The sequence below is a fragment of the Peromyscus californicus genome, unplaced genomic scaffold (genome assembly GCF_007827085.1).
Source record: "Peromyscus californicus insignis strain IS unplaced genomic scaffold, ASM782708v3 Scaffold_15__1_contigs__length_86483966, whole genome shotgun sequence".
In the NCBI taxonomy this organism is placed as follows: domain Eukaryota; kingdom Metazoa; phylum Chordata; class Mammalia; order Rodentia; family Cricetidae; genus Peromyscus; species Peromyscus californicus.
The window spans coordinates 63837304-63909392 of NW_026294447.1; the positions used below are offsets into that span (position 1 = coordinate 63837304).

Here is a 72089-nt window from a genome sequence, read left to right on the forward strand (position 1 = left end):
TTCTTTTCTTGCCATCCATCCTTTGTATAGCCCAAGTGTGTGTTCTCCTAAATGAACACAAAACCAAACAATATCAAAAAAGCATATTGAGACAGAAATGATTGGATTCAGACATGTTAAAGTTATAACAGAACCAAAAATCAAGGGAGATCATAGGTTGCCCTTGCTGCCTCTAAGAAAAACTTAAAGTATCTGGATGGAATTCGTGTACTATGTACTGATGTCTATTCATTGTCAATCAGTGTCAATCTAGAACTTGTGACAAAGACGATACAATTTTAGGAAACAGAGGAATGTGCACCCAGTGCTCTTGATGACATGAAGAAGGCTCTTAGATTCCAGCTGGAATCACACTGCTTTGGACCCTGTGTTATCTAAGTAGGAGTACAGCTTGTTGCCAAAGTAGCAACTTCTACACCCTGAGGACTCCACACCATGACTTCCAGCTCCATCTCTAATTCTGAAATAATAAGGAATTTGATTGAGACTACCAAAAGCAGTTCAGAATTAGACTTAGCTATAAATAAATATATAATATGACATTTATATGAATGGAAAAGTGACCACTTACAAATCTATGGAGAGAACTTTCAACAAAGTATTTGATATGTCAGGTAAATCAAATTGAATTTTGAAAGGGGATTTTGTTTGTGCTGATATTGTTGATTGACTTGTATTTTACTGGCCAAAATGATATTATAGTTTATACACAACTACTCCAGCAACATTCCCAGTCTCTTACATATCTGATATTTCATACATCATGTAATTATACATATCTGATTTATATAATATATAATATATTATAATATATTACCATATATATGTATATATATGATAATGTGTTGCCACAGCTTTTTTTTTCTTTATTAATGAAGGGTCATATCAATATCTTTGTCACTGAGAAAGATCTGGTCAAGTTATGGTGTACTCTATGGGCATTCTGAATAAGCCTCACTTTACTTCTAGCAGTCCTTTTGAAAAGTTTACATAGACTCTATAAGACTGTGAAGTGGATTGGACCAAGAGTTGAGTGACTCTTCTCCGACCCAGAGAGTCCTGCCTCAAGGACCTAGGCCCTGGGATACAGCCAGTCCCCAGGAACCCCCACCCATCTCTTCCCCTGTTGCCTGCCAGCAGGGAAAACTCCAGTTGCTAGGCTCGCCCACCAAAACCCCCTATCAGACCCTGCAATCTACAGGACGCATGCCCTACCCCAATACCTATCCCCATGTGATACCAGTGGCTTCCTGAGACACAGAATCTGCCTGCACTCATTGGACCAAAAGTTGCTGACCAGCAGGGAAGACTCCTGGGGGCAGGCTCTCCACCAAAACCCTACATTGAACCCACTGATTTACAAGACCCATGTCCTGCCCCAATATCCATTCCCCTGCAGCACCAGTGGCTTCCTGAGACACAGAATCCACAAGCTCTGACTGGACCAAGAGCCCTGATAAGACCAAGAGTGGCTCCCTGAGCCACAGAACCAGCCAGCTTGGGTTGGACTAAGAGCAGCTCTCTCAGACACAGGCACCTCTTGCATTTATTGGAGGAACAGGTGGGTAGATACCAGTGCAAAAATACATACAACAACATAAAGAGCAATATGGCATCACCAGAACCTAGCCCTTATACAACAGCAAGACCTGAACATCATAATGTAGAAGAAGCAGAAGAAAGTGATCTTAAAAATAACTTCAAGAAAATGTTAGAGGCATCTAAAGAGGAAATGAAAAATTTCCTTAAAGAAATCGAGGAAAGGACAAACAAAAGATTGGAAAAAAATCAATGAATCCCTTAAAAAAAAAAGCCAAGAAAACCATGAAAAAGCAATTAAACATGAGAAGGAAGCAGTTCAAGACTGAAAAGTGGCATAGAAACAATGAAGAAGACACAAACAGAGGGAATTCTGGAAATAGAAAATCTGAGTAAATGAACATGAAACACAGCAAGCATAACCAACACAATACAAGAGATGGAAGTGGAAATATCTGGTATAGAGGATACAATAGAGGAAATAGATTCATCAGTCAAAGAAAACACCAAAGCCAAAACAGTCACAACATAAAATGTCCAGGAAATCTGGGACACCATGAAAAGGCCAAACCTAAGAATAATAGGGATAGAAGAAGGAGAAGAATACCAACTCAAAAGCACGGAAAATATACTTAACAAAATAATAGAAGAAAACTTTCCCAAAGTAAAGAAGGAAATACCTATGAAAATACAAGAAGCTTATAGAATACCAAATAGGCTAGACCACCTCCAAAATATCCCCTCACCACATGATAATGAAACCAATAAATATACAGAATAAAGAAAGAATATTAAGAGTAGCAAAGGAAAAAGGCCAAGTAACTTATAAAGGCAGACACATCAGAAAACACTCGCCTTCTCAATGGAGACTCTGAAAGACAGAAGGTCCTGGACAGATATAATGCAGATACTAAGAGACCATGGATGCCAGCCTAGACTAATATACCCAGCAAAACTTTCAATCACCATAGACGGAGTAAATAAGACATTCCAAGATAAAACCAGATTTAAACAATACCTATCCACCTATCTACAAATCCAGCCCTACAGAAAGCACTAGAAGGAAAATATGAACTTAATGATACACCCATGAAGACACAGGCAATAGATAACACACCAGCAGTAAATCCCAAAGAAGAGAAATACACACACACTACCACCAAAAAATAACAGAAATTAACAACCACTGGTCACTAATTTCCCTTAATATCTATGGACTCAATTCACCAATAAAAAGACACAGACTTACAGAATAGATATGAAATCAGGACCTATCCTTCTGCTGCATACCAGAAACCCACCTCAACTTCAAAGACAGATACTACCTCAGAGTAAAAGGCTGGAAAAATACTTTCCAATCAAACGGACTTAAGAAGCAAGTTGGTGTAGCTATCCTAATATCCAACGAAATAAACTTCAAACTAAAATCAATCAAAAGAGATTAAGAAGGACATTACATACTCATCACAGGGAAGATCCACCAAGATGAAGTTTCAATTCTGAACATGGATGCGCCAAATACAAAGGCACCCATATATGCAAAAGAATTATTACTAAAGCTTAAATCACACATCAAATCCCACACATTAATAGTGGGAGACTTCAACACCCACTCTCTCCACTGTATAGATCTGCCAGACTGAAACTTAACAGAGGAATAAGGGACATAACAGATGTTATGGCTCAAATGGACTAAATAGATAGCTACAGAACATTCCACCCTAACAAAAAAGAATATACCTGTTGGTGAAATTATTAAGGCCACTCCACGTAGTTAAAAGGAAGAGTTATTTAGTAGGTAACTTACAAATGAAGGGATTGGTAGGTCGCGGGGTCTGGGGAAGGTGTATCACAGTCCATCGGTGTTCTCTGGAGCTCTGCTTGGTCAATCTCCACCTTCCAGGGTCCAGGAACAGAGAGAGAGCTGGTCCATTCCAATCTCAGGTCTCCAGGGTCCTCCCTGGGCCCCGCCTGTAGGCGTGACAGTTGCCGAAGCATCAATGGGGGTTGGACTTCCAGATTAAAGCTGGAATGGCTACACACTACATCTACCTCTTTTTGTCTAAATAAGAATGTTCTAACCTAATACAAGACTATATACAAAGGAATGGTTATCAAATATTGTCCAGGAATAATGAGGGATAATGACCTAGATACGATGGAACTACAACCAATGTGAACAATATCAAGCAAGAAACACATATTAAAATCCAGAGAAGTATAGAGCATAGGTAAATGGCATGTTAAAAAGATCATTCCAAATGGTGTCCTATCCTAAGGAACCCGAATCTAATACTTAATATGTTCTATCTAAGATTATATATATAAATATATATATATATATATATATATATATATATATATATATATATATATATATATATATACTAAGTTGTAACTATAACTGCTAGTCTTCAATCCCATCAAAGACCTGAGAAGGAATATATTAGTACCTGAGAAATGGTAGAAGGATGCAAGCAACTTTCGGGAATCTTGCAAGAGTAGACAGAGACAGCTGGCAGCCTGGACAGTCACCTAATGTTTCTCAGCATTGTTGGTGCATTCAAATTGGCTACAGGCCTAGAGTATCTGACAGACCATTTTCAGAAGCAGGAATTCTGAAAGACCATCTTACCCTGTCTTGGCAGAGTACAGTGGTCGCTTTCCTTGTGTCCCGCTTGTCCAGAAAGGACAGCATTGCATTTATACTGTCAGCAGTCAAGGCAAGGGCAGTTCTTTGCCCAATAGGCCATTTTGTGCCAAGAAGACAAACTTCCAAATGGAAATGTCTTACTTAGAATCCCAACATTCTCTTGGGATCAAATTGGTGCTGCCAGGAGCAATTGTGTCTCACGTCAACAGAATTCTAAGTTATTTAATGCCATATTCTCTAGGTCTATGAATTGTGTAAAGATTACCTGTCCATCTGAGCTATGTATCTGTAAATCTGGATAACCTAACTAACATAACTATAGAGATGACAAGCATAGGTGACTATAAATCTATAAGTCTTATCTACCGAAATAACCTATGGACTAAGGCTTCACATAAACAAGGTAAACTGTCTATAAGCAAATGTGTGGTAAAGAACAATGATTTCAAAATTGTGACAAGACACAAGATATTTATAACAGAGGTAGGAATATGTAGTGCAACATGCAATATGACAATAATCTTAAATATATATCAATATACCAAATATCCTAAACAGAAGTAGACATACACAAAGTATGACAGATATAAATTTACATTTGTATCAATATACAAAAATTTCAAATCAGAGTAGAAATATATGTACATTATAACAAATATAGTTCTGTATTTGTATCAATATACAAATTATCTTAAACAGGAATATAAAATAGTTTACATTTGTATCAACATATAAGAATCCATAACAGTGCAAATTATCTAAGGCTGCTATTTTACTAAATTTGTTTACTAGTATATACCATAATCTAACTTAATATCTTATACCTATCCATTCTGTTTCTTCTTTTCTCTTTTTTTTAGGAGAATACTGAGTCTAATATTTTCTTCGACCCCCAACCCTATAACCATCATCCATAACCCTGAGAATTATGAAACCTAAGGGAGAAGGGGCGTCGTTTTCTTAGAATTGCTTCCTGCTATTTAAGGGGTGATGGTATCTCTGTTAGGTACTGTGTGAAAGCTCAGATAGTTAAATCTCAGTTAGACTAACTGTAGGTTCCACAGCAAGTCTTAGCATAACAGGTAAGATTGTCTGAAATTCTGGCTAGAAGTGTAGTATGATGATGATTACCATGGTATCATTCTGGAGTTGTTGTTATTGGGGCCCCATCTTCCTTCTGGAGACTTCAGAGATTGCTATTGGAAAAACTTATTTTTTATCAAAATGGAAAGTTTGCATTTAAAGAGGACAAAACATGTAAGAAGGGATTCTGAGAAATCAAGAGCAAGCATGGAGAGAATCAGAATCTTGACGACAATGTTCCCTTTTTATTGGTTTCCTTCTGTCCCACACCAAAAGGCCCTTCTGATATGGGACTGAAGAATCTCTCAACCTTTTCTTTTAGCAATATGCTTGGGTTTAGAGAAGGAGTGAGTCAATTCAAATCTCCAAAGCCAGCTTGGCTTATAGTTGAATTGGAACCACAACTTTTCTAGATTGATAGAGAGATAGATGTTAGACAGTGAGATTTTACCCTGTGTAGATTGGTAGCAATAGATTCTTTCTTTCTGCTGTAAACATCCGGATATCCAAGGCCTTATGATTTCTAGAAGATGGGTATTTCCATTATCCTGGAAAGACAAAAACAGAACCCTACCCCAACCTTTGATTATTAAATTTTTCTTACAACTTGCAGAGATGTCACATTATTGGATGATCTTTTACTTCTCCTCATCAAGGGGTTTTTCCTGTTTGAATTGAATTTTTATTAATTTTGTTGGTATCCATAGCTTTTCTTCTCCTGCAGAAACAAAAGCAAAACCCCTTCCCCAACGTAGAGCATATCCAGGTTTCCATTGTGAGGTCAGCACATCCTTGAAATAAACCGGTTGGTTTAGCTCAGGAGTTTTGTCTGTCATCCAATGTCTCTCCGCAGCTGTTGTTCCTTTCTTATCAGCATTGAGAAAATTCAAGGTTAATAAAGCACTATGCAATCTATTTCTAGGAGTCATTGTTACCTGTTGCTGTTTATTTAGCATATCCTTTAAAGTTCAATTAGATCTTTCTATGACTGCTTGGCCTGTGGGATTATGTGGTATACCTGTAACATGATTTATTTTGTAATAAGCAAAGAATTGTCTCATTTTATTGAAGACATATGCTGGGGCATTGTCTGTCTTAATTTGTACAGATATTCCCATGATGGCTATAACTTCTAATAGGTGTGTAATCACAGAATCAGCCTTTTTAGAACTCATAGGAGTTGCCCATTGAAGTCCTGAATAGATGTCAATGGTATGATGTACATACTTTAATCTTCCAAATTCTGCAAATGAAACACATCCATCTGCCAAATTTCATTTCTTTGTATACCTTTTGTATTGCTCCCTGCAGGTAATGGGTTTTGGTTATAGATGGAGCAAGTAGGATATTTTTTCACAATATCCTTAGCCTGTTACGAAGTGATGGAGAAATCTTTCTTCAAACCTTTGCTATTTACATGGTATTTCTTATGAAATTCTGAGGCTTCTAGCACATTACCTATTAGTAACTGATCAATCTCATCATTACCTTGTGATAGAGGTCCTGGCAGACCTGTATGGGATCTGATATGTGTTATATATATATAGGATGTTCCCTTTTTCTGATGATTTCCTGCAATTGTATGAATAATGAAGTTAATTCTGTATTATCAGGAATAAACTCAGCAGTTTCAATATGTAAAACAACTCTCTCTGCATATTGAGAGTCAGTGACTATACTGAGGGGTTCTGTGAAGTCCATCAGTACCATAAGAATGGCATACAGTTCTGCCTTTTGTACAGAGTTGTATGGACTTTGTACCACTTTACTTAAGTCTCCTGATATATGTCCTGCTTTCCCTGATTTATTTGCATCAGTATAGAATGTGAGGACTCCAGAAATTGGCTTTTGTTGTACAATGTGAGGAAGGACCCATTCAGTCTTCTTTATGAATTCTAGTCTCTTGCTTTTGGGATAGTGGTTGTTAATCTCTCCCAAAAAGTTACTGCAGGCTCTCTGCCAGTATTCATTATCTTTCTATAGTGATGAAATTTCCTCATTAGTTAAAGGTACTACAATTTCTGCTGGGTCCATTCCTGTCAACTGGCAAAGTCTTAATTTACCTTTTTGAATCAAATCAGAGATCTTTTCTATATAAGTCTTTAATTTCTTATTTGGTTTACTTGGTAGGAATATCCATTCCAATATAATATCCTTCCTCTGCATCAAAATACCTGTGGGGGAATGTCTGGAGGGGAATATGACAAGAATGCATTTAAATTCTGAATCCACACGATCCACATGTGCTTCTTGAATTGTCTTTTCTACTAGAGCCAATTCCTTCTCAGCTTTGGCTGATAATTCTCTTGGACTATTTAATTCTTTGTCCCCTTCTAGAGTATTAGCCAAATTTTGTAGTCCCTCTTTGGGTATTCCCATGATACCCAGTAAGTTGGAAATGCTTCCTAATAACTTTTGAAAATCATTAAGAGTCTTCAATCGATCTCTCCTTAGTTGTACCTTTTGGGGTCTAAATTTGTAGCTCTATCTTATATCCTAAGTAATTAATAGAAACTCCTCTTTGTATTTTTTCAGGAGCAATTTACAGTCCCCAGTGAGGCAAAACTTTTTTTACTTCTTCAATCATGCTTTCTAATGTATCTAACTTTGGATCAGCTAATAGGTTATCATCCATTTAGTGATAAATTATGGATTGTGGAAACTTTACACAAATTATCTCCAATGGTTTCTGCACAAAGTATTGACACAAAGTAGGGCTGTTTGACATTCCCTGTGGGAGGACCTTCCATTGATATCTCTTGACTGGCTGAGAATTGTTATAATTAGGTACTGTGAAGGCAAATTTTTCTCTATCATTTTCTTGTAAGGGTATGGTAAAGAAAAAGTCTTTTAAGTCACTAACTATTATAGGCCATTCTTTGGGTAGCAGAGAGGGCAAGGGCATCCCAGTCTGTAGGGAGCCCATCAGCTGAATTACTTTATTAATAGCTCTCAGATCTGTCAACATTCTCCAATTACCAGACTTTTTTTAAATAACAAATACAGGAAAATTCCAAGGGCTGTTAGATTCTTCAATGTGTTGAGCATTTAACTGCTCTTGAACCAGCTGTTCTAAAGCTTGTAGCTCCTCTTTTGTCAAAGTCCATCGTCCAACCCAGACAGGTTTGTTAGTTAGCCATTTTAAAGGTACTTCTGAGAGTTCTGCAGCAGTTGTGCACTGTTTGTATAAAGCCTGAATGGTTGGTGACTGTTTTTATAGCATATTATGATATTCCTAGAAACATGCATTGGTCTGTATTCCTTTTCTGAGAGTGTAGGAATTTTAATCTGGGTATTCCACTGTTGTAACAGATCTCGGCCCCAAAGATTTACTGCTATATTTGCTACATTTGGCTTCAGGCTTCCTCTCTGTCCTTCTGGCCCTATGCACTCAACCCATCTCGAACTCTGTTTTATCTGAGATAGGGTGCCAATCCCTAAAAGTTGGAAATCTGCCTCTTGAAGAGGCCAATTCGGATGCCATGATTTTGGGGTAATTATAGTCACATCTGCACCTGTGTCTACCAGGCCCTTCAGAACCAGGCCATTAATTCGAATTCTAAGCTTTGGTCTTTGTTCATTTATGCAAGTCTGCCAAAATATTTGTTTTATAGTGTTATTTGTAAACTGTGATCCATCTATCAGAGCTGTTTTATCATCCATTGCAGTATCGGTTATTACATTAGGCATTGGTTTATTCAGTTGTCCTGGAGAGGAATTTCTTCTGGCCCCACGTTGGGTGCCAGATATTGGTGAAATTATTAAGGCCACTCCAAGTAGTTAAAAGGAAGATTTATTTAGTGGGTAAAAATGAAGGGACAGGTAGGTCGTGGGGTTTGGGGAAGGTGTATTGCAGTCAAGTGTTGGGTGTTCTCTTGAGCTCTGCTTGCTCAACCTCCACCTTCCAGGGTCCAGGAACAGAGAGAGAGAGCTGTCCCATCCAGATCTTGGGTCTCCAGGGTTCTCCCTTGGCCCTGCCTTGTAGGCATGACAGTTGCTGAAGCCTCAATGGGGGTTGGAACTTCCAGATTAAAGCTGGAATGGCTACCCACTACATATACCTTCTTTTCAGCACCCCTTGAACTTTCTCTAAAATTGACCACAAATTCAGTCACAAAGCAAATTTCAACAGACACACAAAAAAATTAGAATAACCTCCTGTATTCTATTGGAACACCACGGCTTAAAGTTAGATTTCAACAACAACAAAAATTATAGAAAGGCTACAGTCTCATGGAAACTACATAACACTCAACTAAAAAATCAAAGGTTCAAGGAAAAAATAAAGAAAGAAATTAAAGACTTCCTAGAATTCAATAAAAATCAATGTACTACATACCCAAACTTAATGGAACACTATGAAGTCAGTGCTAAGAGAAATTCATAGCACTAAATGCCCACATAAAGAAGTTGGAGAAATCTCACACTAGTGACTTAACAGCACACCTGAAAGCTCTAGAACAAAAAGAAGCAAAGTCACCTAGAAGGAATAATGCCAGGAAATAATCAAATTGAGAGCTGAAATCAATAAAATAGAAACAAAGAGAACAATACAAAGAATCAATAAAAAAATGTGTTGGTTCTTTGTCAAAATCAACAAGATAGACAAGGCCATATCCAAACTAACCAAAAGGCAGAGAGAGAGAGAGAGAGAGAGAGAATCCAAATTAAGAAAATCAGAAATGTAAAGGGAGACAGAATAACAGACAATGAAGCAATCCAGAGAATCATCAGGTCATACTTCAAACAGCTGTACACCACAAAATTGGAAAATCTAAAAGAAATGGAAAATTTTCTGGATAGATACCACATGCCAAAGTTAAATCAAGACCAGATAAACAATTTAAATAGACCAATAACCCCTAAGGAAATAAAAACAGTCATTAAAAGTCTCCTAACCCAAAAAACTCAGGACCAAATGGTTTCAATGCAGAATTCTACTAGTATTTCAAAGAAGAGTTAATACCAATACTCTTCAAATTTTTCCACACAATAGAAACAGATGGAACTTTACCAGACTCCTTTTATGAGGCTACAGTTACTCTGATACTTAAACCACACAAAGATGCAACAAAAAAAAGAAAATTAATGACCAATCTCTCTCATGAATGTTGATGCAAAAATACTCAATAAAGTGTTGGCAATCTGAATCCAAGAAAACATCAAAAAAATTATCTGCCATGATCAAGTAGTCTTCATCCCACGGATGCAAGGATGGTTCAACATACTAAAATCAGTCAATGTAAAACACCATATAAACAAACTGAAAGAAAAAAACCACATGATCATTTCATCAGATGCTGAAAAGGCCTTTGACAAAATCCACCACCCCTTCATGATAAAGGCCTTGGAGAGATCAGGAATACAAAGAACATACCTAAACATAATAAAGGCAATTTACTGCAAGCCAACAGCCAACATTAAATTAAATGGAGAGAAACTCAAAGCAATTCCACTAAAATCAGGAACAAGACAGCACTATCCACTCTCCCCATATTTATTCAATATAGTACTTGAAGTTCTAGCTAGAGCAATAAGACAATCAAAGGAGATCAAGGGGATACAAATTGGAAAGGAGGAAGTCAAACTTTCACTATTTGCAGATGATATGTTATAATACATAAGTGACCCCAAAAGTTCTACCCGGGAACAAATACAGGTGATAAACACCTTCAGTAATGTGACAGGATACAAGATTAACTAAAAAAAATCAGTAGCCCTCTGATACACAAAGAATAAATGGACTGAGATAGAAATTGGAGAAATATCACTCTTTACAATAGGCACAAATAAAATAAAATACCTTGGGGTAACTCTGACTAAGTGAGTGAAAGACCTGTATGACATGAACTTTCAGTTTCTGAAGAAAGAAATTGAAGAAGATATCAGAAAATGGAAAGACCTCCCATGCTCATAGATAGGTAGGATTAACATAGTAAAAATGGCAATCTTACTAAAAACAATCTACAGATTCAATGCAATCCCCATCAAAATCCTAATACAATTCTTCACAGACCTGGAACGAACAATACTCAACTCAAATGGAAAAACAAAAAACCCAGGATAGCTAAAAGAATCCTGTACAATAAAGCAACCTCTGGAGGCATTACAATCCCTGACTTCAAGCTCTACTATAGAGCTACAGTAATAAAAACAACTTGGTACTGGCATAAAAACTGACATGTGGGCCAATGGAATTGAACTGAAGACCCCGACATTAATCTACACATGTATGAACATATAATTTTCGGCAAAGAAGACAAAAACCATACAATGGAAAAAAGAAAGCATCTTCAACAAATGGTGCTGGCATGTGGATGTGAACATGTAGAAGACTGCAAATAGATCCATATCTGTCACCATGCACTAAACTTAAATCCAAGTGGATCAAAGACCTGAACAAAATTCCAGTTACACTGAACCTGATAGAAGAGAAAGTAGGAAGTAGTCTTGAACATATTGGCACCAGAGATCACTTCCTAAATATAACAGCAGTAGCACAGACACCAAGAGCAACAATTAATAAATGGGACCTCTTGAAACTGAGACGCTTTTGTGGAGTAATGGGCATGGTCAATAAGACAAAATGACAGCCTACAGAATGGAAAAAGATCTTCACCAACTCCATATCTGACAGAGGGCTGATCCCCAGAATATATAAAGAACTCAAGAAACTAGATATCAAAATACCTAACAGTCCAATTTAAAAATGGTCTATAGAGCTAAACAGAGAATTATCAACAGAAGAATCTCAAATGGCCGAAAGGACATTCAAGGAATTGCTCAACATCCTTAGTCATCAGGGAAATGCAAATCAAAACAGCTATGAGATACCATCTTACACATGTCAGAATGACTAAGACCAAAATAATGCAGACAGCTTATGTTGGAGAGGATATGGAGCAAGGGGAACACTCCTCGACTGTTTGTGGGAATACAAACTAGTACAGCCACTTTGGAAATCAGTGTGGCAGTTTATCAGAAAACTGAGAATCAATCTTCCTCAAGACCCAGCTATAACACTCTTGGGCATATACCCAAGGAAAGTTCAGTTATAACACAAGGACACATGCTCAACTCTGTTCATAACAGCATTATTTGTAATAGCCAGAAATTGGCAACAACCTAGATGCACCTCAACTGATGAATGTATAAAGAAAATGTGGTACATATAAACAATGGAGTACTACTCAGCAGAGAAAAACAATGACATCATGAAATTTGCAGGCAAGAGGATGGAACTAGAAAATATCCTGAGTGAGGTAACCCAGACTCAGAAGGATAAACATGGTATATACCCACTCATAAGTGGATACTAGGTGTTAAGCAAATGAAAACTAAACAACAGTCCACAATCCCAGAGAAGCTATCTACAAAAGAAGGAAGACCCAAAGTGGGAAGCAATTTCCCCTGAGAAGGGGAAATTGTAGATGTAACCAACCATCTTATTAAATAAGAAGCACAGAGCTGATTCAGAGAAGAAAGCCAAGAGGTCAGAGCTAAGAGCCTCACAGTTCCTGCTTCAGCGATCCTCTTCAGCCAAGAGAGCTCTCTGAAAGGGGAGCTACTTCCTGTGTGTTTGTTTTATAGCCTTTGTCTTCTGCCTTCTCATTGGTTGTAAATACAAACACATGACTACCCTCATCACTGCCTTTCTGTAGAGACTTCCAGGTCTTCTATGGTTGGTATTGAGATTAAAGGCGTGTGTCTCCAATGCTGCCTGTATCCTTGAACACACAGAGATCAACCTAGCTCGGCCTACCAAGTGCTGGGATTAAAGGTGTGTGCCACCACCGCCAGCCATGCTCTTGCTATGGCTCTAATAGCTCTGACACCCAGGCAACTTTATGTAGATGTATCCAACCTTCTTATTAAATAAGAAACACAGAACCAATGCAAAGAAGAAAGCCAAGAGGTCAGAGCTAAGAGCTAAAACCTTACCCTTCCTCCTGCGGTGGTCCTACCTCTCCGAACCAGAGCTACCCCTGTGTTAAAGTCTTTATATAGAGTTCCTGTCCTGCCTTCTCATTGGTTGTAAACCCAACCACATGACCGCCTCCTCACAGCCTGTCTGTATAGGCCTCCAGGTTTTCCATGATTGGTATTAAGATTAAAGGCATGTGTATCCAATAATGGCTGTATCCCTGAACACACAGAGACTTACCCAGCTCTGCCTACCAAGTGCTGGAATTACAAGCATACGCTACCACTGACCTGCTTTCCTATGGCTTGCTAATAGCTCTGACCCCCAGGCAACTTTATTTATTAACATACAAATAACATTTTAATACAAATAAAATATCACCATATTTCCCCTTTTCTATTTTAATAAAAAGGAAAAAAAGAAAAAGCTTATAACTAATATAAGAAAAACTATATACAAAAGTACAATAATTATATACAATATATACAAGTAATAAATACCTAAACAATGTCTAGTCCATTTGTATTTGACAAATTCAGAGAAAATAATTTCATTATCTATCCTATTTTGGTAAGTACAAAATGTATGCTAACTAATCTTCAACTATAACTAACTAACCTTCAACTATAACTAACTAATCTTCAACTCCCTCAGAGACCCAAGAAGGAAATAATATTAGCTAACAAAAATAAAAACAGGAAGTGCACATAAGCAACTTCCAAAAAATTTGTGAGTTGACAGAAACAGCCAGCTGTCTGGACAGTCACCTGAGGTTTCTCCGAAGTGCTGGGGCATCATCTTCAGCCTATAGGCTTAGCATATCTGACAGACTCATTTGTGAAGTAGGATGTACACAAGGTCAACAGTTCAACCTCACATTGAGTGAGAGTAGTCCATGTACCAGAAACACCTGAATTCCACTAGTGTCATGTCATGATTCAGGATTTTAAATTCTAGAAATTGTTGATGGTTTTTTAATTCAGCTGTCCACTCTTCTTGGCTCTGTATATATGGCTTCATCTCAGCATCCCATTCTTCTCCATATCCCTCTATCAAATGCCAGTCTACTATTGAGAGGCGTGAGCTTAGTTACTCTTCAAGAATAACTGTTTCAGCTGCTGTTCCATTGCACATCAGAGGCCATCGGCCCACTGCCTGTTCAGCTGCCTTCGAAGAAAAGGGCACTGTACCTTTTCCAAATTGCGAAGGCCACTTCAGGGATGGTGCCATATTGTCCTGGCCTCTGAAGATGCCTTTTGATAAAGCCATAACCACACTTGTTTTGGCAAGAATCAGTAATCCTTTGTTTTATGTCCTGTCTGTCCATTTTGTCCTGTTGATTCGAGGATACTTTGTTGTCCAGTGGCTAACTTTTGCCACAATGAAAGTTAAATCCATATGCAGTTTCTTCAATGCCCATATTTTCTCTGAAGTAGATTGGTACTGCCAGGAGCCGACATGTCTCATAGTCATAACAAAAAAGAAAAATTTTCTTGTTTTTTTTTTGTTGTTGTTTTTGTTTTTTTTTTTGTTTTGTTTTGTTTTTCAAGACAGGGTTTCTCTGTGTAGCTTTGCGCCTTTCCTGGAACTCGCTTTGGAGACCAGGCTGGCCTCGAACTCACAGAGATCCGCCTGGCTCTGCCTCCCGAGTGCTGGGATTAAAGGCGTGCGCCACCACCGTCCGGCGAAAAATTTTCTAAGTTATTAAAACATTTTAAATGCCATATTCTGTAGATCTCTGAAGGGTTTGAAGATAACCTGTCTATCTAAAATATATCTACTCAATCTTGAAAACATACCTAATATAACTACAAGTTCTATTATAATATCTAACTACTAACTTTCATTTCTTTATATCCTAATAGTTGGTAATAACATTCAAGGATCAGAAAATTGCATTACATTGTTAGATGAACGGTACAATTAGAAAAATATATATAACATTTTCTAACAATATCAATTTCAATATATATAATTTGTATACAATATAAAACAATCCAATCCAATGTAAAGTATTTACATTTTTCTTTTCTTTCTTTCTTTTTTTTTAATAAGAACCTTAAATCTAATCTCCTTTGCTTAGCCTTTTTCCTAACCCTTGACAACAACTTGTAACCAACCCCCCTAATCAATGAAAATTATCCCAGACCCAAAACCCATTAAAAGACAAAAAAAAACAACTGCCCCACACCACCTCTTTGGGAATGTGGGCGTCGTATTCTTGAAATTGCTTCCTGCTGAGTATGGGCGAAGGTATCTTTATCCTGAAAGAAAAATTTTAGGTTAATTGTCAAATACTAGGAAAGGTAAATATATCCTTCGTTATCCAGTCTGTGTATGATGCCAAAATTCAGGGTTTATCTCAAATCCTTATTCAAGTAGTCTTTGAGACTGGATCATCTCAGCTAGCTCTTCTCAAAATTGCTCTGAGCACTTTGTAGTTCAAAGCTTATCTGTAGATGATGTTTGTCAGCTTAGTGATGTTATTATTGTCCACGTGGAATTGTTGTTGTTGTGGGGCCCCATCTTCTTCCTGGAGACTTCAGTTGATGTTAGGCCTAACCGTGATTTCCTGCAAAAAACTGATAAGAGACTCGAACACAAAGACTATATATGCGACTTTTTAGAATTAGTACTCTATATGACCATTTATACCTTAACAAAGTTTAAAATGTATATATATCTATATATATTGATCTTGTAAATTTTGATATAAAATTCATACTTTAAGAAAAGTTTAAAGAATCAGAATAGAATCAAAGAGTTGAGATTAGTAATAGAATAGTCCCTTAATTAATTTGGCTTTTCTCCTGTCCCATAGCAGAAGATGGCTCTTTTCTTCTGGCATGATACAGGGAGTTTGCATTTTCCTTTTAACAACATGCTTGAGTTTAAAGAAGGAGAGAGCCATTCTCCAACTCCAAAGTCAGCCTTAAATTTTAATTGAACTGGGATTATTAGAAGACCAATCGTGTTAAATCTTTAAAGAAAAGCAGAAATAAACATTTAGGAAGACATAAAATTTTTTAGATAACATATACCCATATGCCATTTCACTCTGTTTCCTGGGATAGATGATTTGTCCCTTTTCTTCAGTTGTCTCATTTGTCCAGTGTTTTTCAAATTCCTTAACCTTCATTCTCCTAAAAGACAAAAACAAAAACCTTTCCCCAAGGTTTTTTTGGGGATGTTCTTTTTTGGCAAGTTATTATCTGATTAAATGAAAAGGCATGTGTTACTGGTATAAGTTAGTTTAAATTGGATGTTCATGCTAGTTGATGAACTATCACCTCCTCTAATTAAGAGGTTTCTCTTGTTCAAATCGAACCTTTATCAATTTTGATGGTACCCACAGCTTGTCTTCTCCTGTAGAAACAAAAGCAAAACCTCGTCCCCAATGTACCCTGGTTTCCATTCTGAGGTCAGCACATCCTTAAAGTATATAGGCTGTTTTAATTCTGTACTTTTTTTCTATTATCCAATGTCTCTCTGCAGCTGTTATTCCTTTCTCATTGGCATTAAGAAAATTCAAAGTTAATAGAGCATTATGCAGTCTATTTCTGGGGGTTTTCGTTACCCCTTTCTGTTTATTTAGCATATCCTTTAGAGTTCTGTTTGATCTTTCTATAACTGCTTGACCTGTAGGATTATGTGGTATGCCTGTAATATACTTTATATTGTAATAAGCAAAAAACTATTTCATTTTAACAGAGACATATGATGGAGCATTGTCAGTTTTAATTTGTGCAGGTATACCCATGATGGCCATAACTTCTAGAGTGATTACAGAATCAGCTTTTTCAGAACTCAAAGCAGTTGCCCATTGAAATCCTGAATAAGTATCGATGATATGGTGTCCATATTTCAATTTTCCAAATTCTGCAAAGTGAAACACGTCCATCTGCCAGATTTCATTCCTTTGAGTACCCTTTGGGCTACATCCTGCTGGTAATGGCGTTTGATTGTAGAAGGAACAAGTAGGACATTTCTTTACTATTTCTTTGGCTTGTTGCCAGGTTATGGAAAAATCCTTTTTTAAACCCTTACTATTGACATGATGTTTTTAATGAAATTCTGAGGCCTCCAGCACATTTCCTATCAATAATTTATCAATCTCATCATTGCCTTATGCTAGAGGGCCTGGCAGACCAGTATGGGATCGAATGTGAGTTATATATAAAGGATGACTCCTTTTCCTGATTATATCTTGTAGTTGAATAAATAGTGAAGTTAATTCTGAACCATCAGGGATAAATTCTGCAGTCTCAATGTATAATACTACTCTTTCAGCATACTGAGAGTCAGTTACTATATTGAGAGATTCTGAAAAATCCATTAATACCAACAGAATAGCATACAATTCTGATTTTTGAACTGAATTATAAGGACTTTGAACCACTTTACTTAAATTTTCTGATTTGTAACCTGCCTTTCCTTGTTTGTTGGCATCTGTATAAAATGTACAAACTCCAGATATGGGTTTTTCCCGTACAATTCGAGGCAAGATCCAATCAGCTCTCTTTATAAGATCAATTCTATCGCTTTTTGGATATTTGCTGATAATTTCTCCCAAAAAAATACTGCAAGCTCTTTGGAAAGGTTCACTTTCTATCCATAGTGTTTCAATGTCCTCCTTAGTTAAAGGTACGACAATTTCTGCTGGGTCTATTCCTGCTAATTGACGAAGTCTCAATTTTCCTTTCCAAATCAAGTCAGAGATTTTTTTCCACATAAGTTTTTAATTTTTTATTTGGTTTATTTGGTAAAAATATCCATTCTAATATAATATCTTCCCTCTGCATTAAGAAATAGATGATATTTCTATGAATATACTAGGGATGAGTTGTGGGCAATGGAGTGTAGGGAGTAGGGGATGAGAACATAAGGAATAGGAGCTGGAACTGGAATGGAATGGGAAATCAATGAAAGAGATGCCATGATGAAAGGAGACACCATGGGGATAGAGAGAAACCCTGTGCTAGGAAAATTGGCAGGAATTCCCAAGGATGACCCCAGATTGGACTACTAGAAATAGTGGAAAGGGTACCTGAACTGAACTGGCTTACCCCAGTGATCAGATCGGTGAATACCCTAACTGTCATCACAGAGCTTTTCCCAGTGACTGATGGAAGCAGATGCAAAGATCCACAGCCAAACACCAGGCAGAGCTCCAGAAGTCTAGTCAAAGAGAGAGAAGAGGGATTCTATGAGCAAGTGCATCAAGATCATGATGAGGAAACCTGCAGAGATGACCAAACCAAACTAGTGAAAACTCATGAAACTTGCATCAACAGTTGTGGAGCCTGCATGGGACTGGACTAGGCCCTCTACATGGTGAGACAGTTATGTAGCTTGAGCTGCTTGGGAGAGCCCCTGGTGGTAAGATCAGCATCCATCTCTGGTGCATGAGTAGGCTTTTTGGAGCAAACTACCTATGATAGGACACCATGTGCAGTCTTTAAGCAGGGGGAGGAGCTTGGACCTGCCTCTACTGAATGTGTCTCACATGGGAGGCCTTGCCTTCTTGTTGGGAGAGAATGTGGTGTGGGTTAGGAGGGGGAGGCTGAGGGGAAGGAGTAGGGAAGAGTAGGATCTTTGATTGGTGTGTAAAATGAATGAAATATTTTCTTAATTAAAAAAAAGCAAAAAAGAAAAAAAGACTGTGAAGTGACAAAGGACACTCAAAGGGATTATTTATGAGCAAGTCTCCAAGCTAATCTTCTCTGTCATCTCAGTCCCAGGGCAGCTTCCTGCTCCTCCAGGGTTTCTGACACACTCAGGATGTGGTTGCAACACTGTGTCTCTTGCACAGTAATAGACCGCAGAGTCCTCAGAGGTCAGGCTGCTGAGATCCATGTAGGCTGTGCTGGAGGATTTGTCTGCAGTCAGTTTGGCCTTGTCCTTGAACTTCTGATTGTAGCTAGTACCACCATTTCCAGGATAAATGTATCCAATCCACTCCAGGCCCTGTCCAGGCCTCTGCCTCACCCATTCAATATAGTAGTCATTGAAGGTGTAGCCTGAAGCCTTGCAGGACAACTTCACTGAGGCCCCAGGTTTCACAAGCTCAGGACCAAACTGCTGCAGCTGGACCTGGGAGTGGACACCTGTGGAGAGAAAGGCAGAGTGGATGTCATTGTCACCTTAGTCCCTGTTCCTTCTTCAGATTTGGAACTGGAAAGCCCCTTACCTGTAGTTACTGACAGGAGGAAGAGGATGATCCAGCTCCATCCCATGGTGAGGACCTGTGTGCTCAGTGACTGTGGAGAGGACACTGATCATATGTTGGTGTTTGGTGTGGACACCTCTGTATTTACCACTGTAATCTCACACGATTTGCATATTTATGAGGCAGGGTACTTCTTAGATAAGGACCTAGTCCAGCTGGAGAAGGTGGCAGAGTAAACCTGGGTCAGGCAGCAGGACTCTGAGATCCAAAACCTCATCCTGTCTGAGGAAGTATCCTTCCCCACGAACTGTGGAGACCCTGTTGGTATAACATCAAGGCCTAATCTCTCAATTTAAAAGTAGAATTCATATCTGAGACATTTGGTCCACTTTGTGCCAAAATTGATTCATACGTGGTAGTTGTGATGACTATAATAGTGTCTGGTAATTGCAAAACTCTTAAATTAGGAGCATTTGTAATCTTCTTTCATATGCAACCTATTAATATTTGCTTTTCCCGCTATTTTCAGGTGTGTAACTCTTGGATTTGTTTTTAAATCCTTTCTTGTCATTTGCTTACATTTTATATAGAGAAAAAAATGTTACGGAGTTGAGTGGTAGGGATGTGGGGAGGTAGGAAAGATTAGGGAGGAGCTGTGCAGGAAAACCATGGCCGGAATATATTGTATAAAAAACGCTTTTCACAAAATCAAAAATAAATAAATAAATCTTAATAAAATAAATTAGAAAACAAAAATCTGTGCACTATTTAACAAAGAGTGTTTACTGTGTTTGAACATGGAGACTTCCCATATCAACTGCAGCAGGTGTTGTTCAGCCAACAGACTTTAGGAAGGGAGTCCACATAGGCTGCAGAGTCCCCTTCACTCCTCATATTTCCTCCTACTGATTATTGGCTCCACTGTGCCCCCTGCTGGTCCTGAACTCCTCTGCATGTTGTATGGCTTGGTTTATACTGAAGTTTTTTTTTGTTGTTTGTGGTTGTTTTAATAGAGAAAACTGAAGGGTTTACCTAATTATTGAAAAAAATCAGAAGTCAAATGTTGGTATAAGAACATGAATGATATGTTCCTAGTTCCAAAGGGCTGGGATCCTCTCTCAACCTCACCTTATTACTTCCTGTCCTCTATCTGTCCACAGTGCTCCAAACTTCTATGGTCAATTTTGGTCAGCTAGTGGCTGGCTCTGCCCTCTGACTCAAAGCAAGCTTTACTTTCACAATTAAATCAAAATATCACACCACAGAAAATAGATTTCTTTTCTATATAGGAAAAAAGGCAGTAGGCATGACAATAATAGAAAAAGCAGCTTGATTTGACACCCTCCCTTCTTTCTGTAGTATTGAAAAACTAAAACTATTTCCTTGTGCATGCTAAGCAAGCACTCTACCACTGAGCTGTATCTGCACCTCATGTCTTCATGTTCAACCAAATAGAGGCTAGGTATAGTATCATATACCTAACCCCAGCAGGTAGAGACAGGAGGACAGGAATTCAAGGTCTACCTCTATGACCTAGTGACTTTGAAAACTACATTAAATTCACTCACTTTTCTTTATATGTATGCATACCTGGGAAGATCCTGGCTGTGGAGCCTGATTCCCTGAATTCTATTCCCAGAATCCACAAGGAGAGAAAGGTTGTCCTTTGACTTCTACCTATGAATCATTACTTGTGTGTGTATGAGCGCATAAACAAAGACAAATAAATAAACATCTCTATTAAAATTTGAAAAAAAATAGTAGGGTCTGGGTTGTAGTTCAATTTGTAGAATGCTGCCTAGCATTCATGAAGCCCTGCTTTAAATCTCTAGCACCACATAAAGTGGAGGAACCCTAGCAATGGGGAAGTGGAGGCAGGAGCATCAGAAGTCAAAGGTCATCCTTGGCTTCATCAGCGGGAGTCTTCCTCTCATGTCTCTGCTTCCATCTTCATTCCATGGGAACCTCTGTCCCCAGTGAATGGCCTGCCCTCATACCCATGTCACATACTCTCATTTTAACAATGTAAACAAAAATGGAATGTCTTATTCAGCATCAGTCTGTCAATTCCAAGGAAAGCTTATGATTTCTTCCACTCTGACCATACACCATTCCATGAACCATTCGAGTTCCAGGGAAATTAGCTACTATTGGCCAGCCATGGTTATATCTATCCTCTTCTAGGAAGGAAGAGGATTTATGACTATCAAACTAGATATGGAATATTTAACAGCCAAATATAAAAATCACACATCACACCACAAACTAATCTTTGGCTTCTTTATAACCATACATTGCTTTCTTCTGTAGTTGTGATTTTTTATTCCTTATTTTTTTATTAAGAGATTTTGTATTTATTTTACATATCAATCACAGATTCCCCTGTCCTTCTGCCTCCCACCCTTCAGGCTTCCCCCCAACTCACCCCTCATTCCCACCTCCTCCAAGGCAAAGTCTCCCATGGACAGTCAGCAGAGCCTGGTACATTCAGTTGAGGCAGGACCAAGCTCCTCCTCCCTGCACCAAGGCTATGCAAAGTGTCTCACCATAGGCACTAAGTGGGACAGGTCCCGATAACACTCCCTGGGGGTCCCCTGAGGCTGTGATTTTTTTTTTTTTTTTTTTTTTTTGGTTTTTCGAGACAGGGTTTCTCTGTGTAGCTTTGCGCCTTTCCTGGTACTCGCTTTGGAGACCAGGCTGGCCTCGAACTCACAGAGATCCGCCTGGCTCTGCCTCCCGAGTGCTGGGATTAAAGGCGTGCGCCACCACCGCCCGGCGAGGCTGTGATTTTTAAGACTGGCTCTACCCAATAATTATCCCATTTACTACTGAAAAAAGACTCATCTTCTACCTAGAGGCAGCCTTACAGAAACCATGATCACCAATTCCAACCCAGGGATCTCTGGTAGTGGTTCTTCATGGTCTGTGATCATTAGAGTGAAGTTTAACTGTCCCTCCTGAACAGTAATATATGCCTGAAACTTCAGTGCTCACATAACTCAACTGCAGGCAAAATGATTTGTTTTTCTGGAGATACTGAACATGTGTCAGAGATTCATTTTATTTGTGCTTCTATGGTCATTAATATTTCTCACAGTGAGGAGTCTTCCATGGTGTCAGATGGATCCAGCTCCAGCACTACCCCCTGGTACTACTGAGTCACTAAAGGATTACCACATGCCAAATCACTGTGCCTAGGAAAAAATAAGCATATTGTTTTTGCCTAGAGCCATCATGTTTTGCAGGGAATAATGGAGTTGACCTGGCCTTGCTGCTTTGAAAGGCACAGGTGAGAGGTTTTCAGGTTACAGTCCTTGGCTCCTGGGGTACTTATGTGCCTTGCAGAGAAATTGAGTCATTCCCTCATTAGGGAAGCTTTCCAGTCACCTGTTTCTCTATTTTCCCTAGAAGACTACAAGCATATAGAAGATGGAAAGGGCAACTGGTCTTAGACATAAATCTTTCATAACTTGTAAACTGGCAAATGTCATTGTGTCTGGAATATACCACTGCATTGATCCTGGAAACAATCATTGTACTCTGCTGTGGGATGGTCTGTATGTCAAATGTGTTGCTGATTGGTCAATCAATAAATCACTGATTGGCAGTGGCCAGGCAGGAAGTATAGGCGGGACTAACAGAGAGGAAAATTGAGAGAACAGGAAGCTGGGAGGGGAGACACTGCCAGCCGCCATCAGGACAAGGAAGATGTAAAGTACCGTTAAGCCACAAGCCACGTGGCAAGGTATAGATTAATAGAAATGGATTAATTTAAGCTGTAAGAACAGTTAGCAAGAAGCCTGCCACGGCCATACAGTTTGTAACCAAAATAAGTCTCTGTGTTTACTTGATCGGGTTTGAGCGGCTGTGGGACTGGCGGGTGAGAGAGATTTGTCCTGACTGTGGGCCAGGCAGAAAAACTCTAGCAACAAATGGCGCCCAACGTGGGGCACGAACCCACGACCCTGAGATTAAGAGTCTCATGCTCTACCGACTGAGCTAGCAACAGTACTCGGATACTGATAAGAGTATAGCAAGTCCAAGAAGAAGCCAAACAGCAGGGTAAAAGAACAGAACAGAGAGAGAACACAGTAGGAATGGCAGAAAGACAAAAATAAAATGAAGAATTAAAATTTGGCCCTCAGAAAAATCTCCTGTGTGTGTATGCAGTTTCCACACCACTTCAGTACCTGAACAGATAAGGACTGGTCCCTTAGTAATTGGCTCCACCAGATTTCAAATTAATTGCTGACTGCTCCAGCAAGTAGAGAGCTCTAGGTGTACCGACAAAATCTGCATCCTAGGAAGTATCAAAGTGGCTAGCCCCAGGTGGTCCAGCCTTACAAACTGCTCCAAATCTGTCTGCAAGCCCCTGACCCAGAAGGTGCTCTAGAGCCTGGTCAGCAAGGGAAACAGTCTGCTCTTCCCAGACTGGGCCAGCATTCCAGCTTCCTTGGGCCCCACTCATCAATGACATTCTAGTGACAGCATGAAACAGTCATAGATAAGATTACATGTCATCCATATCATTTATTTATAATCAAAAAAAGGATGGGGTGTTAGATTTCAACCTGGGAAAAATGGCAGAGGTACCTATTTAATATATCAAAGCAAACACCAGCTGCCAGGTTCTCCCTGCATCCCTCAGTGCCTAGCTGTTACATGCCACCCTTGCAGGCATACCCTACTCTACCCTAAATGTCTCCAGTCAAGGAGTTGGGCTTCCCTGCCCCAGCTGCCCTGCCCTGTATAATCCAACTACTTTAGTTACCTGGTCCTTCTCTTCTCTCCTTTGGGCTGCTGCATCCTGTTCCTCTCTTTCCACCCTACTTTCCATCCTCTCTCTGACATTGATCACTGTAATCTTCATTCTGGACTCTCCAGATGCCCCTGCCTCTGGCTATGCTCTCCACATGTATATAATAAATTTTCTCCTCCACCATACCTGGGAGCAGTCACGTTTCTTTAATTCTTATTTCTTTTTTTTTTCCATTCACCAACAAGTTTCCCCAGTCACCCTCACTTGCCACAGAGTTACACCCTAGGCACCAGTGTTTACAATCAGTGGTTTGTGTCTGTGTTTAGAACAAAGGCCAGAATTCATGAACAAAATGTAATGGAAGTTATCAGGGAAATCAGAAAGACTTGAGACCTTTTGGGGTGTGTGGCCTCACCTCCCTCATGGCTCCACCAATGTGAAATGCTGTCCTAACCAGAACAACACTGAGGCTTTGCCCTGAATGTCCTGAGGGAGAAAAATCACGAATGCTGCGGACCTTCTAAGAATTTCACCCTGGTGACCTGAGCAGAGTCATTTCTGCAATCAGAAGTGATTTTCCACGCGTAGTTCATATTAGACTGTGTGGTGTACATATTTTAAACTGCAGCAAAGCAGAACTGTTTTCACAAACCGTAAATGTAGAGAACATTCTGAGGAGTAGATGGAGCGACACCTGTGACCACATAAACAGCAATCAACAGTTCCTGCTCCTGATCTGTACCGCTCCTCCTCTCCGTGTGCGCTTTGCGCCCCCTGCTGGTTGTGAGCACTGCTGCAGGGAGGTTTGTGTCAGGGTTCTCACTGAAGATCCCTCACAGTGTCTCCAGCACAGTAATAAATGGCGGTGTCTTCGGCTCTTAAGCTGTTCATTTGCAGGTAGAGGCTGCTTTGGGGATCATCTCTTGAGATGGTGAATCTGCCTTTCACAGACTCCACATAGTGTGTTGCATAATTATAACTTTTGGGTTCAATTTGTGCAACCCACTCCGGCCCCTTCCCTGGAGCCTGGCGGACCCAGCTCATCCAGTAGTTACTGAATGTGAATCCAGAGGCCACACAGGAGAGTTTCAGGGATCCCCCAGGCTGCACCAGGCCTCCCCCAGACTCCACCAGCTGCACCTCACACTGGACACCTGAAAAGACAGAGAATCCTGTCAGTAAGCTCTCACAAATGTCCAGTGTCCCTCTCACTCACGTCCAGTATTTCTCCTTGTCTATTAATTACCTTTTAAAAGAACAAGAAGGAAAACCCAGTTCAGTCTCAACTCCATGCTGGAAGTTCTGTGTTCAGTGGTAAACACTGAATGAGAGCCCTTGTTAACCCCGAGTTGGGTTCCTTTGTCAGAGCTGTAGGGTCAGGGCTGGTTTTCATGAGCAGAGGAGAAAATTATTTGCATGTCTTCCTGCTATATCATGAACTTAGGGGCAGGAGCCTTAGAGAAGATGAATAATGATTCAGTTGACTGAGGTGAAGTAAGGACCAAAGTGACATGTATAACATCAAAGTATCAGTTATTTTCCCATTCGTGTACTTTAGTTGGTAGAGTATTTTTTTTTTTTTTTTGCATTCTTGAAGCCCTTTGTTCATTCCCATCGTTGCATGCTAGGCAAGAAGCTGGAGGAGGAGAATCATAGGTTTGAGTTATACTTGGTCTATATGAAACTGTGTGTCAACAGAGAAAGGAGAAGAAAGAAGGAATATAAAGAAGACAGTCATTAAGTATGAATTTATGGTTTTGCATTGAAATAAAAGTTTTCAGCCTTACTATATTGTGCTGTGTAGTTGTAAAAGTTTCTGCTGTGTTTCCATAAATTATTAAATTAATTCATAGGAAATTAAGATAAAAAACTGAAATATAAACATTTAGGAAATGTTATATTAGTCAGGTGGTGTTGGCCTACACCTTTGATTCCAGTGCTTGGGAGACAGAGGCAGGAAGTTTTCTGTGAGTTCCAGGCTAGACAGGTATACAGAGAGAGTTCCAGGACAGGGTCCAAAGCTACATGGAGAAACCCTGTCTCAAAAAAAAAAAAATAATGTTGTATACAATTCAGTAATTAATGAATGCATTCATTAATTGGAATCAACCAAACGTGCTTGAGGCCAAAGCTTAGTGGTACAGTATATCATGCAGAAAGCTTGAAGATTGATCCTCAAGAAAATGAAACAACTATTATATAAATATAAATATCATCTGAGATTATTTTTAATAATGATAAAAGCACATTTTGAAAACTTCTATTTACCATTAGCTCCATCAGGGCTGATCTTCCCCATCTACCATGTAAGTCCTGCTCTTCCCCATCACAAAGATACTGTCAGCTCTTCTGTGACCTTCCTGAGACACGCAGTACACCTATTTCCTTCCATGCCATGTCCTTCTGCTCTCTAGATATTCAAGGACTTGCCTTTCTCTCACTACCAGCCATGTCTACTGTTTTCCACAGAAAAGATCCCCCTGGACCTAGAGAGAGTTGCCTGCCCTGGACCACCAGGTAATCCACCTCCTTCCTCTCCTACAGCCTACTCCCTTCCTGTGACCTCTCTCCTTATGCCATCATATCATCATTGCTCTTTCCTGTGTCTTAGGCAGTCTTCACCATGGTCTTGTTTGTCTGAAGTTCTGTTTAGACATTGTTCTTTCTTAACACATAGGTCTCCTACTCCTCAATGTTCTTACTTCTCAGTGATGCCAGACTGCCCAGCCTTTTCAGAATCTTTCCACCCTATGCCTTCTTTAGCAGAAAAGTGGTCTGGGTTTTCTCCTAGCTCTCAGGGCTATCTAGTATCAGCTTCTCAGCCACCTTAGCAGTGTTAAGAGTGGGTACATGCTTGTGGAGTAGTCCTAAAGTACAAACAGATATTTTTGGTTACTCCAACACAATGTACTCTGCCTGCACGTTATCCAAGCAGAAAGGTAAACACCAAATCAGCTACAAACACTGTGACTTACAATGATGTCCTTCCTTCAAGACACAAATATCTTTTCTGACTGTGTGTGGTAGTATTGTGTTCCCCAAAATATTGTGTACCCTAATAAATTTATCTGGGGTCAGAGAACAGACAGCCACTAGATACAGAGGCTAGAAAATGGTGGCACTCATGCCTTTAATCCTAGCATTCCAGAGATAGAAATCCCTCTGGATCTCTGTGAGTTCAAGGCTGCATTGGAAACAGCCAAGCATGGTGACACACGCCTTTAATCCCAGAAAGCGAGCCTTTAATCCCAGGGAGTGATGGTAGAAAGCAGAAAGGTATATAAGGCATGAGGACCAGAAACTAGAAGCATTTGGCTGGTTAAGCACTTGGCCTGGTTAAGCATTCAGGCTTTTGAGCAGCAATTCAGCTGAGAGCCATTCAGATTTGAGGACACAGAGGCTTCCAGTCTGAGGAAACAAGATCAGCTAAGAAGTTGGCCAGGTGAGGTTAGCTGTGGCTTGTTCTGTCTCTCTGATCTTCCAGTGTTCACCTCAATAACTGGCCTCAGGTTTAATTTTGTTAATGAGACTCTTTAAGATTCATGCTACAACTGTGTTTTAAAAACATGTCTTTATACCCTCAGGTGAAAGCTCTAATTCTCTCATTAATGAAGCTTGCGTTTTTAATTACAGATGGAGACTATTACAGAGATCCATATCAGGTAAACATACAGAGAACAGGTGACCCTGGAATGGTCAACTACCCCGATACATCTTCAATGTAAATCCTACACTGAAGGTTCAGGGAAAGACCTGAGGAGAAGACAGAAAGATTGTACGGTCTAGAGGACCAGGATGCCACTGTGAGATGGTATTTTCTGTGCAAAACACAGATGCTGCACCCATGAAATCTTCTCAATATTGATGCCTAAACTTGACCTCCTTATTATAGGAGGAAACCTGTCGGTTCCTCACCCCTCAATGAGGAACTACTTGTAATTAATGACTGCTGAGGGAGGGAGAATCATTTTTTCTTCAAGGACAAGCTCCCTTATAGGATATTCAATTCCAAGTTTACTGCTCTAAACACATGTGCATATACATAACCATAATCTGGCTCAGTATATTACAAACACACACACATACACACACACACACACACACACACACACACACACACACACACACAGAGAGAGAGAGAGAGAGAGAGAGAGAGAGAGAGAGAGAGAGAGAGAGAGAGAGAGAGAGAGAGAGAGAGAGATATTTATTAAGTTGAAGAACTTAAGAATTTGGGAGGGAGTGAGAGTTGGACATGGGAGGAATTTGAGTGGGTATATTGATGTGTACAGTACTTGGGTTAAGAAAATTCTCAAAAATTATTTTATTTGAAAGGCTACAAGGAAATCTCATACACAACTCCGTGGTAAGTGATGTGTGTTCAGTGCTGAACACTGAATGGGGAAACTGGAATATCCCAGGGCTGGTCGGGGGAGGCTTTGTTTGCATTTCCTGATGCTGTATAATGAGTTTTATAGTGAAAGTATTAGACATCTGATTGCTTAGAGCAAACAAAAGAGAGAAACATGAGTTATTTGGAAAAAATTAAATAATTACCTATTATTTAGTTCATATTTTTGATATAATTAAATGTTTTATATCATTGTGCCTTTTACCACACATTCCCCTTTTTCTTATTTGCTCCACAGAGGTCATTATGACAAATTTTCAATAATTTTAGAAGGACTAACAAAGTTTTTGAATCCTGATATTAAATTGAAGGTATTTGTTTCAAGTGTGTAACTTAGTGTAGATTCATATAAAATAACTTGTTTGTGATACTCAGTATTGAAAAACAATGATATGTAAATTCTTTAGAGTATTATTTTCCTGTAAAAAAACTTCTAAAATTTAAACAATTTTATATTTATTATCAGTCTGGTGTGGGCTGTGTTGAGTGTAGCACTCCTGTATGTCAAGTCACTATTTTTCAACATTTTCAAAGTTATAAAGGAACCAAGTCTGTGAGTTCCAAAAAGTGGAGAGAAATATAGAGCCTCCATCCTAGGGCTTTGCTCTGATGTCGTCTCCAGTCCTGCATCCTCCCTATGGCAGGACACGCTATACTGATGGGGGTAAAACTCAGCATGAAAAGACTTGAAATTGCTTCTCCATGATACAAGATTGTCAGGCTCTAGTTTCCCAACTGATGAATTGGTTCTTCTATGTGATGAAGTGTCTTCACGGTGACTTAAGAAGGCCTTTGAATTATGTCATTTCCGTTTCTGTAGCATTCCCAGGTGAGTGACATAGATTCTAGGAATTACCTGAATTTCTCCATGTCAGATCTTGATTCCTTCTAGAGAAGGCTTATAACTGCCGTAGGAGATGGTCTTCTAGTCCTCATATGTGTTTAAATGAGAGTAAAAAGCTTTGAGTAGAGTCAGGAAACAGCCTTTATGGCTCCTCTGCACTTGCTCCCCAGACTCTGTGTAACTAATTATTTTGGATTTCTCTTTTTGCTGACTCATGGCAAAAGTATTTAACAACACTATTGACTATATGAACTTGATGTCATTTGAAAATCATAATATACAATATTGGACCGTGTCCCTCTGTGTTTACTTTGCCAGCACATGGTCTCCAATTGATTAATCTCACTCCCACGTAGGGATTGCTCTGAAATGTTTGTAGACAGTTTTATAATCTCTCAGCAATTCTGTACAGGACAGGAAGGTTGTCCCGGGAACCTTGTGTTACTGTGATGCATCAGGGCAGCCATATCATGGAATTCTATGAAGGATGGAACCTTTGTCTCTCCTTGAGACATCCAGCCTGTCCTATTGGAAGTCAGCCCTTTGAAACCTGCATGGGTCCACCTAGTTCAAATCTAACAGAAACCAAACATTCACATCACTCTTAGTCTTTCTATTGATGGTTCCCCAAAATTCACAGATAAGGGAGCCCCTCTTTCCTTTCTATCCTCCCTCTGTGGTTTATATTTGAACAAGAAAGCTCATGATGGTGTTGACACTTTACGTTGCACAGAGCACAATGAAAGAGCACTAGGACTTAGAAGATAAGAAATTTCTGTCCACCTTTACCTGGTGGTAGCAAAATTTCCTGAGTAAATTGGGCAGAGGATAAGGAAGGATAATGAACATCTGTGAGAATAAATTCCAGGAGAAAATAGAAAATTAAATGTAATGGATGGAAAACAGACATCTCAAACAACTCTCAAAATGAAAGTGTTCATGTATTTGAGAAAAGCCAGGTCAGATGGGAAACTAATTGGAATTTGTAGTCACAGGGTTTTGTTTCCACAGCTTGTTGGGTTTGATCTGAGTTTAAAAAAAAATCTTTAAACCAGAGAATCCCACTTTGTTATTGTTGTTATTGTTGTTTTAATCAAAAAGGTTGTAGCAAGCTATCAATGGCAGAATTATATCTTTTCTTGCCATTCATCCTTTGTATAGCCCAAGTGTGTGTTCTCCTAAATGAATGCAAAACCAAACAATACCAAAAAAGCATATGTAGACATAAATGATTAGATTCAGACATGTTAAAGTTATAACAGAACCAAAAATCAAGGGAAATCATAGGTTGCCCTTGCTGCCTCTAAGAAAAAATTAAACTATCTGGATGGAATTCGTGTACTATGTACTGATGTCTATTCATTGTCAATCAGTGTCAATCTAGAACTTGTGACAAAGACAATACAGTTTTAGGAAACAGAGGAATGATCACCCAGTGCTCTTGATGACATGAAGAAGGCTCTTAGATTCCAACTGGAATCACACTGCTTTGGCCCAATGTTATTGAAGTAGGAGTCTAGCTTGTTGCCAAAGTAGCAACTTCTACACCCTGAGAACTCCACACCATGACTTCCAGCTCCATCTCTAATTCTGAAATAATAAGGAATTTAATTGAGACTACCAAAAGCAGTTCAGAATTAGACTTAGCTATAAATAAATATATAAAATGACATTTATATGAATGGAAAGTGACCACTTACAAATCTATGGAGAGAACTTTCAACAAAGTATTTGATATGTCAGGTAAATCAAATTGAATTTTGAAAGGGGATTTTGTTTGTGCTGATATTGTTGATTGACTTGTATTTTACTGGCCAAAATGATATTATAGTTTATACACAACTACTCCAGCAACATTCCTAGTCTCTTACATATCTGATATTTCATACATCATGTAATTATACATATCTGATTTATATAATATATTATAATATATTACCATGTATATGTATATATATATGATAATGTGTTGCCACAGCTTTTCTTTTCTTTATTGATGAAGGGTCATGTCAATATCTTTGGTCACTGAGAAAGATCTGGTCAAGTTATGGTGTACTCTAGGGGCATTCTGAATCAGCCTCACTTTACTTCTAGCAGTCCTTTTGAAAAGTTTACAGAGACTCTATAAGACTGTGAAGTGGATTGGACCAAGAGTTGAGTGACTCTTCTCCGACCCAGAGAGTCCTGCCTCAAGGACCTAGGCCCTGGGATACAGCCAGTCCCCAGGAACCCCCACCCATCTCTGCCCCTGTTGCCTGTCAGCAGGGAAAACTCCAGTTGCCAGGCTCGCCCACCAAAACCCCCTATCAGACCCTGCAATCTACAGGACGCATGCCCTACCCCAATACCTATCCCCATGTTATACCAGTGGCTTCCTGAGACACAGAATCTGCCTGCTCTCATTGGACCAAGAGTTGCTGACCAGCAGGGAAGACTCCTGGGTGCAGTCTCTCCACCAAAACCCTACATTGAACCCACTGATTTACAAGACCCATGTCCTGCCCCAATATCCATTCCCCTGCATCACCAGTGGCTTCCTGAGACACAGAATCCACAAGCTCTGACTGGACCAAGAGCCCTGATAAGACCAAGAGTGGCTCCCTGAGCCACAGAACCAGCCAGCTTGGATTGGACTAAGAGCAGCTCCCTGAGATACAGAATCTGCCAGCTCCAATTAGACTAAGAGCTAAGTTTGGACCCAGAGTGGCCCCCTGAGACACAGACACAGCAAGCACAGACTGGTCCAATAACAGCTCTCTCAGACACAGGCACCTCTTGCATCTATTGGAGGAACAGGTGGGTAGATGCCAGTGCAAAAATACATACAACATCATAAAGAGCAATATGGCATCACCAGAACCTAGCCCTTATACAACAGCAAGACCTGAACATCATAATGTAGAAGAAGCAGAAGAAAGTGACCTTAAAAATAACTTCAAGAAAATGTTAGAGGCATCTAAAGAGGAAATGAAAAATTTCCTTAAAGAAATCAAGGAAAAGACAAACAAAAAAATGGAAAAAAATCAATGAATCCCTTTTAAAAAAAGCCAAGAAAACCATGAAAAAGCAATTAAACATGAGAAGGAAGCAGTTCAAGACTGAAAAGTGGCATAGAAACAATGAAGAAAACACAAACAGAGGGAATGCTGGAAATAGAAAATCTGAGTAAATGAACATGAAACACAGGTGCAAGCATAACCAACACAATACAAGAGATGGAAGTGGAAATGTCTGGTATAGAGAATACAATAGAGGAAATAGATTCGTCAGTCAAAGAAAACACCAAAGCCAAAACAGTCACAACATAAAATGTCCAGGAAATCTGGGACACCATGAAAAGGCCAAACCTAAGAATAATAGGGATAGAAGAAGAAGAAGAATACCAACTCAAAAGCACGGAAAATATACTTAACAAAATAATAGAAGAAAACTTTCCCAAAATAAAGAAGGAAATACCTATGAAAATACAAGAAGCTTATAGAATACCAAATAGACTAGACCACCTCCAAAATATCCCCTCACCACATGATAATGAAACCAATAAATATACAGAATAAAGAAAGAATATTAAGAGAAGCAAAGGAAAAAGGCCAAGTAACTTATAAAGGCAGACACATCAGAAAACACTCGCCTTCTCAATGGAGACTCTGAAAGACAGAAGGTCCTGGACAGATATAATGCAGATACTAAGAGACCATGGATGCCAGCCTAGACTAATATACCCAGCAAAACTTTCAATCACCATAGACGGAGTAAATAAGACATTCCAAGATAAAACCAGATTGAAACAATACCTATCCACCTATCTACAAATCCAGCCCTACAGAAAGCACTAGAAGGAAAATATGAACTTAATGATACACCCATGAAGACACAGGCAATAGATAACACACCAGCAGTAAATCCCAAAGAAGAGAAATATACATACACTGCCACCAAAAAATAACAGAAATTAACAACCACTGGTCATTAATTTCCCTTAATATCAATGGACACAATTCACCTATAAAAAGACACAGGCTTACAGAATGGATATGAAATCAGGACCTATCCTTCTGCTGCATACCAGAAACACACCTCAACTTCAAAGACAGATACTACCTCAGAGAAAAAGGATGGAAAAAGACTTTCCAATCAAATGGACTTAAGAAGCAAGTTGGTGTAGCTATCCTAATATCCAATGAAATAAACTTCAAACTAAAATCAATCAAAAGAGATTAAGAAGGACATTACATACTCATCACAGGGAAGATCCACCAAGATGAAGTTTCAATTCTGAACATGGATGCACCAAATACAAAGGCACCCACATATGCAAAAGAATTATTACTAAAGCTTAAATCACACATCAAATCCCACACACTAATAATGGGAGACTTCAACACCCACTTTCTCCACTGTACAGATCTGCCAGACTGAAACTTAACAGAGGAATAAGGGACATAACAGATGTTATGACTCAAATGGACTAAATAGATAGCTACAGAACATTCCACCCTAACAAAAAAGAATATACCTGTTGGTGAAATTATTAAGGCCACTCCACGTAGTTAAAAGGAAGAGTTATTTAGTAGGTAACTTACAAATGAAGGGATAGGTAGGTCGCGGGGTCTGGGGAAGGTGTATCGCAGTCCAGTGGTGTTTTCTAGAGCTCTGCTCAGTCAATCTCCACCTTCCAGGGTCCAGGAACAGAAATAGAGCTGGCCCATCCCGATCTCAGGTCTCCAGGGTCCTCCCTTGGCCCTACCTGTAGGCGTGAAAAATTGCCGAAGCCTCAATGGGGGTTGGACTTCCAGATTAAAGCTGGAATGGCTACCCACTACATCTCCCTCTTTTTGTCTAAATAAGAAGGTTCTAACCTAATACAAGACTATATACAAAGGCATGGTTATCAAATATTGTCCAGGAATAATGAGGGATAATGACCTAGATAATATGGAACTACAACAGATGTGAACAATATTAAGCAAGAAACACATACTAAAGTCCAGAGAAGTATAGACCATAGGTAAAATGGCATGTTACAAAGATCATTCCAAAAGGTGTCCTATCCTAAGGAACCCGAATCTAATACTTAATATGTTCTATCTATGATTATATATATATATATATATATATATATATATATATATATATATATATATACTAAGTTGTAACTATAACTGCTAGTCTTCAATCCCATCAAAGACCTGAGAAGGAATATAAAGATACCTGAGAAATGGTAGATGGATGCAAGAAACTTTCGGGAATCTTGCAAGAGTAGACAGAGACAGCTGGCAGCCTGGACAATCACCTAATGTTTCTCAGCATTGTTGGTGCATTCAAATTGGCTACAGGCCTAGAGTATCTGACAGACCATTTTCAGAAACAGGAATTCTGAAAGACCATCTTACCCTGTCTTGGCAGAGTACAGTGGTCGCTTTCCTTGTGCCCCGCTTGTCCAGAAAGGACAGCATTGCATTTGTACTGTCAGTAGTCGAGGCAAGGGCAGTTCTTTTCCCAGTAGGCCATTTTGTGCCAAGAAGACAAACTTCCAAATGGAAATGTCTTACTTAGAAGCCCAACATTCTCTCAGGATCAAATTGGTGCTGCCAGGAGCAATTGTGTCTCACGTCAACAGAATTCTAAGTTATTTAATGCCATATTCTCTAGGTCTATGAATTGTTTGAAGATTACCTGTCCATCTGAGCTATGTATCTGTAAATCTGGATAACCTAACTAACGTAACTATAGAGATGACAAGCATAGGTGACTATACATCTATAAGTCTTATCTACCGAAATAACCTACGGACTAAGGCTTCACATAAACAAGGTAAACAGTCTATAAGCAAATGTACGGTAAAGAACAATGACTTCAAAATTGTGACAAGACACAAGATATTTATAACAGAGGTAGGAATATGTAGTGCAATATGCAATATGACAATAATCTTAAATATATATCAATATACCAAATATCCTAAACAGAAGTAGAACATACACAAAGTATGACAGATATAAATTTACATTTGTATCAATATACAAATATTTCAAATCAGAGTAGAAATATATGTACATTATAACAAATATAGTTCTGTATTTGTATCAATATACAAATTATCTTAAACAGGAATATAAAATAGTTTACATTTGTATCAACATATAAGAATCATAACAGTGCAAATTATCTAAGGCTGCTATTTTACGAAATTTGTTTACTAGTATATACCATAATCTACCATAATATTTTATACCTATCCATTCTATTTCTTCTTTTCTCTTTTTTTTAGGAGAGTACTGAGTCTAATATTTTCTTTCACCCCCAACTCTATAACCATCATCCATAACCCTGAGAATTATGAAACCTAAGGGAGAAGGGGTGTCATTTTCTTAGAATTGCTTCCTGCTATTTAAGGGGTGATGATATCTCTGTTGGGTACTGTGTGAAAGCTCAGATAGTTAAATCTCAGTTAGACTAACTGTAGGTTCTGCAGCAAGTTTTAGCATAATGGGTAAGATTGTCTGAAATTCTGGCAAGAAGTGTAGTATGATGATGATTACCATGGTATCATTCTGGAGTTGTTATTGGGGCCCCATCTTCCTTCTGGAGACTTCAGAGATTGCTATTGGAAAAACTTATTTTTTATCAAAATGGAAAGTTTGCATTTAAAGAGGACAAAACATGTAAGAAGGGATTCTGAGAAATCAAGAGTAAGCATGGAGAGAATTAGAATCTTGAAGACAATGCTCCCTTTTTATTGGTTTCCTTCTGTCCCACACCAGAAGGCCCTTCTGATATGGGACTGAAGACTCTCTCAACCTTTTCTTTTAGCAATATGCTTGGGTTTAGAGAAGGAGTGAGTCAATTCAAATCTCCAAAGCCAGCTTGGCTTATAGTTGAATTGGAACCACAACTTTTTTAGATTGATAGAGATATAGATGTTAGACAGTGAGATTTTACCCTGTGTAGATTGGTAGCAATAGATTCTTTCTTTCTGCTGTAAACATCCGGATATCCAAGGCCTTATGATTTCTGGAAGATGGGTATTTCCATTATCCTGGAAAGACAAAAACAGAACCCTACCCCAACCTTTGATTATTAAATTTTTCTTGCAACATGTAGAGATGTCACATTGGTGGATGATCTTTTACTTCTCCTCATCAAGGGGTTTTTCCTGTTTGAATTGATTTTTTATTAATTTTGTTGGTATCCATAGCTTTTCTTCTCCTGCAGAAACAAAAGCAAAACTTCCCCAATGTAGAACATATCCATGTTTCCATTCTGAGGTCAGCACATCCTTGAAATAAACCGGTTGGTTTAGCTCAGTAGTTTTGTCTGTCATCCAATGTCTCTCTGCAGCAGTTATTCCTTTCTCCTCAGCATTGAGAAAATTCAAGGTTAATAAAGCACTATGCAATCTATTTCTAGGAGTCATTGTTACCTGTTGCTGTTCATTTAGCATATCCTTTAAAGTTCAATTAGATCTTTCTATGACTGCTGGGCCTGTGGAATTGTGTGGTATGTCTGTAACATGCTTTATATTGTAATAAGCAAAGAATTGTCTCATTTTATTGAAGACATATGCTGCGGCATTGTCTGTCTTAATTTGTACAGGTATTCCCATGATGGCTATAACTTCTAATAGGTGTGTAATCACAGAATCAGCCTTTTTAGAACTCATAGGAGTTGCCCATTGAAGTCCTGAATAGATGTCAATGGTATGATGTACATACTTTAATCTTCCAAATTCTGCAAATGAAACACATCCATCTGCCAAATTTCATTTCTTTGTATACCTTTTGTATTGCTCCCTGCAAGTCATGGGTTTTGGTTATAGATGGAACAAGTAGGACATTTTTTCACAATATCCTTAGCCTGTTACCAAGTGATGGAGAAATCCTTCTTCAAAACTTCGCTATTTACATGGTATTTCTTATGAAATTCTGAGACTGCTAGCACATTACCTATTAGTAACTGATCAATCTCATCGTTACCTTGTGATAGAGGTCCTGGCAGACCTGTATGGGATCTGATATGTGTTATATATACGATGTTCCTTTTTCTGATGATTTCCTGCAATTGTATGAATAATGAAGTTAATTCTGTATTATCAGGAATAAATTCAGCAGTTTCAATATGTAAAACAATTCTCTCTGCATATTGAGAGTCAGTGACTATATTGAGGGGTTCTGTGAAGTCCATCAGTACCATAAGAATGGCATACAGTTCTACCCTTTGTACAGAGTTGTATGGACTTTGTACTACTTTACTTAAGTCTCCTGATTTATATCCTGCTTTCCCTGATTTATTTGCATCAATATAGAATGTGAGGACTCCAGAAATTGGCTTTTGTTGTACAATGTGAGGAAGGACCCATTCAGTCTTCTTTATGAATTCTATTCTCTTGCTTTTGGGATAGTGGTTGTTAATCTCTCCCAAAAAGTTGCTGCAGGCTCTCTGCCAGTATTCATTATCATTCTATAGTGATGAAATTTCCTCATTAGTTAAAGGTACTACAATTTCTGCTGGGTCCATTCCTGTCAACTGGCAAAGTCTTAATTTACCTTTTTGAATCAAATCAGAGGTCTTTTTTATATAAGTCTTTACTTTCTTTTTTTTTAGGTTTTTTTGAGACAGGGTTTCTCTGTGTAGCTTTGCGCCTTTCCTGGATCTTGCTCTGTAGACCAGGCTGGCCTCGAACTCACAAAGATCCGCCTGCCTCTGCCTCCCAAGTGCTGGGATTAAAGGCGTGCGCCACCACCGCCCGGCAAGTCTTTAATTTCTTATTTGGTTTACTTGGTAGGAATATCCATTCCAATATAATATCTTTCCTCTGCATCAAAATACCTGTGGGGGAATGTCTGGAGGGGAATATGACAAGAATGCATTTAAGTTCTGGATCCACACAATCCACATGTGCTTCTCGAATTGTCTTTTCTACTAGAGCCAATTACTTCTCAGCTTTGGCTGATAATTCTCTTGGACTATTTAATTCTTTGTCCCCTTCAAGAGTATTAGCCAAATTTTGTAGTCCATCTTTCGGTATTCCCATGATACCCAGTAAGTTGGAAATGCTTCCTAATAACTTTTGAAAATCATTAAGAGTCTTCAATCGATTTCTCCTTAGTTGTACCTTTTGGGGTCTAATTTTTGTAGCTCTATCTTATATCCTAAGTAATTATTAGAATCTCCTCTTTGTACTTTTTCAGGAGCAATTTACAGTCCCCAGTGAGTCAAAACTTTTTTTTACTTCTTCAAACATGCTTTCTAATGTATCTAACTTTGGATCATCTAATAGGTTATCATCCATTTAGTGATAAATTATGGATTGTGGAAACTTTACACAAATTATCTCCAATGGTTTCTGCACAAAGTATTGACACAAAGTAGGGCTGTTTGACATTCCCTGTGGGAGGACCTTCCATTGATATCTCTTGACTGGCTGAGAATTGTTATAATTAGGTACTGTGAAGGCAAATTTTTCTCTATCATTTTCTTGTAAGGGTATGGTAAAGAAACAGTCTTTTAAGTCACTAACTATTTTAGGCCATTCTTTGGGTAGCAGAGAGGGCAAGGGCATCCCAGTCTGTAGGGAGCCCATCAGCTGAATTACTTTATTAATAGCTCTCAGATCTGTCAACATTCTCCAATTACCAGACTTTTTGTTTTAATAACAAATACAGGAAAATTCCAAGGGCTGTTAGATTCTTCAATGTCTTGAGCATTTAACTGCTCTTGAACCAGCTGTTCTAAAGTTTGTAGCTCCTCTTTTGTCAAAGGCCATTGTCCAACCCGACAGGTTTATTAGTTAGCCATTTTAAAGGTAAGGCAGTTGGTACTTCTGAGAGTTCAGTATCAGTTGTGCTCTGTTTGTATAAAGCCTGAATGTTTGGTGACTGTTTTTTATAGCATATTATGATATTCCTAGAAACATACATTGGTCTGTGTTCCTTTTCTGAGAGTGTAGGAATTTTAATCTGGGTATTCCACTGTTGTAACTGATCTCGGCCCCAAAGATTTACTATTACATTTGCTACATATGGCTTCAGGCTTCCTCTCTGTCCTTCTGGCCCTATGCATTCAACCCATCTCGAACTCTGTTTTATCTGAGATAGGGTGCCAATCCCTAAGAGTTGGACATCTGCCTCTTGAAGAGGCCAATTCGGATGCCATGATTTTGGGGTAATTATAGTCACATCTGCACCTGTGTCTACCAGGCCCTCCAGAACCAGGCCATTAATTCGAATTCTAAGCTTTGGTCTTTGTTCATTTATGCAAGTCTGCCAAAATATTTGTTTTATAGTGTTCTTTGTAAACTGTGATCCATTTATCAGAGCTGTTTTATCATCCATTGCAGTATCAGTTATTACATTAGGCATTGGTTTATTCAGTTGTCCTGGAGAGGAATTTCTTCTGGCCCCACGTTGGGTGCCAGATATTGGTGAAATTATTAAGGCCACGCCACATAATTAAAAGGAAGATTTATTTAGTGGGTAACTTACAAATGAAGGGACAGGTAGGTCGCGGGATCTGGGGAAGGTGTATTTGCAGTTCAGCGGTGGGTGTTCTCTTGAGCTCTGCTTGGTCAACCTCCACCTTCCAGGGTCCAGGAACAGAGAGAGAGCTGGCCTATCCCAATCTCAGGTCTCCAGGGTCCTCCCTTGGCCCTGCCTTGTAGGCGTGACAGTTGCCAAAGCCTCAATGGGGGTTGGAACTTCCAGATTAAAGCTGGAATGGCTAATCACTACATATACCTTCTTTTCAGCACCCCTTGAACTTTCTCTAAAATTGACCACAAATTCAGTCACAAAGCAAATCTCAACAGATACAAAAAAAAAAATTAGAATAACCTCCCATATTCTATTGAACCACCATGGCTCAAAGTTAGATTTCAACAACAATAAAAATTACAGAAAGCCTACAATCTCATGTAAACTGCATAATGCTCCACTGAACCACCAATGAATTAAGCAAGCAGGCAAGAAAGAAATCAAACACTTTCTAGAATTCAATTAAAATAAATGTACTACATACCCAAACTTATGGGACACTATGAAAGCAGTGCTAAGAGAAATTTATAGCACTAAATGCCCACATAAAGAAGTTGGAGAAATCTCACACTAGTGACTTAACAGCACACCTGAAAGCTCTAGAACAAAAAGAAGCAAAGTCACCCAGAAGGAATAATGCCAGGAAATAATCAAATTGAGTGCTGAAATCAATAAAATAGAAACAAAGAGAACAATACAAAGAATCAATGAAACAAAGTGTTGGTTCTTTGTCAAAATCAACAAGATAGACAAGGCCTTATCCAAACTAACCAAAAGGCAGAGAGAGAGACAGAGAGAGACAGAGACAGAGAGAGAGAGAGAGAGATAGAGAGAGAGAGAGAGAGAGAGAGAAAGAGAGAGAGAAAGAGAGATAATCCAAATTAAGAAAATCAGATATGAAAAGGGAGACAGAATAACAGACAATGAAGCAATCCAGAGAATCATCAGGTCATACTTCAAACAGCTGTACACCACAAAATTGGAAAATCTAAAAGAAATGGAAAATTTTCTGGATAGATACCACATGCCAAAGTTAAATCAAGACCAGATAAACAATTTAAATAGACCAATAACCCCTAAGGAAATAAAAACAGTCATTAAAAGTCTCCTAACCCAAAAAAACTCAGGACCAAATGATTTCAATGCAGAATTCTACTAGTATTTCAAAGAAGAGTTAATACCAATACTCTTCAAATTTTTCCACACAATAGAAACAGAAGGAACTTTACCAAACTCCTTTTATGAGGCTACAGTTACTCTGATACTTAAACCACACAAAGATGCAACAAAAAAAAGAGAGTTAATGACCAATCTCTCTCATGAACGTTGATGTAAAAATACTCAATAAAATGTTGGCAATCTGAATCCAAGAAAACATCAAAAAAATTATCTGCTTTGATCAAGTAGTCTTCATCCCACGGATGCAAGAATGGTTCAACATACTAAAATCAGTCAATGTAGTACACCATATAAACAAACTGAAAGAAAAAAACCACATGATCATTTCATCAGATGCTGAAAAGGCCTTTGACAAAATCCACCACCCCTTCATGATAAAGACCTTGGAGAGATCATGAATGCAAGGAACATACCTAAACATAATAAAGGCAATTTACTGCAAGCCAACAGCCAACATTAAATTAAATGGAGAGAAACTCAAAGCAATTCCACTAAAATCAGGAACAAGACGCTATCCACTCTCCCCATATTTATTCAATATAGTACTTGAAGTTCTAGCTAGAGCAATAAGACAACAAAAGGAGATCAAGGGGATACAAATTGGAAAGTAGGAAGTCAAACTTTCACTATTTGCAGATGATATGTTATAATACATAAGTGACCCCAAAAATTCTACCCGGAAACAAATACAGATGATAAACACCTTCAGTAATGTGACAGGATACAAGATTAACTAAAAAAAATCAGTAGCCCTCTGATATACAAAGAATAAACAGACTGAGAAAGAAATTGGAGAAATATCACTCTTTACAATAGGCACAAATAAAATAAAATACCTTGGGGTAACTCTGACTAAGCGAGTGAAAGACCTGTATGACATGAACTTTCAGTTTCTGAAGAAAGAAATTGAAGAAGATATCAGAAAATGGAAAGACCTCCCATGCTCATAGATAGGTAGGATTAACATAGTAAAAATGGCAATCTTACTAAAAACAATCTACAGATTCAATGCAATCCCCATCAAAATCCTAATACAATTCTTCACAGACCTGGAACGAACAATACTCAACTCAAATGGAAAAACAAAAAACCCAGGATAGCTAAAAGAATCCTGTACAATAAAGCAACCTCTGGAGGCATTACGATCCCTGACTTCAAGCTCTACTATAGAGCTACAGTAATAAAAACAACTTGGTACTGGCATAAAAACCGACATGTGGGCCAATGGAATTGAACTGAAGACCTCAACATTAATCTACACATGTATGAACATATGATTTTCGGCAAAGAAGACAAAAACCATACAATGGAAAAAAGAAAGCATCTTCAACAAATGGTGCTGGCATGTGGATGTGAACATGTAGAAGACTGCAAATAGATCCATATCTGTCACCATGCACTAAACTTAAATCCAAGTGGATCAAAGACCTGAACAAAATTCCAGTTACACTGAACCTGATAGAAGAGAAAGTAGGAAGTAGTCTTGAACACATTGGCACCGGAGAGCACTTCCTAAATATAACAGCAGTAGCACAGACACCGAGAGCAACAATTAATAAATGGGACCTCCTGAAACTGAGAAGCTTTTGTGGAATAAAGGACATGGTCAATAAGACAAAATGACAGCCTACAGAATGGAAAAAGATCTTCACCAACTCCATATCTGACAGAGGGCTGATCCCCAGAATATATAAAGAACTCAAGAAACTAGACATCAAAATACCTAACAGTCCAATTTAAAAACAGTCTATAGAGCTAAACAGAGAATTATATCAACAGAAGAATCTCAAATGGCCGAAAGGACATTTAAGGAATTGCTCAACATCCTTAGTCATCAGGGAAATGCAAATCAAAACAACTATGAGATACCATCTTACACTTGTCAGAATGGCTAAGACCAAAAGCAATGCAGACAACTTATGTTGGAAAGGATGTGGAGCAAGGGGTACACTCCTCCACTGTTTGTGGGAATACATACTAGTGCAGCCACTTTGGAAATCAGTGTGGCAGTTTATCAGAAAACTGGGAATCAATCTTCCTCAAGACCCAGATATGCCACTCTTGGGCATATACCCAAGGAAAGCTCAGTCATAACACAAGGACACATGCTTGTAATAGCCAGAACTTGGCAACAACCTAGATGTACCTCAACTGAAGAATGCATAAAGAAAATGTGGTACATATACACAATGGAGCACTACTCAGCAGAGAAAAACAATGACATGATGAAATTTGCAGGCAAGAGGATAGAACTAGAAAATATCATCCTGAGTGAGGTAACCCAGACTCAGAAGGACAAACATGGTATATACCCACTCATAAGTGGATACTAGGTGTTAAGCAAATGAAAACTAAACAACAGTCCACTATCCCAGAGAAGCTATCTACAAAGGAAGGAAGACCCAAAGTGGGAAACATGGATCACCCTGAGAAGGGAAAATAGATGAGATTTCCATGAATATACTAGGGATGAGTTGTAGGCAATGGAGTGTAGGGGGTAGGGGATGAGAACATAAGGAATAGGGACAGTTGAGCTGGAACTGGGATGGATTGGGAAAGCAATGAAAGAGATACCATGATGGAAGGAGATACCATGGGGATAGAGAGAAACCCTGTGCTAGGGAAATTGCCAGGAATTCTCAAGGATGGCCCCAGATTGGACTACTAGAAATAGTGGAAAGGGTACCTGAACTGAACTGGCTTACCCCACTAATCAGATCGATGAATACCCTACCTGTCATCACAGAGCTTTTCTCCAGTGACTGATGGAAACAGATGCAAAGATCCACAGCCAAACACCAGGCAGAGCTCTAGAAGTCTAGCCAAGGAGACAGAAGAGGGATTCTATGAGCAAGTGCATGAAGATCATGATGGGGAAACCTGCAGAGACGACCAAACCAAACTAGTGGGAACTCATGAAAGTTGGATCAAGAGTTGTGGAGTCTGCATGGGACTGGACTAGCCCCTCTGCATGCTGAGACAGTTATGTAGCTTGATCTGCTTGGGGGCCCCCCCCTGGTGGTATGATCAGCATCCATCACTGGTGCATGAGCAGTCTTTTTGGAGCCAACTACCTATGACGGGACACCTTGTGCAGCCTTGAGGCAGGTGGAGGAGATTTGACCTGCCTCTACTGAATGTGTCTCCCGATAGGAGACCTTGCCTTCTTGTGGGGGATACTGGGGGATGTTTTAGGAGGGGGAGGCTGGGGGGCAGGAGTAGGGAAGAGCAGGATCTTTGATTGGTGTGTAAAATGAATCAAATATTTTCTTAAATAAAAATAGAAGAAATAAACGACTGTGTAATAACAAAGGACACTCAGAATGATGATATTTGAGCAAGTCTCCAGGCTAATCTTTTGTCATCTCAGTCCCAGGGCAGCTTCCTGCTCCCCCAAGGTTTCTGACACACTCAGGATGTGGTTGCAACACTGTGTCTCTTGCACAGTAATAGACCGCAGAGTCCTCAGAGGTCAGGCTGCTGAGCTGCATGAAGGCTGTGCTGGAGGATTTGTCTACAGTCAGTGTGGCCTTGGCCTTGAACTTCTGATTGTAGTTAGTACCACCACTTCCAGGATAAATATTTCCAATCCACTCCAAACCCTGTCCAGGCCTCTGCTTCACCCAGTTAATATAGTAGTCAGTAAAGGTGTAGCCTGAAGCCTTGCAGGACAACTTCACTGAGGAACCAGGTTTCCCCAGCTCAGGACCAGACTGCTGCAGCTGGACCTGGGAGTGGATGCCTGTGGAGAGAAAGGCAGAGTGGATGTCATTGTCACCTCAGTCCCTGCTCCTTATTCAGGCTTGTAACTGGAAAGTCCCTTACCTGTAGTTACTGACAGGAGGAAAAGGATGATCCTGCTCCATCCCATGGTGAGGACCTGTGTGCTCAGCTACTGTGGAGAGGACACTGATCATATGTTGGTGTTTGGTGTGGACATCTCTGTATTTACCAGTATAGACTCACATGATTTGCATATTTATGAGGCAGGGTACTTCTTATATAAGGACCTAGTCCAGATGGAGAAGGTTGCAAAGTAAACCTGGGTCAGGCAGCAGGACGCTGAGATCCAAATCCTCATCCTGTCTGAGGAAGTATCTTTCCCCAACACCTGTGCAGACCCTGTTTGAATCACTTCAAGGCCTAATCTCTCAATTTAAAAATAAATTTCGAACCTGAGACATTTGGTCCACTTTGGGCCAAAATTGATTTTTAGGTGGTGGTTGTGATGAGGATAATAGTGTCTGGAAATTCTAAAACTCCTAAATTAGGAGCACTTGTAAACTTCTTTCATATGCAACATATTAATATTTGCTTTTCCATCAGGTTGCAGGTGTGTATTTCTTGGCTTTATTTTTGAATTCTTTCTTGTCTCTTTATTTACATTCTACATAGAGATAAAAAGGTTATGGAGTTGAGTGGTAGCGAGGTGGGGAGGTAGGAACGATGAGGCTGGAGCTGGGCAGGAAAACCATGGCCAGAATATATTGAATAAAAAATATTTTTCACAAAATCAAAAATAAATAAATAAATCTTAATAAAATAAATTAGAAAATAAAAATCTGTGCACTGTTGAACAAAGAATTTTTACTATGTTTGGCCATGGAGACTTCCCATATCAACTGCAGCAGGTGTTGTTCCACTAATAGACTTTAGGAAGGGAGTCCACAGAGGCTATGGAGTCCCCTCCACTCGTCATGTCATTTCCTCCTATTGACTATTGGTTCAAATGTGCCCCCTGCTGGTCCTGAACTTCTCTGCGTGTTGGTATGGCTTGTTTTATACAGAAGTTTTTTGTTTGGTTTTTTTTTTTTGGTTGTTTGTTTTTTTGTTTGTTTTGTTTTTAACAAAGAAAACTGAAGTGTTTATCTAAATATTCTTTACCAATAAAAAATCGGAAGTCAGATGTTGGTATAAGAACCTGAAAGATCAGAGAAGCCGGGGAACAACTAACAGTAACTTCCTACCTCTTCTGTTCCTTCTTCCAAAAGGGCTGAGATCCTCTCTCAGCCTCACCTTATTACTTCCTGTCCTCTATCTGTCCACAGTGCTCCAAACTTCTATGGTCAATTTTGGTCAGCTAGTGGCTGGCTCTGCCCTCTGACTCAAAGCAAGCTTTACTTTCACAATTAAATCAAAATATCACACCACAGAAAATAGATTTCTTTATAATAGTGCAAAAAAGCAGTAGACATGAAAATAATAGAAAAAGCAGCTTGATTTGACACCCTCCCTTCTTTCTGTAGTACTGGAAACTAAAACTATTTCCTTGTGCAGGCTAAGCAAGCACTCTACCACTGAGCTGTATCTACACCTCATGCCTTCACTTTAAACCAATTAGAGACTAGGTACAGTATCATATACCTGTAACCCCAGCAGGTAGAAACAGGAGGGCAGGAGTTCAAGGTCTACCTCTATGACCTAGTGACTTTGAAGACTACATTAAATCCACCCACTTTCTCTCTACACACACACACACACACACACACACACACACACACACACACACACACACACATATATATATATATATATATATATATATATATATATATATATATATATATATATACCTAGGAAGATGCTGGCTGCCAAGCCTGACTCTCTGAGTTCTAGTCCCAGAACCCACAAGATAGAAGGAGAGAAAGGTTGTCCTTTGACTTCCACCTATGAATCATTACGTGTGTGTATGAGCACATAAACAAGAACAAATAAATAAACTTCTCTATTAAAATTTGAAAAAAAATTAGGTTCTGGGAAGTAGTTCAGTTGGTCGTATGCTGCCTAGCATACATGAAGCCCTGCTTTAAATCTCTAACACCACATAAAATAGAGGAACCCTAGCATTGGGGAAGTGGAGGCAGGAGCATCAGAAGTTAAAGGTCATCCTTGGCTATACAGTGAGGCTTCCTCAGCGGGAGTCTTCCTCTCAAGTATTTTCTTTGATTCTGTCTTCATTCCTTGGGAACCTCTCTCCTCAATGTATGGCCTGTGCTCATGCCTATATCACACATTCTCATTTTAACAAATTGAACATAAATGAAACTTCTCATTCCAGGCACCCGTCTGTCAATCCCAGGAAATCCTGGTGATTTGTTCCATTTTGAATATACACCAATTGCGTTCCAGGGAGGTTAGCTATTATTGGCCAGTCATGGTCATAACTGCGTTCTTCTAGGAAGGAAGATAGGATTTATGACTATCAAACTAGAGATGGAATATTTACCAGCCAAATATAAAAATCATACATCACACCACAAACTAATCATTGGCTTCTTTGTAAGCACACATTGACTTCTTCCATAGCTGTGATTTTAAGAATGACTCTACTCAATAATTATCCCATTTACTACTGAAAACAGACTCATATTCTACCTGGAGGCAGCCATGCAGGAACCATGATAGACAGTTGCAACCCAGGGTTCTCTGGGTGTGGTTCTTCATGGTCTCTGATCATTATACTGAAGTTTAACTGACTCTCTTGAAGAGTAATGTATGCCTGCAACTTCAGTGCTCACATAACTCAATTACAAAGAAAAGGCCTTTTTTTTCTGGAAATACTGAACATGTGTCCAAGATTGATTTTAAGTTGTGCTTCTACTGTTATTAATATTTCTCACAATGTAAGGGTCTTCCATGTTGGCAGATGGATCTAGCTCCAGCACTATCCACTGATATTCTAGAGTCATTACAAAGAATTATAGCATGCCAAATCACCGTGCCTAGGAAAAAGAGGCATATTGCTTTTGTCTAGACCCAGGAAATCATGGAGTTGACCTGGTCTAGCTGCTTTGAAAGGCACATGAGTGGTTTTCAGGTTAGAGTCCTTGGTTTCTAGGACACTGCATGCCTATCAACTCCTGAGAAATTGAGGCATTCCCTCAGTCAGTGAATCTTTCAAGTTACCTCTGTTTCTCTATGTTTCTTAGAAGTCTTCAAAGCATATAGAAGATTGAAAGGGCATTTGGTCTTAGACATTCATCTTTTATACCCTTTAAACTTGCAAATGTCATTGTATCCTGGAATATACCATTGTATTTATTCTGGCAACTGACATTATACTCTGATTCTGATAAGAGTATAGCAAGTCCAATTGCTTGCAATAAAATTGTCACATGTAAGTGTTGATGTGGCCCCTCTATCATGGCATGGTTAAAATTCAATTCTCACTGACCATAATCAGGCAAACTTGTCTTGGTAAGTAAATGCCAGCATCTTAGAAGGTTTGTATCAATTTGACTTATATCTTTATTAAAGACTTTTTTGCCCAAATGCTAGCAGAACAAGCTCTTTTCACATTTATTAAATATTACTCATACATTTATCTCTTTTCTTCAATAGACATAGGAGGTATTCAGAAGTTAATCCACAAACTCCTGGTGGGCAGAGTGTGCTCAACCTGCAGGATCACCGTGGTCATCATATGTCACTGACAGCAATGTGGGCTGACACTCACCCTTGTATTACATAACAGACAGTGGATCCCTTGGTCTTCACCTTCCCACTCTACTATTTAGTGAGTTGTTTTTGTTATGATCTCACTAATCTAACACTCTAAAATCCATTTGCTCTCCCAAACTTCTTCACATATAGTTGACATCATGATAAAAGTATCCAGAGAAGGCTCAGCCCTGGACCAGTAGATTCTTTTTTTCCTTGAACAGGTGATGAAATTGGTGACCATTAACACTGAACCCAAACCAACTAGCATGTCTCCTTTTGATGCCTCTCTAAATCACAGGTAAAACATTCAAGCTTTCCTCACTTCCATATCAACAGACATATCACAATAAGCACCTAGCCAATGCTAACAAGAAAACACCAGCAAAGAGCGGAAAACTGTGATAAGGAACTCTGTTGCCAATGGGAAGAGAGTTAGAACACAGTATGTAGATAACATCCACTGGCATGTGCCAAATGGTCACTAAGACATTTGCACAAGCCAAAGGTACGAAAAAAACCTTCAAAAGAATCATTATATGGGAAATTGAGACAGAAAGTATTCTTTACAAGGATGTAAATCTCAAACATGCATTGTGTGAAAAGTGATAGTCACATGTACCCTATTAGAGACATTCAGACATTGGAACCCTAAAACACAGACAACTTGTTTTTTCATCTATATGTGAAAAACAACATTAGTTCATGAAAGATCTGGCTTCTCCTCCCCATGGGAGATGATAATGAGAATGGTTTTCAGATGATTTAGAATTTCCAGAGATTTCCAACTTTGCTAATAACTATCACCAACTCTTAGAACTACAAACAGAAAAACATGGTAAGTTTTATTATCATGTTCATTCTATTGGATAGAAAGTGGCAAATGTACATCTTAGATGCTCCATAGGGAAATAATGGTATGCTTATGAGAAAGTAAACAAATAGTAACTGTCATAGACTATGAACTAGCAAAGGGTCTCTAGAGGATTGCTTGAGCAGGAAGTTGAAACCACAAAGTGTAACATATATATAGCCATAAACCTGTTTGTGAAAAGAACATGGGGCAGTCTTCATTGTCCTATGATCTAAGGAATGTCTATAAATTGTGAGAAGTCTCAAGAGTTCCTAATTGTGTCTCTCTGTTTATGTCTCAATTGACCCTGAAATCTTCTGATGTCCTTAGCAAAGTAAGGTGTGGCAGGTGGTTCAGAATTTAACAATTGGCTATTAGGGATATCCCTATTAATACTGACTCTGGATGTGAGGTTACAATTAGAAGCAGTGTCTCCCACAAACAATACTGTAATTCCAGAATATTATAATCCTGCCAGTCTTGATTGGCCTGGTTGGATGTCCATCCACTTCTTCATCCCTGGAAATCTCATATGTGAGTCCTTGTTCCTTTATGTCTGATCTTTGGGCTATGCATAGCTGTAGTAGAGACTTTTATTAGCAATGGGGAAGCAGCTGTCCAGTGCAGGGTCTGAGGGACTCCCACCACTATACATGTAATGCAACCTTGCTTGTGATACTATGAGAATCTCAGAGATATTGTTTAGACATTATGCCTCATCTTTGGTTTGTCTAAAATTTTCTGAATGGTCAATTAGAATTTTTTAAAGATATCATGGAATTGAGTTTCAATCTTGTTAACTGAATCTAAGTTCCTTGATATGAGATCTCTTACTCTGTTGATTTTATTTTGAATACACATATGTGAGGAACTGTCTTTCAGGCTCTACACTTGGGTTAGCTTTACATTCCTCTGACACTCTGTAGGAAGACATCACACAACACAGACCAAAATCTATTGGTGCAGGTAGAGGTGTAGCTGCATGCATAATTTTCGGTTCTCTTCTACATAAGAACTGGATTCTTCTTGAATACAATTAAAAATGTTAATTATCAGTGTGAGTACTTGAGTATTTATTTAGTATGATGTTTTTAATCATGATACCAAATGATGTATTTTCTTGCACCAAACATTCCATCTGTAGGAGACAGTAACTACTGACTGCAGAGTTCTTGTACCACAGCCATACACATGTGACTCCAGGAAATACCCTGATGTGCAGTGAAGGGCAGGTAATGCAGCTGCAGTGATGTGTGGACACCATGTCACTCTATGTCTCATTCCCTAGACATCACACCAACTGCTTTGTATGAAGAGTCTAGGGTGTGTTCCAAAATACAGATTTTTCTGACAGTAGAGGGTGTGGACAATCAAATGTAGGATTCATTGCTGTGGGATGTTCTGTATGTCAAGTGTGTTGCTGATTGGTAAATAAATAAATCACTGATTGGTCAGTGGCTAGGCAGGAAGTATAGGCGGGACAAGGAGGAGAATAAAGCTGGGAAGTGGAAGGCTGAGGCAGAGAGACACTGTCAGCCGCCATGATGAGAAACAGCATGTGAAGATGCTGGTAAGCCACGAGCCATGTGGCAAGGTATAGATTAATGGAAATGGATTAATTTAAGCTGTAAGAACAGTTAGCAAGAAGCCTGCCACGGCCATACAGTTTGTAAGCAATATAAGTCTCTGTGTTTGCTTGATTGGGTCTGAGTGGCTGTGGGACTGGCAGGTGAGAGAGATTTGTCCTGACAGTGGGCCAGGCAGGAAAACTCTAGCTACAATTCATATTTTAATGTGACAACTACTGCCATGCTGATGTCAGCTGAGTTTCAGAAAGTATATTTCATTACAAATTATATTACTGGCCTGATTTGTTAGAGGAAGCCTTTAATCCAAGAACTTGGGAGGCAGAGACAGGTGGATATCTGTGAATTTGAGGCCAGAATGATCTACAACGTGAGTTTCACAGCATCCAGATCTATGACACATAGAAAGGCTGTCTCAAAAAACCAATATATTGATCACCTGGTAAGAAGTATGCCCACAACAATAGGAACAAGAAATATTACCATATAGACCATCTTGAGAGGTGTAGCTAGAAATAACCTAATGTGACTTTACAAAAACACAGTATTTCATTATCACAGAGAGAAATTACTCCAATGCCTCTCTGTACTTAGACAGTGTGAAGAAAAGTCACAGAAAACCAGATGTTTTTCTTCCCCTACTCTGAAGTAGAGTTCCTGGGCTTGGTTCGGGCTCAGTGGCCTATGCTTGTCCAGAGCTCTGCAGGGAGGTTTGTTTCTGGGCTCATGCTGAAATCCCCTCACTGTGTCTTCTGCACAACAATAAGAAACTATGTCCTCAGTGCTCACAAAGTTCAGCTGCAGGAAGAACACGTTCTTCGATTTTTTTAGTGATGGAGATGGCGCTCTTGAAAGAAGGGTTGTAGACTGTTCCCCACTGTGAGTTATGTTCCCCATCCAGGCTAGGTTCTTCCCTGAGGACTGCCTCATCCAGATCCAGTAGTAACCACTTGTAATGGAGTAACCAGTGACAGAGCAGGTGAGGGACAGTGATTGAGAGGGCTTCACCAGGCCAGGTCCTGACTCCTGAAGCTGTACCTGGGACAGGATACCTTCAGACAAAAAGAGTCAATTCTGTCAATCACAGGTTGTCACAACCCCTCATGGACACATGGAAGAAATGGTAACCTTCCACAAGAAAGATCCAGCAGTTTCAACACCTACTTTTCCTCAGAGGTCAACCTCCTTTGAGAGAGCTGTGAGCTCCCACAGCCCAGGATGGGATTTCACTTAGATTTAAGCAATTCATTTGCATGTCAGAAGCCTTCCTTGTTCTTATAGTTGAGAAGGGTCAATAGATACTGACTCTCTTTGATTATTACTTGTGGTCATCACAGACAGTGGCTTCTTGTTCTGTGAGTCTATAATGGGAGAGCATGAGGACTATGGAGATCACAGGAAACACATCTTTGAATGACCCCAACTCCACTTCCTAGCCAAACCTCCCCACCTAAATTCTTCCTCTCTTGTATTTTTAAGGTTTTAGGTCAGTGCCAACCTTCTTTTTGCACTTGGGTGCCTGAGTTCTTGCTTTCTGATTAGTAAGCCCACACTGCTCCTGGTTTTGTTCACTTTTCTCACCCATGAGATGGATTTCCATCTTTCCTAACACTTCGTACTCTGTCATTTTGTTTTTGCACAGGGTTCACACCTGTCTCATTGTTGCATAGAGGGGCACCTTCTATGCTTCAGGAATGTCTAAGCAGGACATTCCTAAAGCAAGATACCTGAGTCCCAAGATCTAGAGCTCACAGCTCAGCAGGAGGCCCATCTGTCAGTCTCCCCAAAGTGGCACAAGATGTTGGCCCAGAACGTGGAATGCCCTTCATCCACATATTTTGATTTAGCAGACAGAGTCCCATTATAACCATTTCTTTTTTGAAGTTTTTAAATGTCTATTTAAAAAAGACAGAAAGAATTAGGGAAACTGGCACAGATCATTTCCCAACTATCTTTCCCAAGTCCCCACAGAATTCCATCCTGAGCCTAAGCTGAATTTAAGGTCAATGACTCCTATAAATGTTGAGATCAAAGGTCAGAGGTTGATCTAGATGAACAAAATAAAATAGGATATATGATGACAAAAGTTCTATGTTAAGTAACAGAATTACCTAAAAATACAAATGGGTCAGATCTGTTCCTGATGTGCACAGGAAAAAGAGAAATATTTACAACCTGTTTACATGTACAGGCTATAGAGTGTGTCCACAGTGACTTTCTCTAATCCCAAACACTGTCCTAATCAGAATACCTTAAGCTTTGCCCTGAGTCTCATGAGGGAAAAGCCTTGGACCTTCATTAACATTTGATCCTGGTGACCTCAGCAGAGTCATTTCTGCAATCAGAGGTGATTTTTAACATTTAGTCCATTTAGACTGTGATATATAGATACAGAAAAAACAGAACTCTGTTTTCACAGACATTACAGACATATACAGATGCATGTGCAGAGAACGTTCTGGGAAACCATTAGGTGGAGCAGATAGCCCAGAACCATTCCTCAGTTAAGTCTGCACCTGCTCTGCAGTTTCCCTATTTGCCATGTGTGCTCTTCGCCCTCTACTGGTTCTGAGCGCTCCTGCAGGGAAGTTTGTGTCTGGGTTCACACTGAAGGTCCCTCACTGTGTCTCTAGTAGAGTAATAAATGGCAGTGTCTTCTGCTCTTAAGCTGTTCATTTCCAGGTAGACACTGCTTTTGGGATCATCTCTTGAGATGGTGAATCTGCCTTTCACAGACTCGGCATAGTATGTTGCATAATTATTAGCTTTGTTTCTAATTTCAGCCACCCACTCCAGCCTTTTCTCTGGAGTCTGATGGACCCAATGCACATAAGCATCACTGAAAGTGAATCCGGAGGCTGCACAGGAGAGTTTCAGGGACTTTCCAGGCTGCACCAAGCCTCCCCCAGACTCCACCAGCTGCACTTCACACTGGACACTTGCAAACACAGAGAATCCTGTTATTTAACTGACACAAATGTCCATTGCCCCTCTCACTCCTACTCAGTATCTCTTCTTCTCTATAAATCACCTTTTAATAGAGCAACCAGAAATACCCAGCACAGTCCCAACTCCATGCTGAACGTTCTATGTTCAGGGCTGATCAGAGAATGGGAGGATCTGTGAGTGCAGAGCTGGGTGCCTCTGTCAGAGCTGTAGCATCACGGCTGGTTTTCATGAGCAGAGGGGAACATTATTTGCATGTCTTCCTGCTATATCATGAGCTGAGGGATGTGAGCCTTAGACGACACAATTAATGGTACAAATATCTGAGATGAAATAAGGGCCAAGGTGGCATTTATAGAATCTTGTATTACTGATTGGTTTGGGGAATTAGTTCAGTTGGTAGAAAACATTTTTTTTCAAAGTGGAAGCCCTATGTTCACTTCCAGCACTGCATCAATAAAGAAAAGGTGGAAGCAGGAGAATTATATGTATGAGTTATGCTTGGGATATATGAAACTGTGTCTCAAAAAAGAAAAAGAAGGAAAAAAAGAAGAAAGGGAGAAAGAGGAAAAGTTACTTAGTATTAATGTTAGTCATAAGTAGTAATATAATCTTGCATCTGTACTCTACTGTGGTTTGTCCATATAAACTCTTTTGCTCTTTTAGCAGAGATTATCACATAAACTCATAGAAAATAAAGATATGAAATAGCTAAATATTGTAATTTTAGGGGAGATTGTATAAGGTTCAGTAAGTTATGAATGCATACATTAAAATGAATTAACAAAATGGTACAGTATAACATAGAAAGGGCTCAATGTTTGATCCTTAAAGAAATAAAGGAACTCCAGTACATAAACATAAATACTATCTGAGATTATACTTTGATCAATAATAAAAGCACATCAAAGACCTGTGTGTACCACTTTGCTCCTCCAGGAGTGACCTCCCAAGCCCACCATGCAGGCCTCCTCCTTTGAATCTGAAAGGCACTCCCAGCTCTTCTGTGACTTCCATATGGTATCAAGTAGGCCTATTTCTTTCCATTCCATATCCTTCTGTCCCACAAATCCTCAGGGACTTGTCTTTCTTTAATCATTAGTGAGCTGTGCACTTTCTGTCTGAGAAGACCCACCTGGCCCTTCAGATACGTTCTTCCCTGCACCACCGGGTAGTCCACTGCCTCCCTTTCACAAAGCCTACTCTCCTCCTATGACCTCCCTCCCCTCCCCATGATGCTATTTTTGCCCCTTCCCACATATCAGGCATTCTTCTCCATGGTCTTGCTTCCCTTAACTGCTGAGTGGACATTGTTACTACTTACAGACCCCAGGTCCTCCAGGTTCTTGCATCCAAGCCAGACTTCCTGGCTTTTCCAGAATCTTTCATCCCTATGCCCTCCAACTGTGCTTACACCTTTCCCTGCTATAAGAGGCATGCCCATGCCTTTGTCAGGATCTTTTTTTTTTTTTTTTTTTTGGTTTTTCGAGACAGGGTTTCTCTGTGTAGCTTTGCGCCTTTCCTGGAACTCACTTGGTAGTCCAGGCTGGCCTCGAACTCACAGAGATCCGCCTGGCTCTGCCTCCTGAGTGCTGGGATTAAAGGCGTGCACCACCACCGCCCGGCCCTCTGTCAGGATCTTATAGGCCCTGTGTCTCCTGACTCTAAAAGCCTCATGACTACACACCCAGCAGAGATTTCCCAAAGCAAAGAAACCAGACTTGGAGAGATACTCAGGAAGGCAAGGGCAGAGAGAACAATCAAGCAGTGTTCTGACACTTGGATAGTGCCTGTTCATGTAAACAGTAGTCCTGTACATCAGTTCCACCAATGAAAATAATGTCTTATCCCTCTCATGACTTAATCTTCTCCTGAACATAGTACAGACCTGCATAAAGATGATTTGAGCAAAAAGGAAGAAAGACTCAACAAACAATTTCAAAGGTAGTAGTCACAGGACCCCAAGAAAGACACAGGGATTGCCCAATGACAGAGAAATGGATGAGATCTACATGAACAACATGGACTTGAGTGGGGGTAATGAAGGGCAAGGGTCGAGGGAAAGAGAGCTTAGGGGAGCAGAAGATCCCAGCTGGATCAAGAACAGAGAGAAAGAACAAGGAATAAAAGACCATGATAAATGAAGACCACATGAGAATAGGAAGAAGCAAAGTGCTAGAGAGGCCCACAGAAATCCACAAAGATACCCCCACAATAGACTACTGGCAACGGTCGAGAGACAGCCCGAACTGACCTACTCTGGTTATAGGATGGCCAAACACCCTAATTGTCATGCTAGAAACCCCATCCAATGACTGAGGGAACCGGATGCAGAGATCCACAGTCAGGCCCCAGGTGGAGCTCCAGGAGTCCAATTGGCCAGAAAGAGGAGGGTTTGTATGAGCGAGAATTGTTGAGACCAAGGTTGGATAAAGCTCAAATCAAAAGGAAATCTTTGTATCTGACTCCATTGTGATTCAGAGCATCATTAGAAGTTGCTATGAAAATCTGGGTAACCCAGAAGAAATAGAACTTCTGAGTTACGATTAACTGCCAAAAATTAAGGCCCTAAAATGTAAATAATGTAAATGGACCCATTATCAATAAATTGATGCTACTCTTATACTGAACACTTCCAAATTATTCTATGGAGTCAATATTATCTTGATAACTGAAAAATGTAAAAATGCTACAAAAATAATGACCTATTAATTTGATGAACAAAAATGCAAAAATTCTTAACAAAATACTTATAAATCAAATTTAGTCATGCACCACAGAATTTATACATTATAACCAAGAGGGCTTCTTTCTCAAAAGCAAGGTTGGTTCAACATATATCAGTCAGTATTATTCATCACAAAAATAAATACAAAGATTGAAATGACATAATTATTTTAAATGTTGCTGATAGGTCACTTGGAAAAGTTAAACGTGCCTTCATGAAAAAAGTTCTGAACTCTTTAGGGATGAAACCATGTGCCACAAAATAAGAAAGGCTAAATAGAATAACCTATAGCCAAAATTATATTAAATGGAGACAAACTGAGAGAATTTCCTCTAAAATCAGGAACAAGACAAAGTCAGATATACACTATCTTTTCCCATATTTCATATAGTGCTTTTAGTCTTATCTATCATATTTAAACAAGAAAAAGACATAAAATGGATCAGAATATAATAGGAATAAGTCAAATTATCCCTATTTGCAGATGACATGATTCTTTACTTGAAAGACCCTACTGTATATAGTAAAAAACTCTTGTACCTAATAAATACAGTAATGTTTCAAGATACAAGTCCTAGAGCACATTCAGATGTAACATAAAAAGCCAAGACATGATGTTCTTTCCTCTCCATGCTTATATTAATACTTCCATAGTGATGAAATTCAATGATAATGATATGGATGATTTTCTAGACAAAGAATTCAAAAGAATGATTATATCTATGTTTACAGAACTCAAAGAGATATGAATAAATTTCAAGACAGCAGTATTTTCATCAAAAAGGATATCAAAAGATATGAATGAAATGAGGAGAAATACAGGTATGAAAACAATTAAAAAGGCAAAAATTGCTGAAGAAAACAAACTGAAATAATGATGGAAATGAAAATGCTAATAATTCAAGAAACAGGAAGCCCTCACTGGAAGGACTCACCAACAAAATAAATCATGAATCATGTCAAAAACAAAAAGAGCATCAAGGCTGGAACATCTTGTAGAGGTAAGGAGTTACTCAGGAAAGGACAAGAAGAACATTTTAAATGTATATGATGAGAACATGGGAATGGTTTGGAATCCCAAGAAGAGACCTAACCAATCTTTTGATTATGGGCTGAGGACATGGAAAAGAATACCACAGCAATGGCATCAGGAATATTTTCAATAAAAACAGAAAAAAAAATCTTAAACTTACAGAAAGAAATAGCTATCTAGGTATCTAGAGGGCACTAACAAACAACAATTAGGGACATGAAAGATATTTCCCATGATATATTATAGTTTAATAATAAAATCACAGAATAAGGAAAGAGTATTGAAAGCTACAAGGGATATCAAGTCAGTTATAAATGCATGTCCATCAGGGTAATACCTGAAATACAAACAAAAATATTTGAAGTCGGCCGGGCGGTGGTGACGCACGCCTTTAATCCCAGCACTCGGGAGGCAGAGCCAGGCGGATCTCTGTGAGTTCGAGGCCAGTCTGGGCTACCAAGTGAGTTCCAGGAGAGGCGCAAAGCTACACAGAGAAACCCTGTCTCGAAAAACCAAAAAAAAAAAAATATTTGAAGTCATACAAGGCTGGAAAGATGTTCTTAAAGAAACAACTGTCAACCCAGACAACTATATATAAGAAAACTATAAGTAATAATTGAAGGAAAAATCTTTCCACAATAAAAGTAGTTAAAGCAACTTATGATCAGTAGTCCAGCTCCACTGAGAATAATGAATAATGGGATACTTGGCCTGAAGAGAATAAACACACTCACTGTCATATGGAATGAGTAAATAATTTCAGAATATTTAATACAGAGCTCTAAGAAAACAACAGAAACAACACATGTCAGCACTTATTATACTACTTCCAAAAATAATGCTAAGTATTGATGGTCTTAATATCAAAATAAAAAATTTCAGGCAAGCAGAATGGATTAAAATGGGAGCATTCTTGGTGCTAACTTGAGAAACAGACCTCACCATCATAGGACACAACACCTTAGGTTACAGATCGGAAAAAAAACTATTCCAAGCAGATGTAACTAAAAAACAAACATGCATAACTATTATAATATTTGATAGATTTGATGTCAATCTAAACTTCTTAAAAGAGGTACAAGAGATTGCTTCATACTCATTAAACAAAGAGTTCAATAAAAGAATATTACATATATATATATCAAAATTTGCAGCAAATTTCATAAAAGATATACCACTAGTTAAAAAAAAATAGAACAGATAAAACCCAATGTAGTGACTGTGGGTGAATTTTCAATACCCTAGTCTCACTGATACACAGTTCATCTGGGGAAAAAAATACACAAAGAAACATTGAAGTTTAATGTCCTATAAATGACATGGACCTCACAGATGTCTTCCAAATGTTCCACACATATTTGACACTTCTATATTTTGGGCAAAACTCAGTGTGAAGAGCCTTGAAACTGTGTCTCTATTGTCATGTCCTAACTGTCAATTGTGGAATTCATTTACCACGAGAAAAACCGTCTTCATGGTGACTGAGAGAAACTTTGAGTTGTGTCATTTCTGTTTGGGGAACTTCCCAGGAGAGTGACATGGATTTTAGGAATTAACTGCACTTATCTGTGTCAGATATTGTGTTTTTCAAGGCAGGGTTCTAACTGACACAGGAGATGATCTCCTGAGGCTTGTATGTCGTTAGTTAAGAGGAAAAGACTTTGGCAGTCAGGAAACACCCATGCTGGCCTCTCTCCGCACCTGCTCTTCAGTTTCTGCACAATTAAGTTTTGATTTTCCCTTTTGCTGTCTCATGGCCACAAAAATCTGCCAGTGCTATTGATTATATGAAATTGATGTCATTTGTAAACCATAATATAGAGTAACAAACTGTGTCCCTCTGTGTTTATTTGATGGATCCTGGTCTCAATTTGATGTTTCTCACTCCCATAATGGGGTTGCTATGAAATATTTATAGACAATACTAAAGACTCTCAGCAATACCTTACAGGGCAGGAAGATTGTACCCGCAATCTTGTGTTATTGTGATACATTAGGGCAGAGGTAAGAAAGAATTTTGTGGAGGATGGAAACTTTGGTTCTCCTTGAGAAATGCACCTGTTCTACATTAAGTGGGCCCTATCAAACTTGCATGGGTCCAGCCAGTTCAAACCTAACAACCAAACATGTCTTAGACTTGCTGTTGATGTTCCTCCAAATTCATAGGTAAGGGAAGTCTTCTTTCCTTTCTCTCCTGACTCTGTGGCTACTGGAGATATTCATATTAACATTGACTCTGGATTTGAGGTTCCAAATAGAAGCTGTGTTTCCAACAATCAATACTATAACACCAGCATATTCTAATCTTTTTTTTTTTTTTTTTTTTGGATGCTGCTGTATCCCGTTAATGGGATAGTTGGTTACAGGGAATCTAGAGACAGAACATTTGAGGGACAGGACCCGTGAGTGTTTCACCAGAACATACAAGACTCCTGCTACTACACCTGGGAGAGGGCACCCAAGAACACTGAACATTATCACTAGTCACACACACTATGAGACACATGCTCAGCTCCCTTTCCTTAAACCCTGTGACACTCACTTCAGAGAACAGACACCAGACAGAACAACAGTCCCAGGACATATATACTTTGATGGACCCTCGCATGAGAATGAGATTGGAACTCATCAGCCTAGAATTGGGGGCTGCTCTAAATGAGGGCACCTATATAGGAGATAAGTGGGTAGCAGATGTCAGGTCAATTGTCCCTCTAAGACACAGTTATTTACCTTGAGGTTCTTGAGGAACTAGAGGTACAGACCTCAGGGATATTTTCTTTATCCCAACCTTGTTTACCTACTCCGAGACAAATGAGATATGATGTGGATCCTGCCATCCAGACATTATTCTGTGAATATTAAGATGACCGCCTCTCCTTTGTTCCTCCATCAGCCTATGCCTCCCCCCATGTCCACTTTGCACTGTTGAGTCTGAGGTGTGGTTGTCAGTAGACATCCTAATAACTGATGACATTCTGTGGGTCTTGGCTGGCCTGGAAGGATGTCCATCTGATTTTTTTTTTTTTTGGTGTTTCGAGACAGGGTTTCTCAGTGTCATTTCTGGTGACTGTCTCAGATCTTGCTCTGCAGACCAGGCTGGCTTTGAACTCACAGAGATCCACCTGGCTCGGCCTCCTGAGTGCTGGGATTAAAGGCATGAGCCACCAGCGCCCTGCTCCATCCAGTTCTTCATCCCTGGACATCTCATATTTTATGAGTCCTTGTTTCCTTATGCCTGATCTTTGGGCTACAGGGGTTCATGGTGGAAACAGTGAAGAGGCCGCTGTTCAGTGCAGGTTCTGAGTGTTTCCCAATACTGTGCATGCTCTGCCACCTTCTTTGTGATGCTGAGAGGATTTTCAGATATTATGTCTCATTTTGGGTTTGTCTCAAATTTTCATAATGGTCAGAGAATTTCACAAAAGTATCACAGAAATGAATGTCACTCTTGTTGCACTGAATCAGGGGCCCATGTTGAGAGAGCACTTACCCTGCTGATCTTACTTTGACTATGTGGGTGAGGCACTCTCTTTCAGGGTCTGCACTTGGGTTAGATTTCCATTCCCATGACACTCTATTGGAGGATTTGATCACAAAACACTGACCAAATTCTAATGGTTCAGGTTCAGATTTATCTGCACGTATAATTTTCAGTTATCTTCTAGGTCAGAAATGAATTCTTCTCTGACACATTTAAAAATACTAATTAACAATGTGAACATGCATATGCTTGAGATATCTTTCTGTAGGCTGTGAATGTGTTGCTCTGATTGATTGATAAATAAAACACTGATTGGCCAGTAGCCAGGCAGGAAGTATAGTATAGGTGGGATAAGCAGAGAGGAGAATGCTGGAAAGTGGAAGGCTGAGTCAGGAGATGCTGTCAGCTGCTGCCGCCATAAGAAATAAGATGTAAAGTACCAGTAAGCCACAAGCCACATGGCTACTTATAGATTAATAGAAATGGGTTAATTTAAGATATAAGAACTAGAGAGCAAGAAGCCTGCCACGGCCATACAGTTTATAAGTATTATAAGTCTCTGTGTGTTTACCTGGGTCTTAGTGGCTGTGAACCCCAGAGGAACTGGAAAAACTCCAGCTACATGCATATTTATTTAATATGATGTTTTTAATCCTAATACCAAGTGATATATTTTCTTACACAAAATATTCAATCTTTGGGAGGCAGTAACCATCTTATAGCAGAATCCTTGCATCTCAGTCATACACACTTGACTTTAGAAAATCCCCTCCTGTGCATTACAGGGAAAGTAATGCAGCTGCAGTGATGTGTGGTTACCATGTCATTCTATGTCTCATTCTCTAAGTATCATAGCAATTGCTGTGTGTGAACAGTCTAGGATGTGCTCTGAAATACAGATGTTTCTGAAGGTGGAGGTGTGGACAATCAAAAGTGAGATCATTTTTTTTTATTGTGAAAACTATGGCATGCTGAGGCCAGCTGAGTTCCAAAATGCGGTTTGTTTTCAATTAAAAAAAAAATATTCCCAAGACCAGATTGATCACTCAACTTGTGACTAAGTACACAAGCAAAAGGACAAGAAATATTACCATATCGATCATCTTGAGGGCTGCTATGAGTGAGAAATAAACAATTGTGACTTTACAAAAACACACTGTTTCAGAATCAGAGAGAGAGAGAGACAGAGACAGAGACAGAGACAGAGACAGAGAGAGAGACAGAGAGGTGACTGGGAAACCTCTCTGCCCTTAGGGAGTGAGAAGTAAAGTCAGAGAAAACCATGTATTTTTATTTCTCTACTCTAGAGTTCCTGTGCTCAGTTATGACTGAGCTCCCCCTGCTGGTCCTGAGCTCCTCTGCAGGGAGGTTTGTGTCAGGGTTCCTCCTGAAGTCCCCTTACTGTGTCTCCTGCACAATAGTAAGTGGCTGTGTCCTCGGTGGTCACGGAGTTCAGCTGCAGGAAGAACTGGTTTTTGGATGTTTCTCTAGTAATGGAAATGGGGCTCTTCAGGGATGGGTTGTAGACAGTTTCCCCACTGTGAGTTATGTACCCCATCCAGTCTAGGTTCTTCCCTGGGGACTGCCTCATCCAGATCCAGTAGTAACCACTGGTAATGGAGTAACCAGTGACAGAGCAGGTGAGGAAGAGTGACTGAGAGGGTTTCACCAGGCCAGGTCCTGACTCCTGAAGCTGCATCTGGGACAGGAATCCTTCAAACAAGAGGGTCAGTTCTGTCAATCACATGTTGTCACAACCCCTCATTGGCACATATATGAAATGGTAACACTCACCAGGTAGGGATGTCACCAGGTACAAAATATCCGATATTCTCATCTTCTGGGATACAACTCCTTTTCTTCAGAGGTCAGCCTCCTGTAGAGAGATGTGAGCTCCCACAGACCTGGAGGGGATTTAACTTAGAGCTAGGTGATTCATTTGCATGTAGGGAGCCAGCCTTGTCCTTATGAGGAGGGTGGATATTGACTCCCTTCGATTATTACAACACAATCATCACAGACTTTGGCTTCCTCTTCTGTGAGTCTGTAATAAGAAAGCATGAGGATTACAGGGATCATAGGAAACACATCTTGGCATGACCCCTCCTCCTCTTCTTAGTCCAACCTCCACACCTACATTCCTCTGCTCCTGTATTTTTAAGGTCTCAAGTCAGTGCCAACCTTCTTTTCATACTTGGGTTCCTGAGTTCTTGCTTTCTGATTAGTAAGCCCACATTGCTTCTGATTTTCTTCCCTTCTCTCACCCATGAGATATGTTTGCATCTTTTCTAAAACTTGGTACACTGCCACGTTTTTGTTGCACAGGATCCACCCCTGCCTCTTGGTCCATCCTTTCTGTGAAATGTAGAAAAAGCACAAACTGAGAGAACCAGCTAGACCATCAACATCCCATGCCATCTCTCTCGAGGACCTCATTCATTTTTCACACACTGTCCTGGCTCACAGCTCACCCAAGGTAAACATGTGACAATATCATGGTAGCAATCGTTTGACAGACCAAATACATGGGCTAAAGATAAAAACCCTGAGGATATTTGTCCTCAGACCTCTGCACACAGCAAGGCTCCTCTTAGACTTTGTAACAACTATCTGGATTTGTCCACAATATGAGTTCTTCCCTCATTTCTCAGCTCCTTAGTACTTTTAGCTGATGTCCGGTATAATGCTCTTCCAGGTGACTCCAGGTTTCAGTTCTGCTCTTGGGCAATTCATTTCTCACAGGAACCTACAGAACGAGAACAGGGAGTTTGTAGACTGTTTCACATAAAGTGACATAACAGTTCCATTGCCAGAATAGGGATCATCAGTGTTTTCATCATCAATTAGAAATCTTAAAACACAAATTTGTCAGAAAAAAAAAATGGGTTATTCTCTGTGTTTGTGGAAGCTGGCTAACAAGTTCAGTGAAACAACTTTGATAACTCTAACAAGTTCAAGTAGAAGAGGAATTTTAGGATTACTATTGCTGTACTGAAACACCATGACCAAAGAGCAAGTTGGAAAGGGAAGGATTTATTTGGCTTATACATCCACATCACAGTTCATCATTAAGGGAAGTAAGAACAGGAACACAGGCAGGGCAGGAAATTGGAGGCAGGAGCAGATGTAGAGGCCAAGAAGGAGTACTGCTTACTGTCTTGATTCAACTATCTAGTGTCTGGGATTCATTCAGGAGATCTGAACTGCTCCAAAGGACTTGGGTCACTTCTCTGACTATACACTCTGCAACATACACACAACTTTTCTTCTAGGTTCCAACTGAAAAAGTTTGTCAAAATAATTGGGTAAAATGTATCAAAGGTCATGTTTGTCTTTTTCAGATATAATTTACTTAAGTATAAACAGCAAAAATAAAGTATAATGAAGGTATTTTATATAATGAAAACTCACACCAAAAGAGATTTTAGTATCCATACTGATTTCAATTAAAGTTAACAACATCAAAGAAAACCATTATCAAACAACTCAGATTACTCCATAGGATATAAAAATCTGCAAGCCCAAAGAATAAAACTTCTCATAGTGGTTCTTACATAGGAAATGCTCTAACCTCTGTGAGTGTTGAAAAGCATATTCACTGCAGTGTGTATAGGTGGCAGACAGCCAGGCAGAGATCTCTTAGAAAGCCTTCGATTAGAATACGGCCACAAACATTGGTGTGGCTAGGTATACAACTCTCAGCTAATGCAGTAGAACACTAGGGTAGTAAGCTGACCATGTATACAGAGAGCAGGGCTGGGTATTGGCCAGGAGACAGAATTTGGCATGGACCTGGTAACTTTCAAAAAGCCTGGAGTATAAAAAAGACAGAAATACAACCTTTATATACGTACTATGCACCATGTGCATTTACTGAGATGGGAACACAGGGGAAACTTGGAGAGTTTGTGTGAAAAGGTGTTTCTCTTACATGTCTGCAAACATAAAATGATTCAAAGTAATCTTTTGTAGAAGTCTAAATCCAACAATAAGATCATGAGATCCTGTGAAGTAGATATCTGATGAAGTTATTGGAAACAAAGTTAGGTATACTTACATTGGTAGATGTTATGCAATGACAATTTGGATTTAAAGCCTACTCAACAAAAAGGGAATCATGCCTGGTACTGGAAATGTAGTCAACTACTCAGGGTTACATAAATCTTAGTTCTCTGAGGAGAGTCTAAACTGCAACTTTACTGAATAGCATAATCTCTTACTCCATTCTAAATATTTATCCTTTTCCACAGAGCTAGTTGATGCTGTCTCCACTCATTAAGGAAACTTTGGTTTGCAACATAAATTAAGTTAAAGTATAAGAAGCAATAAATTTTAAGCATAGCAGGGGTCTATGAAGGAGGGTTTGTAGGAAGAAAGAGAAAATGATGAAATTATATTATAAACTTTAGAAATAAAAAAATATTTTAAAAATTATAATGGAAACTAAACTTTTGTTTGTTTATTTTATAAGATAGGCATAGTTATAATACAAACTGCTTGGGATATAGCTCAGTAGGCAAAGTGATTTCCTAGCATGTATAAAACTCTGGAATCATTTTCTCACAGCAGAAATAGCCCCTGTGATAGTATATTCCTATGATCTCAAAAATCAGGGGGGTGCACAATAGTCTGAAGTCAAAGACAATCCTTCTCCTTATAGCAACATTGAGGTAAGCCTAGGATTTCTGTTGTGGTGATCCTCTACATATAATAAAAATATAACTCTAGAGAAAATTGTACAATGAATATTACAAGAAGAGATTTCCACACACAGGAAACCAGACTTCAGGTTTCCTCTGCACCTGCTGCACAGGCTGTCTTTTCAGTGTGTACTCCACAGCACTCAAAAGACTTGGCATCTTGTTCAACCCTTAGCATCTAAGAAGGCATTGACACTGCATTCACCAAAATACTTCCTTTGGATCATCTGTTATGCCTCCTCTCTGCCTTCCTTCCTCTTTCCCAGTCATGAACACTCCATGGTCATGTGTAATTATTGTAGTTTACAGTAAATTAGAAATGTTAAGAAAATATAAAAGTATTAAATTTAGTGTGCATGACAATTGCCTTGCAGTGCATTTCACAACCTGGATGTGAGCTTCTCCCTCATTCCTTGTGATGAGCTGAAGCCCCAGATACTCTGAGTCTGAGAGAATCCAAACTCTCATATTGCTTATATCAGAAAAATTTTAGAGGAATAAAAATCCAACACTAATGGTTGATAATATACACACAATATACTATTTCATATATAGATGAGGTTTTTAAGCAAAACTTGAGGAAATCATGGTATTCATAGAAAAATTGAAAAAATTATACATCATCAAGTTTTGTGATGTAAGGCAGTGTCACAACATGTATCATGAATTTTGTCTTGTATGGCATACTTTTGAAAAAGAAGACATAGATATACACATGAGACTATTTGGATGTATTAGGAGAAGAAAATCAGATAAGAGATAACAGATAAGAAAGGATGATATAGAAGCACTCATGATTTCAAAGTACAGTAAATACACAATACTGGAAATGTTACAGTTAAGTCTCAAACTTTGCTTGATTAAGGTATGCTAATGAAAGTGAAACATATGTTACAATATTTTTCAGTTAAACTATGACAAATACATCCATAGGTATCAAACACGGCCCATAATAGAAACCCCATATGCACATATTCATCACAGCTCTGCTCACTATGTATTAGTTGTAAAGCCTAGCATGCTATCAGTAACTGATGGATGGTGAAAGAAAATGTGATCAATATGCATGATCAAATTTTTATACCAAAAGTAGATTAAGATCTTTACAGTTCTACAAAAGTATTTAATTGGTTATCTACATATTAAGGAAAATAACCCAGCTTCTAAAAGACAATACTGCAGTATAATCACATGCATCAGACTAAGCAAGAACTAGAATATGGCATTTAAGTGGAGTCTATTAGGAATACCAACAGGGAAAATGGCAAGGAAAGGGAGATTTCAAAGGTAATGAAAGAGAATATGTGACCAAAGTAAGTTACACATGTATGAAAGTATCAAAAGAAATTCACCGATTTGTAAGAATGATATATGACTTTATAAGAAGAAAACTATAGCATCATAATTTATGAATTTGAATGCAAAATCCTCTAAAACATCCTAAGAAATTCCCTATATTGTCCCTTCAAACATGTAATTCACCACAGTCAACAGAGTAATCCCAAAGTTGTAGAAATGATTAAACATGGACATCAATAAATGTGATACAGTAACATACACAAAATAAAAGTTGATGCCATTTTATAATGATTATAAAATACACAATTGAAAGAATTTAATAATACTCATAAAATTGGAACACATTAGAATAGAAGAAAATGTAGCAACTTTAACTGAGGCAGGAAAGTTTCCTCAGTAGGTAAAATTGCTTCCTGTGCAAGTGTGAGGTCCTGAATTTATTTGCTAGGACCTGTGTAAAGATAGAGTGGTGGTGTGTATCTGTATCCTCGGTGCTTCTTTAGGAAATAGGAGATGAAACAGCAAATACCCAGAAGCCCATGGGTCAGCTACAACATGGTACCCTACCTCAAAGAAGGTAGAAAGTCCTCTGACCACAACATGTGCTCTGTGGCACAATTTTGCCCACCCTCACGTGGACACAGACACACATGCAAATACCATACACACTCAAACACACAAAGATTAATGTAACTTAAAATAAAATGACCACAAGCTACAAAACAACAACATAATGAAAAGGTATAACTATATTTCTTCAATCTGGAGCAACGTAATTGTCCTCCTTCAAACCAATTTACTCCAGATAGTCCTTGATACTAGTCAGAGCATCAGTCACAAAAGGAAGTAAAAGTCATCCAAATTAGAAAACTGAAACCAATTTACCCTTCAGATGACATGAATTTATATCCTGAAAACAAAGTCTCCATAAAATTAGAACCAATAAACACTAATAATGATGGCAAGATAGACCATAGCTATATTTCTATAAATCAATATTAGCTGTATTAAAAGTAATCTAGAAAGGAAAAATGAACAAACAATATGTCACTTCACCTCTCACTCTCAAACTGCTGGTCTCCTCTGTATTAGCTATCACACACACACACATTTATGAATAAATATATACATACAACCTGCTAAGTTATTTCACTGTTGCATATACATGTTCTCAGAGCTGAACAATTAGTATTGGCAATCTGAAAATATTTACCCAGCACAAATATCATTATGAGACTATAAACAAATATTCAGGTAACTCAGTCACAAGAAAAGAAAAATTCAATTAAATATTCAAACATAGTAGATAAGGAATTTTTGTAATTGTGTATGTTCAAGATATGCAAACAACTTTCATTTTTTGAATCATTATTGAAATGAAAATTAAATACACACAGGAATGTCCATTATACATGTGAGGATAACATTTCAGAAACAGGAGATAACAAGTGTTAATGACTATGCCCAGATTGGACATTTTGTTAGTTTGCATGTAAATGAGAATAGTCAAACTGGTATGCACTCTTCAACAAACAAAATGCACCATCACCATAAATTCTCCCAATCAACTATCAGGCTATGTATAAGAGACAGTAACAGGAGTCAATGAAATGTCTATACCACCAAGTGCAACCACTACAGGTTTATTCTAAGGGGCAGAAATAAGAAATGCCCCTCATTCTGAGGTTGAGAGTGCTTTGTGGGGTGTGGGAACTAATCAGTTAAAGAGAGGTATTGCTTATGAATATCATCAGAATAAGTTATAGATGTATAAAATGATCAAAGATACAATAAAAATAATTAGGAAGGAAATCATCAGAGTGTTTGTGGAAAAAGGAATGGACAAGGAAAGAATGGACACAGAGAATTTATGAAAATGCTGTTATGTGGTCCTGAGATGAGGAAAATGCTGTCCTGTGAGCAAAAAATGTGTCACAAAATGGTGGAACTGAACATGGTGAGTACTTCATCCACAGAATATTTTGATTGTTCAGCTTTATACCCACATTAATCACATCTTTTTCATTTTCCAAGATTCTATGATGAGACAGACTAAAGAACCAAGGAAACTGGTACCACCCATTTCCTAACAACCTTCCCCAAGTCCCCACAGAGCTACAGTCTGGGGCTCATCTGAGTGCAAGGTAAGTGTGTCAGGTCTGGGATGAGATGAGAACTCTTGGTATTCACACATGCAATTGTTAAAAATGAATTAAGAGATTTTTCTCTTACTGTGCTCTGTGTTAGAACAAAGGTAAGAAGTTTCTCTAGCTGAACAAAACATAACTGGAGATATGATGATGAAATTTAAAGACTAAGTAACTGAGTCAGGTAGAAGTACAAATGCACAGTTCTCAGGGAAAGCAGAAGGATTGGAGACTGTTAGGGGGCATGAGTCACTGAGTGTGGCCTCACCTCCCCGTGGTTCCCCTTTACCAAAACCTTCCTAATTGGAATACCACTGAGGCTTTGCCCTGAATCCCATGAAGGAGAAACATCGCTAATACTGTGGACCTTCTTAAACATTTGATCCTGGTAACCTCAGTGGAGTCATTTTTACTCCCAGTGGTGATTTAAGGCAGTCAGTTCATGTTCGACAGTGGTGTATATATTTTATATTATGGCAAACAGAACCCTGTTTTCACAGTTTCACAGAACATAAATGTACAGAGCATTCCGAGAAATCATTAGTTGGAGTGACAACTGAGTTCCAAGAAACCAGCACTCTATTATGTCTGCACCTGTTCCCACAATGTCCCTGGTTCCATGTGTGCTGTGCGCCCCCTGTTGGTTCTTAGCACTCCAACAGGGAGCTTTCTGAATGGGTTCACACTGAGGATCATTCACTGTGTCTTGCACAGTAATAAATGGCAGTGTCTTCAGCTCTTAAACTGCTCATTTGCAGGTAGAGGCTGCTTTTGGAATCATCTCTTGAGATGGTGAATCTGCCTTTCACAGACTCCGCATAGTATGTTGCATAATTATTAGCTTTGTTTCCAATTTCAGCAACCCACTCCAGCCCCTTCCCTGGAGACTGGCGGAACCAACTCATGAAATAGCTACTGAAAGTAAATCCAGAGGCTGCACAAGAGAGTTTCAAGGAACTTCCAGGCTGCGCCAAGCCTCCCCCAGACTCCACCAGCTGCACCTCACACTGGACACCTGCAAACACAGAGAATCCCCTCATCAGTTAACTGCCACACATGTCCACTGTCCCTCTCACTCATGTCCACTCACACACTGAGTATCTTTTCTTATCTATAAGTTACCTTTTAAAAGGGCAACAAGGAAAACCAAACTCAGTCTCAACTCCATGTTAGATGTTCTGGGCTCAGTAATGATCACAGAATGAGAGGACCTGTGAATCCAGATCTGGGTGCCTCTGTCAGAGCTGTAGGGTCAGGGCTGGTTTTCATGAGCAGAGGTGAACATTATTTGCATGTCTTCCTGCTATATCATGAAGTCAGGGGTAGGAGCCTTAGAGGAGATGCAATAAAGGCCAAAGTCAATTTATAGCATCACGTATTGTCATTTTCACCGTCACTAATGGAACACAGCTCAGTTGATAAGAGTACTGTTTTGCATGCCGAAAGTGTTCATGTGTTCATCCTCAGCACTGAATGATAGACAAGAGATGGGAGCAGGAGAATCACAGGTTTGAGTTCTGATTGGGCTACATGAGTTGTGTCTGAAAAAGAAAAAGAGAAGAAAGGAAGGAAGGAGGGAAGGAAGGAAAGAAGGAGGGAAGGAAGGAGAAAAGGAAGGAAGGAAGTCAAAAGAAGGAATGAAGTGGGTGGCAATGCCTTAGCCATATGTGTGTTGTTAGGACCAAGGGCCTCTTCCATCCTTGTCAAGAGGAGTGCTAACCTTCTCTCCTTTCTTTCTTTTTTTGGAAAGAGATATCTTGATAGAGAGAGACATTCTGGGGTAAGGGAGATACCTGGTGCTAGGGAAATTCCCAGGAACCCACAAAGATGACTCCAGATTAGACTACTAGCAATAATGCTGAGGGGGCGTGAACTGGCCTACCCTGGCAATTGGTGAATACCCTAACTATCATCATAGAGCCTTCATCCAGTAACTGATGGAAGCAGATGCAAAGATATACAACCAAGCACCAGGCCAAGCTGTGGGAGAATTTCTCTGCTTTCAACCCTCTCCATAAGCAAGACAGTTGTGTAGATTGGTCTGTTTAAGGGCCCCCTGGCAGTGGGAATAGGATCTATCCCTGGTGCATGAACTGGCTTTTTGGAGCCAATAGTCCTACCTTGCACAGCCTTGATGCAGGGGAGGGGCTTGGGCCTGCTTCAACTGAATGTACCAGGCTTTGCTAATTCTCCATGGGAAGCCATACCTTTATTGTTCTTTGTACATGTAAACTCCTCTGATGTCTTAGCAGAACTTATACAATAAATTAATAGAAAATTCAAAGAAGAAAAACTAAAATATGACAATTTAAGCAATGTTATATAAGGTTATGTCTATAGTGAAATAATACATAAAACTGAATTACAAAATGTGGATGAAGCAGTAACAGCTCAGTACAGCAGGCAAAAAAAAAATTGATTCTCGAAAAATAAAAGAACTATAATATAGATATAACTACTATCTGAGTTTATTCTTTGGTCAATAATTAAGACACACTGAAGACTTATGTTTACCATTTAGATCCTCCAGGACTGACCTACCCAATCCAACATGCAGGCCTTCTCCTGCCCATCCCAAAGGCACTCCCAGGTCTTCTGTCACTTCCCTAAGACACCAGGTAGGCTCATTTCTTTCCCTGCCACATTCTTCTGCTCTCCAGATCCTCAAGGAGTTGTCTTTCTCTCCCGAGGAGCTAGGTCTGCTCTTACAGAGAAGTACAGCATGGCCTTTAGAGACTCCCCTCCCAGCACCACTAGGGAGTCCAGCCCCTTCTTCCCTACAGCCT

At 39.2% G+C, this 72089-nt stretch overlaps 1 pseudogene and 5 gene segments (V, D, J or C); all 6 read right to left on the minus strand.

Annotated features, from left to right (window-relative positions):
- Nucleotides 1–18975: 18975 nt before the first annotated feature.
- Nucleotides 18976–19435, minus strand: LOC128111030 (Ig heavy chain V region 108A-like). The segment is given in 2 exon segments: nt 18976–19306; nt 19390–19435. Coding segments are annotated over 2 exon segments (377 nt in total).
- A 5511-nt stretch (nt 19436–24946) lies between these two features.
- On the minus strand, nt 24947–25434 carry LOC128110400 (immunoglobulin heavy variable 3-7-like). The segment is given in 2 exon segments: nt 24947–25281; nt 25374–25434. Coding segments are annotated over 2 exon segments (381 nt in total).
- A 19067-nt stretch (nt 25435–44501) lies between these two features.
- LOC128111031 (Ig heavy chain V region 3-like) lies at nt 44502–44996 on the minus strand. The segment is given in 2 exon segments: nt 44502–44832; nt 44916–44996. Coding segments are annotated over 2 exon segments (377 nt in total).
- An 8532-nt stretch (nt 44997–53528) lies between these two features.
- LOC128110401 (immunoglobulin heavy variable 3-73-like) lies at nt 53529–54046 on the minus strand. The segment is given in 2 exon segments: nt 53529–53926; nt 54001–54046. Coding segments are annotated over 2 exon segments (444 nt in total).
- Nucleotides 54047–69995: 15949 nt separating this feature from the next.
- On the minus strand, nt 69996–70471 carry LOC128110549 (immunoglobulin heavy variable 3-23-like). The segment is given in 2 exon segments: nt 69996–70318; nt 70426–70471. Coding segments are annotated over 2 exon segments (369 nt in total).
- Nucleotides 70472–70909: 438 nt separating this feature from the next.
- On the minus strand, nt 70910–71045 carry LOC128111367 (uncharacterized; annotated as a pseudogene).
- Between the last annotated feature and the right edge of the window lie 1044 nt (nt 71046–72089).